The sequence below is a fragment of the Diuraphis noxia genome, unplaced genomic scaffold (genome assembly GCF_037042655.1).
Source record: "Diuraphis noxia isolate RWA-SAM2 unplaced genomic scaffold, SU_Dnox_SAM2 contig0003, whole genome shotgun sequence".
In the NCBI taxonomy this organism is placed as follows: Eukaryota; Metazoa; Arthropoda; class Insecta; order Hemiptera; family Aphididae; genus Diuraphis; species Diuraphis noxia.
The window spans coordinates 28,694,372-28,755,627 of NW_028301713.1; the positions used below are offsets into that span (position 1 = coordinate 28,694,372).

Genomic DNA, 61,256 nt, shown 5'->3' on the forward strand with positions numbered 1-61,256 from the left:
AATATAACATAAATCGAAAAAAGCATAAAAAAAAATCAAAAATTTAAAATACCTACCTATTTAAAGCCCAAAAAAACTGATGCATTTTTGAATTTATAACTTACCATTTTCACATACGTGTTTTAATTAAATATGTGAAGTTACTAGACAATAGTCATGGCTGAAGGAGTCCTGCAGACGATCAACCTCTCCTTAACCTCCTTTAACTTTTAACTAACTAGTAACTACTAAACTAATCTCAGCGAGAATCGTAATTCCCAAGTACTTGACTCAACATAGCACTGTATATATTATAAATAACTTACTAGAAATGTCTAGAAGAAACGAAAGGTTGAAATATTACCAACATATTTTGTTGAATTTTAATTTTTGGCTATTAATATTATGACTGCTAAATTTAATATACAAAGACTATTATAATTTAAATACAAATAAAAAAATCTTATATAAACAAAGAATTTGTATTGTTCATTAAAATGAAAACCGTACATTATGTTCGCAATAACACTGAGTTCGTGACATTCTTCTATTGAATGTATGTATTGTTTTACCCTATTAACCTTGCCACATAAATATTACGCTTTAGTTTAGTTTTTGCTCCTGTGGTTTTGTTGGTGTGTAGCTTTTAGATAGAAATTGCCTTAATAGAAAAAAACCCTATTGGTGTCTTTCGTGTGAAAGGCACCATGACAAACGACGAATGGTGGCGGGCGATAAGGCGGAATTTTCGCCAAGCAATTCAAAATTGATTCAACCTCACCCAAAGGGGTTGAGAACTCTGGGAGACCAGGAGCAGTATAAACTAAGTTTTATTTGAAAGTTAATCCAGATCATTGAACCGTGACACACACTCGTGTGATTTATGTTCTAAAGTGAAAATGGCAAAGTAGTAATTTGTGGACTAAACGACTTTTTGTAAATAAAAGTAAATAATAGTGTATAATATTATTTAACTCAATACATTTCAAATATAAATTACTATGTACGTCACATTATAATAAACCATTAACGTTAATGTTGAAGGTTAACGTATTGTTAAGACATGATTTATCTCCGATTTTTTTTTTGATTTTATTATAGGTACCTAACCTATTCTATAATTTTATAAATAAAAATTATTAAATTTCATGTTAAATATTTATTTTATTATTGAAAATGTTTTATACATATTATAACTAATGTAGTTTCGTGCTGAAAACAAGGGCAATATTAAATACAACAGCCAATAATTATACATTAATTATACTTCACATAATATTGCAGAGGGTGAACAAAATGAGTCTTCTGTTTTGTAATTATCTAGTAATAAAAATGTATTTTCACTTATAATTATTATTATTTTCTTACAAGGATATGATATATGACTCAAAATTAAAACTTATTATTTTGCTAAATTAATAGTAGTTAGTACAACAACTATAACTTATAAAATATAATAACAACTCGTAACCAAACAAGATTTAAAACCTACAATAAAATTGCATTGTACCAATATGTGGCACGCAAATTGGAATCCTGTGCGCAAGAAACTCGGCGAAATAAAACAAGATGTGTTTATATGGCCACATTCCACATACGCTTCTTAAAAGTTCGAAGTTATACTAACTAAACTACGAATCAGGCACACACAAATCACTCATAGCCATCTAATGAGTAAAAATTATTTCCCAATATGTCCAACATGCGCCACCGATCTAACGATTAAACACATAACGACCGAATGTCGATTATACTCCGAACCAAGATTGGCCTTAAACCTTCAAGAACATTTGTCAGAATCACTCGGCCTCAACAGTTCATTACTCTCAGCCACCTTCAAGTTTATCACAGAGCAGAAAATAAAATATAATTACTGTATAAATAGTAAATTTGTTGATGTAAATAATAACCCAATGTTACCCAAAATTGTAACACAATGGCCTATGTCGCCGAGGATAAATTTGTGTTAATAAAAAAAATATATATAATATACAATATATTTTACAGAATGTACAACTTGTACTAGTTTTCCTTGTAAACAAGACACCCCACGGTGTTTCTGTACTCCAAGTGGTGAAAAATATGGAAACTAAATTACCCAGCCGCCAAAAGGTTGTCGAAACCCTGTGGGATACTCTTATTTTTTTTTTCTGTATGAGGTAATAATTTTAACATGATAAACTAGCAGGTTCACTGTTTGGTTTACGAAAATGTAAACGATATATTTTTTAGATTAAAAGTTCTTCAATAATGTTTTTAATTTCTGTCGTAACCCTTTTAGAGTAGTAGAATTCTTTAATTTACAACTTTTAGACTGCAGGTTTATTACAAAAGCAAATCGATGAATGCATTTTCTATATAAATATCGATAAAAAAATTTCACTCGGTCAAAACACTTGAAAATATTATTGGTTTCTTATAGAAGTTAGTTCATTACACCACAAAAAATTATTAACTTGATTTTTTTTTTTTATTATTAACATTTGAAGTTCCAATGGGCAACATTTGATATTTAAATAACGATTTTAGTTATTTTATTGTAATCAAAAATTATTGTCTTGGAGGTTTGAAATTTTTACGTATATTATTACATTTTATATTACACATTATGATATTTTAAGACATTTTGATTAATTGTATGCTATTGTCTATTGCCTATTTATAGTTTATATAATAGTCACCATATTTTATAAATAGTAAAATAAATTAGTATTATAATAAATACCATTATTATAGTATTATATTTACTTAGTTATAGGCTGACAAACGGTATCTGCTTAAAGTCGTTTTTCGTACCTATGCAATGATTTATCATTGAATTCAACTTAAACGCATCCATTACTATGACCTACTGAATAATGTGGTATACTCGACTCCTGCTGTACATCAGAACGGTTATCTACTTTCCCCTTTTCTCATATTAGATAAATACTTCGATTTTAATAATTATTGAAAATTTTCTTGATAGCAAATTAAATGTATTTTGTACTATCTAATACCTATATTATGGATACAAGAGAAAAATGCTCTGGTGTTTTTCAAAATAATCGAAAAAAACGAAAAACAAGAATATTCTCATTCGTAAACTCAAATACCTATCTTATGTTAGCATTTTCTAGATATGATTGTATTTTTAATAAGGTAAAAGTTCAAACATTTTTTAAATTGTTACAGTTAAATATTCATAATTTTTTTTACTGAAATTAAAAAAATAGTTTATCCTAAAGCCACGTAATCTTTATATAAACATTTAAAGTTTAAATTTTGACGAAATTCGATATTTAAACGTATTATATGGATATAGCATGACTTATCCGTGTATAACTCATGTTATTTTGTCTTACCTAAATAATTTGTAATTTCTGTTATACTATCTACTACTCTATAGTGACTACTGACTTATATTGAAACGGATAGATACAGATTGAACGTCACAAAATGAAAAAAATAAATAGTTTTCGGTGTGGCTGTAAATTAATAAAAAAGTATATTAACTTAAGTTTACATACTAATAATATGATAGGATGACAAACCATCTTCACTTAGGATTTGGTTTTCGTATACAATGATTTTATATCATCGAATTCAAGTATAACTCACTTACTCACCTATAACAATAACTTTCTAGATATCTTAAATTTTATTAGCAGAGCGTTAACTATTTAGCCACATTTTTATTATTTATTTGGTTTCTACAAAAGAAGTTTCATTACACTTACACCTACGCGTAAACGTTGATACGCATTTTTTTATAGTAAACAATTATTAACATGTCTTGCAGCTATTATAATTGAATATTGTACAAGTAGGTAGATCACTAATTACGAAACATTACAAGTTTCAACAAGAAGGAAAAGTGATATATGGAGCTTAAGAAACTTATGTACCTATACATTATAATATAGTTATATTCCTTGTGTTTAAGTTTAAACATTAATATAGCTGAATAAGTAATTAATTTATACATATTGAAATGTTATATAACATTAAAAATTTACCTGTTTTAAAATTACCCCTAAAATAATTTAACTTATTAGACAATACCTAATATCTGCCTATAATTTTAAAGTACCTACCAGAATCTAAAATTAACATCGTAACCCTTTTATGTTCACAATTCCTTTCATTCATCCAAGATTAATAACATTTCCCTGTTTTACATTACAATATATTTACACACACGTATATTTATACCCACTATTTAATACAGATGATTTAATATGCTGCTTGAATAACTATACCCGTTATTTAATTTCTTCCTTATTTTAACAAGCGATTTAAATTTTTAACTTCTAACTAATAATATATTTTTTATTAAAAATAACAAAACAAAATTCCTAATAAATCAAATATTATATTTAAATGATTGAATTATTGATGTAATGGTATTTAAAATTATTAATAATCTACGTATTACTACTATCATTCGTAGTTACAACAAACTATAGTAGATGCGATAGAAATATACGAAGTTATAAGTCTTAGCAAAAATATATTTTTAAAAAATTATAAGTATAAATATATAGCATATAGTTTGTAATAAGTTATTGTTAGATGAAAACTGAAAACTGATACTAAACGATAAAAATAAGTAGTTGATTTAAAAATGATAACGAACCTAGAGTAAAATATTTATTATATTATTATCACTAGGACTTGTAAAAAATTTTTATTAAATACTTAGAATAAATATTTTTTTGCACAATTTTTTTTCAAAATACCTTATCTAAAATATTTAAATATATTTATATATTTTTCTATTTATAAATATTTATTATTCTTTTAAATATTGTTGTTCGTGTTTTTTACGTACATTTTGAGCTTAAAATAATTTATGGACGTGTTTTAATCCCTTCTTGGTGCACATTAAAAACAATATATATAAACATAAAATACCGGATTCTACTAATAAGTATACAATGATAGAAAGTATTATGAGCATTTTTATACTTGAATACGAGTACATACATTAATATTTTTATAACCGGCAATATCATTAACTTCATTTTAATAAACTGAGGTCGATAACATTCACTTTATACATAATTTTGAACAAAACACATAAAAAACTTATAGTTTAATATACGAGTAATCCTTTAAACCCGTTATATCAACACAAAAAAAATAGATTTTAACAGTTTACATTTATTGTAATTGTAATTTTCGAAACTAATAGTTCTCACCAAGTTTCTTAAATGAAAAAAAAAATAGTTTATCTGTTAATACATATTAAATTAATGATAATGAAATAAATATTTAATATATATCATATTTATAATGTTCAAGTGATGTAATATTTGTATTTATTTCGTTTTTTAGCTTTTAACAGTATTAACTGAAGACTTAGTTTAAATTTAATAAACAATTGTAGGTATTAAAACAAAAAAAAATTGAAAAAATATAAATTGGATATTTTCACTTTTATGTGATCAATCAATTATTATAAAAAACATTGAAGCCAAAAATAAACTAAGGAATACTTTGTTATAGGTAAATGTTTTTAATTTGATGAAAAATTTCTTAAAAATGTATACTATAAAATAATTGTAAAAAGGTAGTTTTTACTTATCATAAATAAATTACTATATTACAAGAACAATATATCAAACATATTTATTATTTAAACATATTATTTGTTTATCAAATATTTTATGAGCATAAAGATAAAAATCAGAATATATGAATAGAAAATTGTATTTAAATAGTTTTTGTTGTATTTGTAATAGAATCACATTTAAAAAATTTAATTAATTTAGTTATAAATTATAATATGTGAATAAATTATGAATAAAATTTTTCTTTTTTTGGTATGAAAATATCTTCTAAGATACATATTATAAATTGAACTTCCTAATTAGGCAAACAAAAAAATATATCTCTGTTAGTAGAGTAGTTAAGGTTAAAATATTGTTTACAAATCATAACTTTTTTTTTTATTATGTTATCCAATATCTATGTTAAGTAATAGCTATAAACGTCTAAATAAAAAACTATTGTTTTAATAACGGAAAAAAATAATAATAAATAATAACCTTAGATAACGTAGGTTGTAGGTAGGTAGTAATTGAAAATTAAAAATCAATAATATTATGTTACAAATGTTAAAATATAATTTGACAAACACTACCTAGTTTTAGTATACTGTATAGGTAAGTTCTATTTTTATTTTTTTTATGTAAACGTACAACAGTCACTTGCATGGTTTTTCACTATTTCCGATTTGCTGCGTTTACGGCCAAGTCTAACTCCTGATATCTGCAATTATATAAAATTATTTTTCCGATTTAACCATAATATATTTATTGAAATATCCAATCTTAAAATACCAGTTAATGATTTATTTACTTTAAATATTTTCATTTCAATAACAATAAGTATTGTCCATAGATACAAAACTATTATATACAGTTATCAGTTAAAAGTTAAAAGTTAGTTAAAACGTTGGCTCAGTAAATAATAATACTATAGATAAATTATTATATTTTTTAATTTTAGTTCAATTATTATTGAACCATTATAATCCACTCAAATTTGGAGTTTTCGCCCAAAATAATTAATGGTATGTTTATTAAGCAAATATTTGTATTTTTCACAAGTTTTCCACGAAAACCACTAGAAACTTAAAAAAATAATTATCCTGTTGAATATTTTAATTTCAATATTAAATCTCTTTGAGCATTTAATGAAATTTTTTTAATGTATTACCAACTCAAAATTATGTGTTGATGAAAAATAAACCACATGTTGCGAGTAAATTATAAAATTAATTTACCCATATTATAGCTACGAAAAAGGACGGAAAAGTCATCTCTACCCACTCTCGCTATGAAATGCGAGAGGCGAGCTGTATTAATATTGAATCCTTATATGAATGCAATAATATCTACCTTATTTATGGTAAACTTGAATATTTAAATCATATTATCTTAAACAATATAGTGTAAAACATTTTAAGTAGGTAGAAAAAGCATATATTTAGTACTCTTAACTTTTAGAAGTCTTACAAGTTAGAAGGTTATAAATTACTGATACCTAATGAAACCATATAACTTTATTTTATGAACATCGATTGTTATTAGCTATATAGCTACACACTATGTACCTATCTATCATATTATGAGCTTTTAAGTTTTAATAAATCTTTACTTGATTAAATAGCGAGCTAACTTATAATATGTGTTTTTTTAACTTAAACAAAAAAATGTATAATGTATATTGTTGACACACAAGATCGTATTTAAATATTTCTCGAACTAGTTTTTCAATTAACCATATAAAAAAATTTAAAATTTATCTTACCGGTCTATTGACATCAATTTCACCACTCAAGACTTTTTTGTATAAATGTTTTGCTAACTCTTCAAACACGTCTGACACGTTACTTGCCGTTTTGGCAGAAGTTTCAAAAAATAATAAGCTATTTTTGTAAGAAAAGTGTTCACCTTCAACTCGTTCTACTTCTCTATTATCTTCTAAATCACTGTAATATAATAACAAATAAGTTTAAAATCAAATGATAAAAATCAAAAATAGATATTGTATTTGTAAGTAATTTTCAAAAATTTAAACCGACACGATTTTTCATTCTTCGTGAAGATTTAATAATTATTTCCAGTAAAATAAAATAATTAAGTTTTTAATCGACTTAAAAACTATGATCAAAGCACAGATTTTATTGATCTCCCGTTATTTTATATTTTTATTTATTTTTCTATTAATTTGTTTTTTGATATAATAAGTTTCACGTGGTATTCTAAAATATAATACATATTTATTATTTATCGATTAGAAATCAAAGCTAATTGTTAGTTTAAACATTTTTGCAAATACGATTACGAAGAACCAATTAGATAAGTTTTCATTTTTCTGAGTAGTTTCATTAGTAAAAGAAAAATAATTTAAGTTTAGAAAATGTAAAATTATTAAACAGATGTAGTTTTAAGCTGAATGTCTCAATACTTTCCTTAAAAGTGAAGCTCATTTATAACTGTCAAAGTGGCAAATTTAATAATAAAACACAAATATGATTATTTGCACACACATGTGGTTTACCAAAACTCTTAAGACGAAACATGTTATTATTATTGACACATTAATTGAAACATAAGTACTTTATAACATATTTTATAAAATATTAATTTTTAACTTATAACATAAGGTACATGTCCATACGTATACATATATTCCTGGGACCTATAGCTAACATAATATCAAAAACAAAAAGCATTGACCATTTTATCAACTATAACGCTCCATGCTGCAAGTATATTATTCCTCTTTATTGTTCATATTATACATTATACATGTGCAGTGTATAGTATTAGTGTATACACTATACATAATACATACAATGTAACGAAAACAATATAAATATAATAATCGAATGGTAAAAACGTTATCTAAATAAAGATAAACCTAAATTATTTTTTAGAAAAACAATAGGTATTGGTAGGTAAATGGTTGGACCGTACAAATTTCTATTTAGTAATGAACTCAATAAATAACAGGGAAGAAAAAAGGACCACTTACAAAATATTGTGCATGACACTATGACAGTCATTTATCAAATTATTAATTCAAAATAACTCACTTAAATTAATTAAAGTTGTTTAGTTATTAAATTATTTTTGTTGTTTACGTTTTGTTGCCCACTAACGCGAACATCATTCTGGTACCAGAATTAAGTCGAGCTTCTCTTAACCATTCACTAACGTGCTGAAACGAATAGCGTTTAGTGATATTGTACACTAATATACATGCCGCAGCACCCGAATAATATGATCTAGCTATGGATTTGAACGCTTCTTGACCAGCAGTATCCCAAACAGCTATTTTGATTTTTCTATTATAGAGTGACAACGTCTTATGGCCATAATCTATTCCTAAAGTAATAATTTAACATAACCTTTAATATTTACAAAATAATTAAAAACACAAAATTATGTTTAATAATATAATAATATTACCTATAATTATAGTTAAATAATTGAAAATATGTCATAAATAATGTTGCCAAGCAGATCAAAACAACTGATATAAATTAATTTAAAAAAAAAATGTTTTTTCTATTTATGTATGATAGCATTTTTGTTTTAATATGAGGATCTTCATCAGTTGTTCTATATATATATCATATTCACTAATTATCAAAAATACATGCCTAGTCATATTTTTTAAAATAAATTAAACCAAAAAATACGAATATTTAAAAATTATTAAGTAGTTAAAAACGTATAAAATGTCCAATGTAGATATGTTAATGTAATATCTATAACGCCTATATTAATATTGAATAACTAATAGTTCATATTTTTCTTACGAAAATCTTTAAATGTTATGTTACCTAGTCAGTCGCAACTCGCAATATGTAGAATTTTAAAGTTCAAATTCGATAAAATAATAGGTATTAGGTAATTAAGGGTAAAATTATTTTTTAAGTTTTTTTTTTGTACCTAATTCGAAAGACATTGTTAATATGACTTGAAATGTTGATACTTTATACCATTACGTATATCGTTATTTACGATACACAATGTAATTTTCTAAGTATTTTATTAATTTTCAGCTATTTACACTCGTCTACGATTCTTTAGTTTAGTTAAGGCACCAAATCAATAACTAATAGTTAAACGCGACAGCGACTATATAGCAGAGTAACTGTTCCGGTTTTTTCTATAAATTTATCATTGATATTGACAGAGTATTATTTAAAAGTATACGCATAAGATGTGATAATTATTTTAGATTAATTTAATAATGCGTCCAAAACAAAAATTAAACTTCTCTCGAAAAATATCAATATTAGTATTTTATATTAAAATATACACATAAATATATATATATTTTGTTAGAGGAACCCGCAGCAACATAGGTCATTGGATGAGGGGTGGTACGGTAGGGGTTATTTTTGTGTATTTGCTTGTAGGTTTTTAAGTGAGTAGGGTTGTAACACGTGTTTGTGTATGTGTGGCAAGGATATGTTGCTAAAAATTCCGGATGGGTGACCATCCGGGAGCTAGCAACTGCAACCGGTACGTGCTCAGTGCGTTTCCGCAGATTGAGCGTACGACCGCGCCTCACCAAGCCACCATAAATATATTATATTATTATAAATCAACCATTCATGGTCAAATTCAAACTAATGTTTATAATAGAATATTTATTATATAAATGTATACCTATAGTCGTCAGTTCTTTAGAATCAAATTCATGATATAAGAATTGTCTGGTAATGCACGTCTTCCCTACACCTAAAACACATAATATAATGATATGAATAAAAATAATTATACTTCCCGTAGATATGACTATTTTCTTTCAAAAATCTATAAATTTAAAATTGCATATTTTATTTTGTTATTATTATCAGTATAAATTAGTCATAAAATATGTGTTAAAATGAAAATGTATAGTGTAATTGAAATTGTAATACCTAAGCAATATTATTTCTTGTTTTTCACATTTGAAGGAGGTGTCTATATATTCATACCACTTTGTAAAAAGTTAAAATTAAATATGTTGAGAAATTTTATGATTATAGTACCTAAGTATTGTCATTGATATAATTTAATATCTACTAACCAGCGTCTCCAACCACAATATATTTGAATAAGTAGTCATAACATTCATTGCTTCTAGACATTTTGAAATAGGTGCTTTTTAATTTATTTATAAATTAATAATAAACTAAAAAAATATTTAAATATTTAAAAAATTCAAGCAGATGTTTAAGATATTATTTTTTTGCACTTTCTGAGACGTAAATTATAAATAGTTTCTATGTACGAATGACAGTGGTTCAGTTATTGTAATGGCCTATATTACTGAAAACAATGACAATTATTGTAATAATTCGTAAACAAAGCTATTAATTATCTAAATCTGTGAACTGTTGTACATTGAGATAATAAAAAAAAAAATTAAGTTCAGAGATCAGTAACCATGTACTAAATTTAAAACCCATTGGTGTTGACAAAAGATAAAAAAAAACGGAACGTGAAATAGCATGTGCGACGATAAAATTGAATGTTACCACGACAACGCAGTATCCAGTGGACAGGAAATCATTTTTTCTAGCTACTCTTGAAAAACAAGTAACCCCAGTTTAAGCACACTTAACCATACAGAAGTACATTTACATGTTGTTCGATCTATGCGCAACACTTAGGCTCTAATGTGATCATATTTTAGTAATATATTTTTTTTAATTCAGTTGCATATATAAACATATTCAAAATGTTAGTACATGTTTCGCCTATATTTATGTGTTGACAATTTGTTGTGTTAAATTTTTATATAATTAAAATTACTGGAGTCATTTCCCGCCTGTGTATACCTATTATATTATAATAACGTTTAAAATCTACAGGTCTTTCTTATCACGATTTATTATGGAAAGCGATTTGGGTGTGATCTCTGTTGTCTACTTATCAATGTTTTTGGACAATGTACTTTTGACTGTTGTTGGTGAGCTAATATAAATAATTATGTTCTTATGTAGTTAGCAATAAACACTATACATATCTGATAATGCCAAAGTATTACATACGCATGCGTTTATCCGTAGCATAAATAAAAAACTGTGTTTTCGTTCAACAAAACTTCATAATATTTATCAAAGAAAAATATGTATTATTTAAAATTGTAATTATTTTATACTAGTTTCGCTGACACGCAGTTATTTTCAATGGAAGAAGTTATATAAAAATGATGTGCATATTTATAAAAATTATATATCAAAATATTTTTTTAATTTTATTAATTTTTATACATCTATGCAAATAGAAAAAAATACCAAAGCATTGAACACCACCTTCACCGTACTCAACTAAATTAGTTATTATAATTTGATTTCAAAATATAAATTTCATTATATTTTACATTTAATGTAAAACAAAGCAATATTCCTTAATTTATGGTACTACCTATTGAATATATTTAAATCTTCAAAACAAATTTGAAGCATATTAATTAATTTTTTTATGAAACAATTCTTTAAAATAATATATTTAAGAAAAATAACTTTTTATATTATGTTCAGCTTTTACTGAATCTATTTAGATTTATGACAAAATTTGCAGTTTATTAAATTTGTTGAAAAATAGTTTCGAACATTCAAGATTGAATTAATTCATCCGTAACGCCACAGTGAATTCCATTTGTACCTACCTACACAATTATTTTTCATATCATATATTAGATAAAATAATTATAAATGTTTGATTTAACTTTAATCTAGCCATACATATTAAACCTATGTAAAATATATTACAGTGCCAATTATTCCAGAACATTTATACGTACAATGGATCAACAACACAACGGATTTTATAACTAACGTAACTAGAATAGATCAACCACTTCTTCCTAGGTAATGTAGTATACATTTTACTTAATATTTATTTTATACCATAACGATTTCGAACAAATTTAGTTCATTGATCAAAATGAAATTGCAAACACTAGAAAATGAAAACGAAGCAATAGGCGTCTTGTTATCTTCAAAAGCTATAGTCCAGTTGTTAATGAATCCTTTGGTGGGAATTTTAACATCATACGTCGGATACAACTTACCTATATTCCTTGGATCAATTCTTTTGATTATAGTATCAGTTTGTAAGTAACATAGATACTTTAAATCAATCTAATTTATAAAATGTTTGTAATATAGACTTCAAATTTACAATAAACATAATATCTGAAAGATAATAAATTACAAAACAAAATATGTATTTATAGCTGATCACTTGTGCAACAGTCAATAACGACGTCACAAATATATAATAATTGGATGACAATATAGTTATGTATTATAAAATTTTAAACATGAATTTTATAAAAATATATTTCATTTTTTATTTTTTTATTTATCATAACGAAAATCAAATTTATTTATTTCCCAGCTAGTATAGTAGGTATTTATTTAATAATAGATTAATGCTATGATGTAATTAAAATAACAGAAATAAGTTATTTCCCAAGTCTCTGGGTATGAGGAAGCAAGAGTTCATAATACAGTATTAAATCAATAGTTATATTAAATTATTAATAAACTGTATGCAAACATTATACAATTTAAAATTTATAAATTTAAAAATCTTCGGCCCTAGAAAAACATTTTTTTTTAACATTTATTTTAGAAAATATACAATCTGTAAGAGTAGTTTTACAGTAAGCATGTTATGTGCGGTATAAATGTGTTTTTACGTGAATTTACATGATTTTAAGGATTTTACCTAACAGTAATAGTAATGTAATGAGGAACTTAAATTTATAGCTTATTTGAATTTTTTTTTTTACATTGTTACTAGGTCTCTATTTCAGTTTCTTTTTAACCTTCTCAGGGGGTTTCTAGATATGTTAATAGAATCAAGAGTAAGGATCAAAGGGTTTGAATGATTTGCTAGTCGAGAGCGAAATAATTTGTAGGATGATTTTGCTACTTCTGGGATTGTTTGGATGTTGAAATCGGAGTGAAATGTATGATTTTAAATATAGAAAGGCGCGTTTATTATCATACTTAATGTTATAGATTGAAAACGTATTTTATTGACGTTTGTTTTCTTAGCAGAACCCCATAGTTAGATGTCGTAAGACCACTATTGGTTTTAGTAATGTTTTGTATAATATCAGTTTGTTTTTTAGGCTAATTGAGGAGTTTTTTTCCGAGGAACATCTAGTTTAAGTAAAAATATTGATAAATTATAATTACAATAACACAATTATTATTTTATCTGTAATAACTAGCTGATAGTTAACTTCATAACATACTAAAATTAAGTTTAACAAGGTATTCAATTCGAGATTCAATTTTATGAAAATAAAATAATAGACACCTACACAACCCACAAAATAAGAAATAAACCCTAGTATTATAATGTTGATGTTATAATTTTATATAATATCATACTATTAAAAATATAAATATAAAAAGAAAATATAGATTGTACATTTTTAATACCATTATGATATGATACTAACTATTGAAAAATTTATTAAAATGCATATGTTAATAATTTATGGTTATTTGTTTAAATGTATTAACCAATTTATTAATAGACAAATAACGTCAAAAAACCAAGTTGTTTAGTTGTATACACCTATTTTTTTTTTTCCATAATGCAGTGTTTGCGTATGGAGAGACTTTCATTTCGTTACTAATTGCTAGAAGTATTCAAGGCACTGCTTCAGCATTGATCAGTGTTTCTGGTAAACCTTGCTACTGAGTTAACATAGATATGTGTACATTGGATATTTATATATAACAAATTATATTCTAGGTATGTGTTTAATTGCTGATCAAAATCATATATCAGACTTAAGACGCAGTAAAGTAATGGGTCTAGTCATGGGAAGCATTGCCTTAGGTGTATTAGTTGGTTATCCGTTTGGTGGCATACTTTACTATTTTGTTGACAAGTCGACACCATTTAATGTGATAATATGTGCCATAACATTAAATTTAGGTAAGTTAGAGAATAATGTATAAATGTAAAGAAATATTATTTATAAATAATAAAGAAAGTTAGAACCCCTCGAAATAACTAGTAATAGCTGAAGTTATTAGGTAATTTTAATACCTCGGAAAATAATTTTCTGTATGACAGCTCTGAAAAATTGCCCGACTGTAAATCATTCGATATTTAAAATTCAGTTAATCAAAGTTTTAAAAAATCAATCATTGTCAGAAATACTGAGGAAAATCAGTACTTTAGTCCAATGTTGTTAGATTTTGAAATTAGTCATTCATAAAAATTAATGTTGCTTTACGGTATAAGCTATAAGCTATACCTACGTCAAAATTCCAGTAAAAATAAACTTCTGAGGAATCTTGAATTCCATATTAAAAACATAGATGTTAGAATTAAAATTGTATTATACATAATTACTACATCTACGTATTTACGTAAATGTGATTAAAAAAATTTAAATAACTTTATCATCTAAAATACGTGGTATATATTATAGGTATTTAAAATCGTTAACTAGCTAGAAAAAACAATGATACTAAAGTAGACCACCTACCAAAATAACTTTAAGGGTTTAAGCTGTAATTTTTTTTATTTATACATACAAGCTTTAAAGCGCAAATGGTTTGATTTGTTTAAAACCAAATTTAAATACAAACAATTATATAGACTATACATACGCATACAATTTATAAAAATCATAGTACAAACATTTTATTTTTCAGGTCTACAACTTTACGTTTTTAATTTTAATCTCGTACAAAAGGTATGTATTTCACATAATATATTATAATTTCTAAAATAAAATATTACAATAAAATCTATAAATATGTATATAATAGTATCTAATATCTATATTGTTACTCAATCACAAATATCATATATACATACATATATTATTGTACCTAATAAAAATAAAAATAAATAAAATACGTATTAATTTTAAAGATAATCAATACTTATTTTTATATAATATGATGCAAACATAGAACCACGATACATTGATGCATTAACAGTAAAACGATTTCGTTATTTTAGATATATGTATATATAATTTATATACACATTGTCGTTGAATAGATGAATAGATGAGTTATTTAAATTAAAATGGTTTTTACAAAAATGTTAATTTCAACTTCACACATTTTCGTACCAAATAACAAATAATTATGTTTTTAATTTACTCGTTAAGATACACAAATCGGTTTTCCCATCATACAATTTTATAACTATCTAACACTTAATTAATATGATTTTGAACCGAAAGTTTTTTTTTAATATCAACTAGATATATATGACGTTTTTCTTTCACCTACCTATAGAAACATTCAGCTTTCATTCATTCTCATTATCTCAACTACTTGTTCCCTCATTTATCATCTAGTTGAACCCCTAAACCATGCCCCAGCTTTGTGTCCTCTGAAAATAACATTTTATACTCCTCGGAAAATTCTTGAGCTTTTTCTACTTCCCTCCTCTTCCATTTCAATTGTTATATGTATATAACAAATGATCATCCTTCTTCGTTTCGGAGTTTGGTTAATCACTATTTTGATAACTACAATTCCGTGGTTTTATATATTAACTTTTGTCTTTATTGTATACCTACTTTTAACTATTTAACTATTTCTCTCAAAATATTATTTGACGACTTTGGTTAATCTTGTGGTTCGAATAGTAAATATATGCATATTTTCCTTTGTTTTATTCATTAGGTAAATTCATTCAAGGAGATATTGCAATTAAAACAAACAAGTAATGAAAAACATCAGGTATTTTATTATTTTTATAATTTAGTTATTATGTACCTATACAAACAAATAAATTGTCTTAGTTATTAATTTAAGGACCGGATGATCAGATTATTGTATTGTATTTTTACTCGCATTTTAAATTAAAGTTTGTTTAATTTTTTATGTATAACAACACCAATTATCATAAGAACCTAGTTTAAAACCTACTGCGTAATTGCGATTGTTTTAACCTTTCTGTTTTCAATAGTCTCACTTTAACAATGGCAACTGGAAAGATCTTTTAAAAGATGGGTATATTCTGTTAATCATTTTTTCTATTTGTCTAACATCATCTGCCATGGCTATTTTAGAACCGTTTTTACCAATTTGGCTCATTCAAATCATAAATCCAGAAGTAAAATGAACTTGATGAAAACCTTAGATGCTATTTCAACGTTGTCATTATTTCAGAAATGGCAGTTGGGCACGGTTTTCATTCCAGATAGTCTTGGCTATTTGATTGGCACAAATTTCTTTGGCACATTGTCGTACACAATGGGGCAATGGAGAATGGCTATATTAGCAACTCTGCTAGTCGGCATATCTGCCATAATGGTGAGTTTTACGTCGTAATTAATTTAACAGTTTGTAATAATTACCAAGCAGTGTTAGTAAAATAGGTGACTAACTAATGGTGCTAATAACTTATACTGTATTAGATTAAATATTATTTATCATCCCGTAACATAATGTTTTAAAAGATTCCAGCTGCCAGAACAACAATAGGGCTTGTTTGCCCACATTTTGGATTGGGCCTGGGTATAGGGATAGTAGACTCTGCTTTGGTCCCCATGCTGGCAAATCTAGTGGACACGAGACATCCAAACGTACATTACGGATCGGTATACGCACTTCAACAAACAGCGGTCAGTCTAGCATATTCCGTTGGTAAGTAATAGGTACAGTTTTCATAATGGCATGATTATTTGTTATACATTTAATTTTTTTTAAATAAATAAATAAATATAATACTGAATTGGTTTAAATAGTATTGTGTAGGTACTTACTTCTATATTCCTATTTAAAATTGTATAATTGTATTACCATGTATAATAGAAAATATTGTACCTGTATTAATAATTATACATACATATTATTTACTTGAGCTAACGTCTACTGTGATTTATGATTTAAGGTCCTATTTTTGGTGGTCAAGTCGTGAAAAACCTTGGATTCCCGTGGTTAATGAGAACTGTAGGAATCATAAACATATCTTACTGCAGTATGTTAGTGTTTTTAAGTAAAGTTTCGAACGACACAACTGAGAAGGTAGGTATACGATCAAAGTATCTTTGATAGACGATATGTGGTTACCACAAATTATGCACTAATCGTTTTCAATTTATTTTTGTAGATTAACAATGATACATCTATTCCCAATTATAAGTCCACAAGCATTGTACCATCCTTTGGCAAACCTATCGCTTATAAGAAACTCGACGAAACGGATGAATAATAACTGAAATTGTATTTACAAAATGTACATTGTTACTAATTGTATATAAGTAATAACTAATAAACATAAAGCATGGCAAGAAGTATTTATTTTATAATTATGTAATATTTTCACTATTGATGATTTTAGTATTTCGTTCACATTACTAAATCATATAGGAAACATGTTCTGAAATAACATTAGGATTATAGGATAAAAAGGATTAAGATTTTCAATGAAAAAAATCAATATGGTAAAAACTGTAGAATTTAAGTTGTTCCATTCAGTGAGTCTTTTACAAGAACAGTAGCTACAAAATACCATTGCATAACAAGTTAAAATTTATTTTTTTGATAAAGTTCTATAATAATTTCATATGCATTAATAGTAAAACCTCACTAACTTAAGCGTGAATTACTTAATAACTATAATTATTAAATAAGACAGTTTTTTGTTTATGTATAATGTAAAATAAATTTTAAATCTAGTTATACAGATCAATCAAAATATCTAAAGTATCTAACTGTATTTTGCATTGTCACGTTAAGCTATGTTGCCGACCGGGTGCAAATTAAAATATGCTGCCCTTATTTTTTTTTTTTTTATGTTGATCCTCAAAAATTTGCCACCCCATCAAACACCATAAAATTTTCCACCCATTAAACGCGGCTCTGATATTGTATATACGAAAAAAAATTGAAAACCCATTCAATACCTATGCTATTATTATTTAATTATTTTCAAATTACAATTAACAATATCAAAATTAATATATAGTCTCTAATCCTTTAAAATGTGTATTTTATTTAAATTTTGTTTTAATATCTATGGCCTTGATCAAAAACCATTAAGTATCCATAAAGTATCCAACTCTTAAAATGTATGATTATTTTAACTTTTAAATGTTAATCATGACATAGGTATTTTAAAAATATATGATAAAAAAATAATATACTATATATGATATTATTACTATAATAGTATATATTATATAATATACATTTAGGTGCTATAAATTATAATAGAAAATAATTGCAACAACTAGTCATTGGTCGTTCCTGATAGAAATTGGTCAATACTGTCACCTAAACCGTCGATAACAAATCAGTGAGGTACTTTGTTCGTACTGACTTATAAAATTGTGTGTAGGGTAAACCCACATTAGTATAAAAAATAAAATCGCTTTCATTAGTGTTTGAAATAAAATTATGAAACAGCTAAATAATAATTATAGTTTTGGGAATTCAATTGCAGTTGAAATAAATTAAGATTTAAAACTTTGTTACCTGTACACATGCAGAAGTAGATCATGTAGGATATTGCATTAATTTTATCGGTATATACTCGTATATTTCGGGCATTAATTAAAAAGTTATTTGAAATAAAAAAGATACATTGCTTATATATCTTACTTATTTATTTTTTATTTGAATATTTTAAAAAGACACTGTAAATGCTATTTTGCACACTCGAAAAAACTATTCTTTTTTCAGTCTATTTATATAACCTATTTGCCCTTCCTGTTCCCCTAATGACTCTCTTTTCTATACCCTATTCACAAACGACTAACGAGATAATCAGTAACCTTTGGCATACCTCGTTTAATTGTCTTTTACTTTCAACACAACGCAGGTAGTGAAACCTTAATTCCTTACTGCAGTCCTCTCAAAATGCCTTACCAGACATAATGTCATCAATTTTCTCGTTCAATTTAGTTCCTGTCATCGTATAGGTACCTATACGAAGTACCTCATTTATAAATAAATTAACTTAACTCTCTAAAGTGTATTTATTTCATTACTTTCAAGGATTACTTTAATATATAAAACGTCAAAAACAATAATTACAGAGACAAATCATGAAAAAAAACATTTTATTATGATACATAAAAATCCATAATATCATCAAAGATTTTACATAAAAAGTTGTTAAATGTTAAATAAATGTAAAAAAAATTGTGAAATTGTAAAAATTATTTCTCGATTGAATGCGTTCATGGCTAAATAGAAGGGTATTTTTTCCAAACACTAAGTATACACATAAACTATTACGATACAATGCATCACCGATTCATCAATGATCAGGTAATATGAAAGCAGGAATCATATTAGAACACGACTATAAGATAGGACACTATGGTGTAACTACAAAACCAATGAGACAATTATCTAATTAGTAGACACTTAAATATAAACTTTAATATTATAGTGTACATTTTAAAAGCAGACAATTTATTGACAAATTGTTAATGTTATGATAATAGCCAGTAGGCCTCGAATATGTATATGTAAATACATAATCTTTTACACTTGACTCAGAATAAGTTCTAACTAAATAATTTGACGTTTCGTAATGCGTTCAATCGCGTGAATCCTAATATTGGTTCATAGTTCATATTTTTTTATAAGTTTCATATTTCTAAATAATTGCATGAAAATCAGATATTTTATAAACATGAAATTAAATTATTTTATTTTTGATCAAAGTTTGATTTTTTTTATTACTGTTCAACGAATATTTACAATCAATTCAATTAATTTAATAATAAGTCATAAACATAAATTAAGATATGAGAACAAGGCTTCAGTGAACGGAGTAAATTTTGAGTGCATAAATAGATAGGTAGGTAATAACTATAATAGTAGAGCTATACGTACAAGCACGTTATAATAATAATAGTAGGTATGATCGAAGTGTTTAGAAAATGAAAAATGGAAAACGAACAACAAAGAAATAATGAATTAATAATAATTTTGGAGGTATTATCGTTTATCGTCAATCTAGCTGGAGCCCGATTGAGCACGATTGACCTATTTCACAAATCGATTGAGCATAGTGGCGATCAAACAATAAGAACCCCAAAACAACACGATTAAGCACGAAAGTAGATGCAACGATTGCTATCAAAAAATAAAATACATTTGAACATAAATAATTTATAAATAAAAATCTTTTATTGGTTTTTAATCATATATTATTACATATTAAGAACATCATTAACTGCATCAGTTAATTTATTATAATATGCCACAATTAAAATTTGTTGCCCTAAAATATACCGTACATAATATATTTATAAAAAAATAAATAAATGAAGGTTGAAAAAATCCATTCATAGAATATTAAAAAAAGTAAAAATTTAAATTTCTTGAACAAATGCATCAGATACTTAATGACTCGAAAGAAAATCAAATCCAAAAAAAATTTTTATCGACCAAGTCTTATTAACATCGTATTGGTACCTAAATAAAATGACGACAGTTAATCACAATTTAGTGCAATCGTTGTACATACAATTCTGGTTTCCTAACTATCCCAGTAATTTTCAACTTCCGTGGGTACACATCGATCGATCACAAAATCTTTTTCAACTAATATGTTAGTTACCTATTAGTACCTAATCTACACAAAATATGCAGGTAGTCACTAGTGAAAATCTGACAATATTTGGTTTTTTTTTTATCGTGCTCAATCGAGTCGTCAAAAAGGTCGTCTGACCGGATACAAATAAAATAATATCGGGTATTACCGGTCGCGCTCGGTGTAGGCTGGTATAATGTTTTGGATCTACGTCAGTATCGATAATTTATAGCGGAAATCGGACGAGACTGGATATTAGAATCTGGTTATCCTGTTGTCGATCGATGCGGGTGAGTCGTACTCGTCGACCGGCGTCAGTGGCCGGCTCCTGGGGATCGACTGAATATGTGACCCCGCCGGCGAATAGTAGTTGGGATTGGACTGGCCTTTGAAACTGGACGATTGGCACTTGGGCGCGGCCACGTGAACCGAATCGTACAGGGCCTGCGTTGACCTATAGTTGACGTCCGTGATGCTGGCGCCGCCGCAGCCAACGCCGCCGTGACCGTAGCCGAGCGACGGCAGCGAGCTGGTGATCTGTTCGCGGACGATGCCGAACATCATCATGTACGTGCGCGGTATGAACACGGTTACCACGATCACGGTCGCGGTGGCCGTCATGCCGACCATCACGCACATGTCAGACCACTGCCTGGGCAGGACGGCGTACGCCGTGGTCCAACACAGCCAGACGGCGAACACCAGGTAAGTTGCGATGGCGAAGCACGCGCCTTCCCGGTAATTTCGTTTAGACCGGAACACGAACGGGGACGTGATGCACAGGAGCACCAGCAGAAGCGCGTCGTAGGACATGGAGCCCAGGAACAGGGGACCGTCGACGAACACCCGGCAAAGGTCGGACGACGGCACGACGGCGGAGTGTATGGCCACGAACTGAAGCATCAGCGCCAGCTGCACGCCCACGGTGAACGCAAACAGAGACGTCTGCAGGTAGCCGTTGACGTGGCTCATGAAGCTCGAGTCGCAGTCGCACGCGGCGATCATCAAACTCCGGGCCAGCATGGCGGAGAACACGAACGCGCAGCTGCCGGACGTGCCGAACAGCTTGGCGTAACACACGGCTTGCCGCGGCCAACCGGAAGCGGTATCTTGCACCGCGAACGGCACGGCGCTGGCGTACATGAGCAGCGTGCCGGCCACCAGCACGAACGAGAACGTCGGGTTGCCCTCCATCACGTCCTTCTTGCACACGCGCACCAGCACGAACGACGCTATGCACGCAGCGCATATGGCGCCCACCGCGGACACGGTCAGCGTGGACGCTATCCACACGTCCTCCTTCCACGTCACTGAAAGCAATCCGTACGGCGGTGCAACGGGCGTGGCCGTCGGCGTAGGCCGCATCCGGCACGTCGGACACGAGCCGTCCGCCTCGCACTTTCCCAAGTACGGCGGTTGCTGACCACCGCCACCGTCGTCCCGCCGCAACCACAACTGGCGCGTTCCGTTCGAGTCCTGTGCATAACTGCCGACCGTCTGGCCATCACCACCGTATTCGGTCACGTGCACCAATGTCACGTTGTACTCGCCACCGCTGCCGTCCAGCAACAGTAGCCTGTCCAACACTCTGCCCACCGTCTCGACGCCGTAATATCCTGCTCCCGTGGCCGTCTGGTTTCCCGCGCCCGGGCCGCACGGTCCCGCTGAAGAGTTCCTGCCGCACTCGTCGTCTATAACACCGTCGTCGCCCGCATTCCCGGTGTACGCGTCCACCGCGCGCAGCACGTCCACGGCCGTTTGCACGAATTGCGTGGACACCGCCTGCAACTGTTCCGGGGCCGCAGTGGCAGCAACACTGTTATTGTTGCTGTTGACGAACGGGCAACTTCCGTATGCTTGAAACACGTACGACCCGTACTTGAAGTCTGAAATTGCAAAAATACCGTGGTTGGTTTAAACCGGAAATCACTTTGGCCGTGGATATTTTTCGTCCGAACAAATACCTGGTTTAGGCGGTAACGGTCCGTCCAGTGGTATTAAAATGAAATGAGATACATGAACGGTCGAGGACGATTCTATGATTGATTTAATGATAATCGTGTTCGTCATGACAATGACTACAAAGGAGTCGTTCAAATTCCTAAAACAACCGTTTTGCAAATAAAATATAAAAAATAATACGAATAATAAAATTTCGAATTCACCGCGCAGATGCATAAAAACAAGATGATTACCCCATGTTATGAGCTAAGACTGTCCTGTTCAAACAAAATCCGTTGTCTTTGGCCACACTTTCAAACCTCTGAGCGACATCCAAATCCTGCGCAATTAATACGTCCGCAACGCTAATATTGTTTACGATTAAAAACTTGACGGCCGCTTCGGCATGGATATCGATGTCAATAATAGGTCTTGCCGTTACGATGGGTACGTCCAAACCAATTGATGGACTGATTTTGGCTCGTATGTCTTCGGTGGTGTATATGGCTAAAATTTAATTTAATTGTTTAAAAAAAATATATGTTTTTTGCTGCGTGGATGTTACTCGAATCCACAATAACGAGCACATGTTGTAAAAATTACCAATCGGTATTGTAGAGTTATTACAATCTTTGTCGACAACGAACGATATCAATGCTTTTTGAAGATCTGAACTTCGATACGAACACACTTCGTACAAAGTTAATCCTGATGAAATAGTAAAAATGTCTTAAAACAAACATACTTTAAATAATTTATGATAACGTATTAAAAATCTTCTATTTAGATGCCTTTCGTAGTCGTGCCAGCAACTGAGACATAATATTAATTGAACTTTATTGGCTACATATCAATAATAGTGGTATTTACAAAACTTCAATGGAGGAATCAAAATCATTTTTCTCGAAACCGACATTGCTATGGAATTAAATGTTGTTTATTGTGTGTACTGATTTTCTAACAACGCAAGTCTAATGTCATTTCACTATTTACAAAATTAAAAGGGATTCGATTTATTGTTTCCTGATTACTTACCTATATACAATGAATGTAAATTATTAATATATTATATATCTCTAGCTAATTCTTATGATAAATCCTTTTTTTCAATATACCTACCACCTTTAATGTTTTTTCATATACATTGAATCATATACCTTATATCTATCGCATGGTCTAATAAATCATTTTATTATGCGCATTAAAATATTAAAATCGTAGATAAAAACAGATATTCATCATAACGAATGACTATGCATTTTTTTTTTAATAAATTATTTACCAGTGGCGTGGACAGAGAGATGGGGCTCTTCGATTGGCCGTATTTATTTTAGTCTATATTATCTATATTGAAAAAATGATTTTACAAAAAGTGTAAGTGAAGGAAAATTGAATAGGAATTTTTTATGAGACTTGACACTTCCTTCTTCCATACAAAATTCTTGTTATGCCACTGCTATTGAGCATGATATGTCATTATTATTGACATTTAAGTTCCGTCCATAGTATTGTATATTATTATACATTTGTTACATACCCAATGTAATGCCTGGGACATAATGAATTGAATTTAGTATTTGTACAACGGTGGCTACCATTTCCATTGAATGGATACCCGTGGACATGGGGCCTGAACATTTCTCGTCGTAAACATCAAAGAAACCTGGAACACATTAATTAATCGCGTAAATTAGACACGTGTGCATAAATATTTACTACAATATATTTACCAGTTAACAGGAGATCGCCATTCGTCTTAAAAAAGCTCATGGACTGTCCATTTTGATTTTGTTCGCATTCCAAATTATACGTCACACGCACCAAGCACGCTATTAACACTATTGACAGACTTATTCCTAACCGCATGTTGTCTGTAACAAGTGAATAATATGTATCATTCAACACGATAGGCATTAACAGTTTTAATAACTTTTACTTTTACTTAGATATCTTATGATTAATTTGTTGCTGGTTGTTACTTGTCATCCACCAGTGGTAACTGGTTTAAATAAGAAGCACTTGTAATATTTGGTAAGTGGGTGGGTGATAATAATTTTTTATACAATGACACAAATTGATAATAAATTAATAAAATATATTTCACATTTTTAAATAGTATTGTTCAATTTAAAGAAGCGTGACTTTAAGAAATGTTAAATCATATAATTTATAAAATCGGAACCTACTAGAATAAAAAATAATAGTGAATTCTCATAAAAATGTCTGGTATTAAGAAAAAATGTTTTTTTCAAATTTGATGATTAACAAAAGTGTGAAAAAGTTTTAACTAAAAACTTCAATTATATTAAAAAGTGAATCACTTGGACGTTTTAGACTGTCCGTATACCTTAAATCGTTGCTGGATGGTCTCACTGCGATAAGCAGACCATCAGCAGTCTCACGCTTTAATACATAGACAAGTATAATCATCGTGGTTGATGAAGACTCCAGATTTACGCCTGAAGAAGAGTAAATTCTGATTTCAATGTCATATTAAACACTAACAATGTAAGTAGTCTAACATCTACCTACCCGCCGCATGTGTAACAATGGTAGAATTAGGTCTTGTAGTTGTAGAGTGATAAGGAACTTTAAAATGTATTAGAGAAAGAAGAGAGTGAGCATCCACACGTCCGCCAATCAGCTTGTGCAAAAACCCTAAATTAGCTTCAACTCTTCTATTTGCTAGAGACAAGAGTCTGAATTTATTTCATCACTAACCAATAATGATGGATTTAGCGTAGACAATCATTGTGCTTTGCATCGTGGTCATTTGCCCACCACGTGTGTAGTGTATGTATTATATACCTATATTATATTACGTGTGTTTTTACAATCTTTTGTAGACTATTCTGTCCCAACCTATTTTAACCAGATGCCAACTCTATTAAAAAAAAATATTCATAGTGGCTTAGATAATGGGGAAAAAGATGTTTACATGTGGCTATATTTTCTAATTTGATTACTTCTAAATATAAAAGTCCGTATTTATTTGAGTTTTGTTTTTATTTTAATTGTCTGTTGTTATTTAATATTATTTTACAAATTTACTAATTCCTGAAAAAGATTTTTAACTTGACATTGGTTCTATTTCGCTTATTCTTAATTATGTTTATTTATTATGTTTACTCTTTATTGTATTTTCATTCTTTGTAATTTCAATCCCATGTAAAACATTTTCATTTTGCATTTTGCATTTCATATTTATATTTATATAGAAAGCTGTGTCTTTTCTATAATTGTAAGTAAAAAGGTGTATCCTTTAATTTAATTTAATTAACATTTAAGCATTACTATATGTAGGTACTGTTGTCAACTCTCTACTCCGTTCAAGCTATGGTTTATAGGAGTTAAAATATTTCTTCATCTATATTTTGTAAGCTTTACAATAAAAAATAAAAATACGTAAATAAAAAAATGTAATAACAACCCGAGTTCCGACCCCGTGTTTGCACTTTGTTGCAGTTAGCGCACGTATTTCAACATTCTAGTAGGTTTACCTACCGTGCCCGCGACCCGCCGTTGGCTCTTCGCCATTTTCTGCGTATTTTCCCCGTTTAAAGTTACGCGCTATACGCTCTAATATAGTACACTCGGCCGCCGTGGTAGGTATTTCGCGTCGACAATAATAATAATTATAGTGCTTTGCGTCGTCGTTGTCATTCACCCGCCGCGTGTGTTGTTGTGTTACGCTCCGAGCCCTGTTGACGTCGCGCCGATTGGTTTGTCCGGTGCTGTCAACAATATTATTATTTCGTCATAAGCTATTTTTTATCGCTTCTGACGATTAGAAAAATTTACTGTGGTCCAATTCTAATCACAAACCAAAGGGAATATTTTTGACGACGAGCCTAAGATAATGTAACATTATTATACGAGTAAATAATAATATGGCTATGCTGCCATAATTTTATATACATTTACTCGAATAAACTGTTATATTATTATTGAATTGTTTTTTTTTTTTTATATAATATTACCTAAATATTATTAAATTATTATTAGCCACATATTATCCATTTCATATTTCTCATACGGCCGGCCGAATACCTTCCATGTTCCTAATAGTTATAAATTATAATCATATTTTATTTCTACAAAACTAGAAAAAATATTAAAAATCGGGAAATCAATGAAAATAAAATTTTGAAACGTCAATATTATCAGGAAAATAAACCCTACAAAATGGCTATCTTTAATATTTTTGAAAATAATTAAATAAAAAAATATATTTTTTACATTTTTTACAAAAACATTAAAACAAATTAAAAACTGAAATAATTGTAGTTCTTATCCCTCTGAATATTATTATAAAACCAGAATTTTAATACCTCCATTATTTCGTGAGATATCACAATGGGTAAATCCTCGCGGGACACCCTGTATTTCGTAACTTAACGTTACTTAGCTAAAAACTTGATTGGAATCTCACAGTGGCGTCCACAGGAGGGGATCTAACTGGCTGAAGAATGGGGGGGGGGGGCATTGCCCGTATTATTGTTTTTTGTTTTTATATTTCCCTCGATTTGATATAGTTTCTTAAATCGTGTGTTAACCTATTTATTACAAACAATGCAAACCATATTGTCCTAAACTGGCTAAACTCCTAAGGTTCATAAATAATATTTTTATACATTCCATAGTCAGGAGTCATGATTAAAGATACTATCTTAAGCCGTACCACAGTCAATATAAATTTATAATCTATGATAACAATTGAACTGTTGTTAGCAACACTATCCGTCAATCCAAGCATCGTTATTCCGATGGCCGAGTTAACCTTTTGAACCTGTGACGACTGAGTAATTATTTATTTTTATCCTTTTATCCCTCCCCTCCCCATTGAAAAATCCTGCGTCCTGCCACTTGAAACTCGTATAAAAATTAAAAATCTTTTATAAATAGAAAACATTTTTGAGAATTTCTAATACGAAATAATTTTCCAATTTTCCTAATTTTAATGAATTTTGTCTTACTCTTAAAAAGATACTATGGATTTACGCTCAATTTTTTTTTAAATTTTTGCCATTAACTATTTATGGGAAAGTTGTATCAAATTTTCTAGTTTTTTGACAAAATCAAAAAATTTTTACAGACAATAATTAAAATTAAATTTATAAAACTAAAAAGATTCTTATGCCTATAAAACTACAAATCCATAACGCAAAAAGATTAGGTACCTAGCAATATTTCAAAAATGTTATTGTTTTATAAACATACGATGAAAATTGCATGGATATCTACGGTAATGTACAAATACACTGAAAAGCAAAATCGATATTTTCGAAAACTGGTTTTATATAAAATTAAATTTTTTCCTAATTTTTGTTTATTTTTTCTTATGTTTTTGAAAACTATTTAGAAGTTTTAACTCCCCCCAAAGTATTAACTTAATTCACTTTCCTGTCAGAAAAGATCCTGTTGAAGAAAATCGAAGCTTTTTTATTGTCCTTAAATGTGAATTATGAAATTAAAGATGGCCGATACAAAAAATAGACATCTCATTGTAAAATCAATACATTCATCGCTCTTCACAGTATTTAAAACTAGCGAATTTTAATGTGACTGGTTATACATAATTTATTAAAAATTCTAAAAATATTCCTCAGTTGAACAAAACAATAAATTGTATAAAGCTTTTTTTATATATTCAGATTTTTACTGCTCTACAAGATTGAATTCGATGAAAAATTGTATTTTATTACCACTTTTTCGAATAAATAATTGTAAGTGGCATAGTAATTTTAAATTAAATAACAGGTGACATTATAATAAGTTAACAACTCGTCACCGACCAATTATCGCCCATCGTGGGAGATCTAAGTCTAAACATAATAATTCTTGCTAATAGGTACAACACTATCTAAACATATTATATAAATACTAATGAGAGCACTTATCATATATCACTTAATTATGTGACAATATTCAGAGAGCTTGTAAAATGTAATCTGAAAAATTGTACCAAGTTACTGTAGTGTAATGAAAACTGTAGTAAAGTGACTCGTTTCAACGCTTGCAAATTTAATTAAGAAACCGCCGCCCCTTGCTATTCTATAATCCAATAATAATACCTGTATGCATGGTATAAGTCTCTACTGTGTACAATGTCGTACACCTACATATTCTGCAGGCTTCTGTTTTTACTTATACACAACGTAATTTGATGTAATTAGTTGGCATTATGTTGAACTAAAGTTTAAGGCACCGCGTTTTTGTCTGTATAGAGATTCTAAAATCTATAAACGAAATGACAGTTACTTCAAATCTGCCCCTGTTGTAGAATTTCATAATTTGTAACAGAATTATGAAATTATATTAGGTGTGTGGTAATAATAGTCCCGAATGAGAAACACCCGGAAAATAAACCATGGCTTAAATTAAAAAAATTAAATTAAAATTAAATGTTCAAATTTATGATACAGTTTTAATATTATTAGATGGCATAAATAAAATATATAAGATTGTACTTTTATTTTTATTTTACAAATATCTGTATATGTTCCTTTTTCCTTTATCTAAAAATATATTATCAATTAGTGAATTGAGAATTTTCTTTTTGACCATTATTGTACAAATATTACCTCAACATGGGAAAATATTAAACAACAATTAATTAATGAGTAATATATTTGCATTGCATAATTCAGGTATTAGTTTATACCTACTAAATGTAATATTCATAATAGTGGGAATCTCAAAATCTAATCACTATAGCATGCTATAGTTCATGTAACTTTGAAATGTTACTATACACACAACATTGCAATATCATAATATCTAATATATACATAATTTTGCGAATTTATGTAAGTGTGTAATAATATTCAAGATACAAGAACGTAATTTCAGTACTCACTAATATAGTTTAATTGCCTATACAATGTTTAACTCTAACGATAGAACTCGCTTTAATAATATGATTTTCAGGTCGTAGATACAATTGAAAATAATTATTAACCATTCATATAAACTTAATAGGGTGCATATTAGATATCACTCTATGTATAATATAGAGACACATTTATTGATTTTTGCATAATAATATGACGCACAGCCTAGAACGTAACAATATTATATTTTATTTTTAACAATAAATAATAGGTAAATGAAATAAATTGAAATAATTTTTTTTTTTAAAACAGCTTTACGTGTATCATAAATATTTAAAATCTAGAATTACTAATTTTAAAATAATATAAATTATTGATCTAAACATTATTTTATTAAACAAAAATATAAATATGAATGACATTTTATCATAACAATGTAGGAAGGTACAAATATGTATAATTATACAACAGTCAACAGATTGAAGAAATCTAAAAAGATTTTTAATCTTGCCAAATCATTCAAAACAAACATATCCTACGATGGCTGATTTAGAACCCCTAATATATGACCTATTGATAGGTGCCTACATTAACTAACTTTTCGTCGAAAAAATTAATAGGCTCCCTGTTATAAGGTATATTATATTTTATAGCGATATTATGTATGATAGATATTAGATATAGAGAAACACACCGATATATCTTGCATTAAAAACGTATATAGTTCTTGTCAATTTTTCAACTCGGCATTTAAAATGATTAATAAATATTCATATTATGCACAGAAATCTAGTATATCCTGTACAAAATATATAATTACCCAACTTAAATCTAGAAACGAAGAATTAATAGTAAATTAACAGACAATAAATAAATAAATACATTTCTATTGGTAGATATAAGATGTTATATTTACGTATCAAATTTATATTTTTTAAATCTAAATAATAGCATTCATTAGGTACCTAATCAATAATCATCATAATATATTGCAATCGTGATTGATATGCAGATTATATAATTATAGTAGAGATTCGTGAAAAAAAAATGAAAAACAGAAAAATGAAAGCTTTGCAGAGGCAAAACTACTAGATAGGTATTTAAAGTGCCTCTTATTCTACTTTCCCTGTGAGCTCGCTTTGTAAATAACATAGTAAGAATAACTCGTGAAGAGTAACTAATTCAATGGGAGGAAAATCAGTCAATTATAGCTATGTATAGACTGTGGAGTATAATATAATAAATATATAATATATATTCTCTCAATTATGACACCTATTATATTATATATGGTTATTGTATCGGTCTAGGGTGGAAATTTTTCTACGGAGAAATGTTCACCTCGGCTCTTATGGCTCTACATTATGGGCAATTAAAAATAAATGTAATTACCAACTACTGCAACCCTATAACACACTTTCACAATTTAGTCCAAATAGTCATATAGGTATATAAAAATCCACTTCGTATACATAACGATAATGGCACTGGTTAAAGCGCAGTGTATATATCATGTATAGGCGTTAACCTATCTCAGCCATTTTGTAAAACATCGACATAGTGTGTAGAAGCTAAACTGTAGCTATTATAAGTTAACCATACGGCCAAACAACTTCATATTATATTACCCATTTACCATTATCACATCTGTTTTGACTAAGACCATATTGAGAGAATCAGGTTTTTTCAAACAGTGTAAGTAAGTGCCTATTAGGTATGTATATATGCAAATATTCGAACATCCCGTCTCAAAATTATACCAGTGTCTATAAGCCTGCATTTAAGGTTGCAAGAATCAAGCTGCAGTTGTAGAATACACCTTAATACCTTATGTCAGTAGATTGGTGAATAACTGTTTAGACTAATAGTAATAGCCAATAGGTAATTGAATAGCTTCAGTGGACCTATAATAAGTCCTCTGCAGTCAGTTTTTAAGTTTTAGTTGTATATTTTAAACATATACGGAAATATTATCGATGACGGTTATCATCATATTATGCATAATATGCTTAATTTTATCTTTATAATTTACTAGGTATATACAATATACGCATTGTGTAACAAAAAAGCAGTGTTGTAGTTGTTAAGTATTTGAGTAAATGTGTTCAAACACTTTTATAGTTTTTAGAATACTTTTTAACTACTTTTTGGTTTAAGTATTTGGAAAGCATTTTAAATACTGTCTTGCACGTACCTATTTGTATTTGAAAACCAAATACTTTCACATATTTTTTTTTTTAAATTGTCATAGTATTTTGTTTGTAATAATTTTTCGGTGATAAATGTTGAGAACCCCGGTTTCCAATTTCCGATGTCTGGTTCGTTTGTAAATGTGATATTATTACAACATTTTAATATTTCATTAACAAGTGTTTACTGAATGATTAAAAAATTGCTATAATACAACAAGTGTTACTTATTTTGATTGTTCAGAGTACATTTTAAAAAATGGTATAAATATTAATTCTAATAATAACCACCTAATTAAATGTATCGTGAAAATTTTAAATTAGGAATTACAAAATTTAAATATCAATTACTTAAATAAATAATATTAATTTAACGAACTGACTAGTTCTAAGTAAAATAAAAAAAAATATTTAAAAAGTATTTAAATACATTCCAATAATATTTGTATTTGTATCTTAAATACTTTTTCTTAAAAGTGTTTGAAACGTATTTTAAATACTTTCTGAATGGATGTATTTGTATCTGTATTTAAATATAATTTCAAAAGTGTCTTTTACAAGACTGCAAAAAATGCTTCGGCCATTAAATAAATAAATATAGGCGCAAACAGAATTTAAATTTTTTCAGGACTAAAACTCAGGTCCATGCCGGAATCTTACGAGGCTTTTCTGATATTACAACTCTCTCCCCCATCCAAAAAAAGCTGTTGAAGTGTAATTTGCAGTTTTATTGGTTATCTTTCCCGATGTAAAAAAAAATGATCAAGCCACGGTTCGGTACCTCTGAGAAATAAACCTACTGTCTAAATAAATCATTTTAGGAAAATATAAAACTATTTCTAACGCGAAAAATAATTTTAATGAAAATTAAATTCACCGTAATAATGAACTAAAAAATACATATAACTAAAATTAAGTATAATCTTCGGTGCAATAATTATAAAATATGAGCGGTAAATGGACAAAATTCCGCTCAACATTTTTGATGATGGAGAGAATTCCCTCGTACATAAAAACTGTAAACGAGCATTAGCCCAATCTTTTCACAGTAGGTATTATCTATTAATAATTAAAAAAATATTATATCTCTAAAATCGTTTTTAAGTAGCTTACGTAGTGTTATATATTATAAAGTGTAACACTGTAATATAGCTGAGTCGGTACGTCTCAACTGTTAATAACAACCCTCAGTCAGTCGTTGATAAAAATGATTGTTACGTAAAAAACTTGAGACATGTGAATATTAATAATAAAGGATACATAAAAAAAAAAAAATGTTTATCCTTTTACATCAAAATAGTTGTATAAGATACAACACGTAGTAACTATAACAAAATTATACATTTTTAATCTAAATAAATCTCTGCTGTGTATACTGTCTATAATATAGGTAGGTACTATACCAATAAGGTACGGCCTATGCGACGTTTAATCATATATTATCAACAATACTTATAGTGTAGTATTTTAATAATATGCACAGTTATTGAAGTTACGTATTTAATGCAATATTTAATAAATTAAAGATAACAATAATCTTTTAAATTTGAAATGTGTATATATTTTAGACGTAGGTAGATATTAATACACATAAGTATCAAAACTATATTTTTTTTTATCGATTCAAATAACATTTTAAATATTCAAGACATTCCTCTAATTTTCACCGATTCCATAATAATTTGCTAAGGGAATAATTATTTTTTCTCGGATTTCAATTTATATACGACTTGAAACCTCTTGATGATTTTTCTTTGTTTTATTGATTTAAATCACCACGGGGTATTGAAATTAATTCAAATTTCGATTTGATATTCTATAATGAGTTTAATGTAGTATAACAAAATTTAAATACAATATGTCAATATACAATATACCCACACAATTCTGCTACGAGGTGACCATAAATAACAGAGTGACAAAAGAAATAAATCGTACATTGCAGGTGAAATATCAAACCGAAATGAGCTTTTATGTAGGATACCACGTTCGATGGAGAAACCGTACAATCTCTGCAGTGTAATATTGTGTTGTATTAAAAACATTGGATATCAATTAAAATAAGCTTTATAATTAATATAGCTTTGATGATTAACACTCAAATATTTATCACGGAATAATTTATAGTAGTAGTCATGATTGGTTTACATATAATACAACTCTATGATTACGCAAAAATGTCGACATGCAGTCTCTTATACGAGTGAAATAAAACCAAAAAAAGAGAGAAAGCATTTAACCACACTACTTATCTGCTGCACAAATTATTGATGCCGAGTATGTTAAATTTTAATGTCATGATAAATAATTGCATGTATGAAAAACGATTCTGAGCAAATATATATCTATAACTCCGCCTATGTTTAAAAAAGTACTATATATATTACATTTTTTTATTTTACTATAAGCAGGTATACATATTATACAACGGATGGTTGATTTAATTTTTGACGAAAGTATATCATTTATTATATTATTCATATTTAATTACTTATTTATATTATTTATTATTTTTATTGACTTTTTAGTTTTTAGTCAATACCACCTTAGCATAGAATGTTATGAATAATAGTTCATGGAATAAATAGGGCATAGACAATAGCTTCAAATTAATTTAAATTTTTTAAATTTATGTACATAATATAAAATAATATATAGGTACGTAAAATCTTCATGTCCAAATTATATAAACAATTAATATTTTTGAACAAAAATTTAAAACAATTATTCTTTGTAATTTTAACTTCAAATATCTATGAAAAAGATTAAGTGTATAATTTATTTTTTAGATTTTCTGACTTTCTGACTTTAGAATAAACTACATATGAGAAACTTAATAGGTACCTGATACATTTTAAAGTCAAAATTGTTGAAATTTTTATAGGTTCATTTCGAACTAAAAAATAATCTACAAATATTCATGATTTTGGTGAATTTTGAACATCAAAAAGACAAAAACTTCAAATGTTGATTTTAAAAAATCGTGCTTCTGTATTTTTATTATTATTGTATAGCATTAATTATTACTTAAAAGAAACTTTGTAATGTACTTTTTAAGTTTTTTGACCACGCAAAAATTCTTTTATTGACATTAATTGGAAGAGAATCGAAAATTTCACTTGTCTATAAATAGCTCAAAAAGAGCCAATTTGTTTTTAAAAAATTATACCATGTATATAAAATGTTATCTACATGTGCAGTTATATATATGTGTGTGTTTTTTTAATAACAAAAAAAAAAATAAGAAAATAGTTTTGCCAAGTAGGTACTTGGCATTTGTAATCTTGACCTCTCAAAAGTGCTAACTAAATCCAATTTGCAACATGATAAATATGTCTACCATCAAACTTGAATATCGAACTCTCACAAACAAAAAAAAAAAAAAAAATGACACCTACGCTTAGAAGTATTCAAGTATCTAAAATATGAATAAAAAATAATAACAATGACTCACTTTTCACGCTTGCGATGGCAATAATATTACGACGTATGAACTATATTATCATTATCTAATATAGAATCGTGCATGTAACGTAGGTATAGGTACATAATTCGGTAACCTGTTCACACCCGAACCTTGCCGAAGACGCGACTTCAATCACCGCAGAACCGTGAACATATTATGCAGTGTTGGTATATTATCATGAGTACCGCGTTTCGGTACCCGTCGTGATTATTATACCATAATAATATAGAGTTAGTAGGTCGTATAGGTATAACCTAATATTTATTATTATAAATAATAATAATTCACTACGATCAGTCCTGTAGTAGGTAGTAGGTACCAATACGACGGCCCGTTGTCATCGTAGCAGGTTGTGGAGGAGCTGTGCACGACCGTTGTTGGCCAAAGTTTTAGTAGGTACCTACCTACCTATATTATGTTTTAAGCGTGTAAAAAACGCGTATTTCCGAACCGCACAACGACACGATGTAAGCGTAATAATACAAAGTTTTTTTCTTGATTTACACCGTGATTAAAATGATAGATGTATAATATCTTGACGAGCGCACCTCCTAGACGACTCGGGTGACCCTTAGATTAAAACACTATTGGTAGGTACGACATACACACGCGCACCGTACGTATAATATACCTACGCATTATGGGGTCGCATAGCGGCGGCGGCGGCGGCGGTGATTGTGAACTGCACGCGAAGCCCTACCAAAGGTACCTACGCGATTATCTCCTCTATACCCCCAACCCTTCGTTTTATTTTTCTTCCCCTTAACCGCGTCGTTCGTTTAGGTAGGTAGGTAGGTAGCCTGCACAGCAATCCAATATAAGCGATCACGACACTCCGACCCTCAGACCCATCCCCACCCCATGGCTGCAACTTTACCAATACACTATATAATAATATATACACCACCGGTTCCCCACTCACGACTCACACATAATTATGTCGTGGTCGTGTAGTGTGTACCTATGACATTATTCTAATACGATATAAATAATGCACCACTGCACCTGCCACGACGACACACTCGGCTATTGGGGTTGGGTGACCGAGGCCACATAATTCCTAATAACAATTATATACGTCGTATTATTATACACATCACCTGCGTATAGACGACTGACGCTATAAAATAAGCTAAGCTGTTGGCTCACGTGTGAGGGTGGTCGTGACTCGTACGATCGAAAACGCATATATATATATACTTAATATAGCCATCCGCATATGCGTAACGAATATATATTATTAGACTACAGGGATATGTAATATGTATTATGATAATATATACACCTACCTACCTACTGTGTCGTGTAGCTATATAAATTTCGTAGGTAGGTATAGGTATAGGTACCGCTTAGTCATATTATTATTATATGCCCAGCATATATTATGTCAAGAGACGATCAATAAGTGCATAGCTACCGCAGTGATTAAAATTTCGTTACCGAACAACAAAAATGAATTCACCGAATGTTTACGTTAACTACGGCCGGTTGGTTTGTTATTTTTTTTTTCACCATTTTCCACGTGGTCAGAAAACGTGTTGGGGAGAAATTATTATCGTGATTTATGGGGTACCGTATGCACGTACCTACTACCTAGGTAGGTAATATTATACAAGCGATCTGCAGAATATATAATGTAATACGTCGAATAACAGAAAAGTAACAGTATATAAGTAAAACAAATAATTTCATATACTAAAATAAATTCATATACTTTATCCGAACGTGCTAATTGACTGGATTTCTATTATACCTACCTACGTGTTTTAATATACCGACAAACCTACCAAGGCACCAAATTACTGTGATTAATTGTCCTTTTATTCAGTTTAATTTTTATAAACATTATGTTATAATGTGTGTTATGGTTTCTTATATAAAACCTAGTAATTTTAAGAAAAAGTAAAAATAAAAAATATTTATTTGTCATAAGACAAACAATCCAATCAATCCATTTTGAAAAAAAAAATTATATTTATATATAGGTACTGGTTAATAGGTAGTAAAAGCAAGCTATTTTTAAAATTCCATAGAATTTAGGGCGAGACCGTTTTCGACCAAAAACGTACCCTTCCCTTTTCGGCCGATTCACTTTTCGACCAAATTTAAAAAAAGTCTATTCCCTTTTCGACCAAAATTGTACCCTTCCCTTTTCGGCCGATTCACTTTTCGACCAAATTTTAAAAAAACGCCAATTCCCTTTTCGACTAAAATCGTACCCTGGTTTTGGCCGATTCACTTTTCGACCAAATTTAAAAAACATCAATTCCCTTTTCGACCAAAACAAAAAGTTTTGTAATATGATATGTAAAATAAAGAAAATAATATACAATATAATAATATACTTTAGAGTTTAGTTTATACTTACAGAAAATTATTAAAAGTATAAGTTGTATAAGATGTGTAAAATATATAAATAAATATTTATAATATTATAATAATATACTTATATATTATTAACATTAGTTTTGTACTAATATGTCACACTGTACATAATATTTTATAAAAAGAATAACATAATAATATACAATTTTTGTCAATAATTATAACGTATAATAGTAATGTGTATAATATAATATTAAGAAATAAACTAATAGGTGTATGATTGTTGTAAAATAATGGCAAATATTATTAAAAATATAAGATATATTATATAAAAAAAAATGATATAAGGTCAATATAATTGTGGTCTATCGTCGCGTCGTCTGAGTTTTGTAGTTTATGACATATTAACATAACATAGAAATAATGCTAATATATAGGTATTCTATTTTACAAAAATTATATACCAATTATTTTCTTTATTTTACATATCATATTACAAAACTTTTTGTTTTGGTCGAAAAGGGAATCGATGTTTTTTAAATTTGGTCGAAAAGTGAATCGGCCGAAAAGGGAAGGGTACGATTTTAGTCGAAAAGGGAATTGGCGTTTTTTTTAAATTTGGTCGAAAAGTGAATCGGCCGAAAAGGGAAGGGTACAATTTTGGTCGAAAAGGGAATAGACTTTTTTTAAATTTGGTCGAAAAGTGAATCGGCCGAAAAGGGAAGGGTACGTTTTTGGTCGAAAACGGCTATGCCCAGAATTTATTGTATGAGTAGGTACGTCTGTACGTGGGTCAGTCAGATAACCAGGTCACAAATAGGTCTACAGAAAAGATGGTCTTAGAAAAAAAATCCCGGAATAAATGCCCCTCACGACCACGCTAGGGCTAAAGTCTCCGGAAAAATAATTTAGTGAACAATTTACGAAAATGTTTATTCTTATAGGTACAGGCGGTACAGCGTTCTCCAGTCATACATTGTATTTTATGATTAGGTATTATCAGGGTCGAAGGATGAATTTGAATTTCGGACCAGCTATGGGAAAATAACTTTTTAAAAGCCCACTAGCAATTCAGCAGTTGTGTATTTGTTGAAGCCTATATATCGGAAGTAAGTGTACCATTAGTTGAAGGTGGTAATTTTTTTAGTGCTTTAAAGGGACGGTAAATATTTATTGACATTTTATGACGTTTTCGTTTTTCCTACAAAAATGATTATATTGGAATATAATATTATAGTGAGGTTTACATTAATAACTGATATAACTATATATAAGATACTTAGATTGGAAAATTATGGGACAAAACAGGAAAAATGGTACTTAAATCTATTTTGACAATAATTATTTGTGTATTCATTTTAAACTTTTTATTTACATTAATTAGACCAAAAACACAATTATAGTAAAGATAGGTTAGGATAGGTCTTTACTATAATAACCTGACAATTATTTATAGGAAATACAAACATAATTTTTGGCCAGATAAAATATTCTCATTTTTTATGTAAAATATAATGTATTACATAGCTTTAATCATCTATTGTAATGTACAAATACCCCAATTTGAGTTTATAAAAAAATATATTTCAATTTCTTCTCAGTGCAGTATGATTATTATTTGCTCAAATTTAGATAGGTACCTATGAAATATATACATGATATGTATACAGGGCGATTTTTTTATCATGAACCACTCATTATTTCAAAAAGTATCAATGTTTTTGAAAATATTTTTTTACAAAGTTTCATGTTGTTAAAAAAACAACGTTTTTATAAAAAAATTATATTTTTTAATATTTTTTATCCTTATAATTTTTGAAGTTTTTTACTTTTTTGAATGGCAACCTAGAGTTTTAATTTCATATTCCAAAGCAGAATATTTTTCTAAGTATTTTGATACGTAAAAATCGAATTTTGGACGAGTAGTTTATGAGTTATAAGTATTTAAAGTTTAGATTGGCGGAGTGGAGTGGTACGGGGTTACCCCGCAAAATGTTTGTCCACTACTCCGCTTGTCTAAACTTTAAATACTTATAACTCATGAACTATTCGTCCAAAATTCGATTTTTACGTATCAAAATACTTAGAAAAATATTCTGCTTTGGAATATGAAATTAAAACTCTAGGTTGCCATTCAAAAAAGTAAAAAACTTAAAAAATTATAAGGATAAAAAATATTAAAAAATATAATTTTTTCATAAAAACGTTGTTTTTTTAACAATATGAAACTTTGTAAAAAAATATTTTAAAAAACATTGATACTTTTTGAAATAATGAGTGGTTCATGATAAAAAAATCACCCTGTATACCTATAATAATATAATAGACAAATTTCAAGGTTTAAATTTAAAAAACTTTATCATCTCAGTTTTCTTCTTATACCTATATGGGCTATATGTAATACACTAATGCCTATTATACTAAAATGATTTGTGTAGTTATTTTATACTTCTTATTTAAGTTACACAAAACTCATGTAACCTAAAAAATCCAAGGGTACACGTCGTATAACATAAAAAACCTGGGGTCACAATTCAGTATTTGGGACACAACTCGTTTGCAGCCAGTAACTTTATCCCGCTGACCTCTAAAATCCTGGTTATGCCAATGAAAATGAAAACCAGTTAGGTTAGTCGGTTATAGTGAGTAATGTAAAATATTTATGTCTACATGTTCATTTGTAAAACTGTGGACATTATAGCATCTAACTATTTGGAATTAGTTAGTAAAATAAAATAGACATTTCAGCAGATAGAGCAAAATTAGCTTTCGATAGATACTAGGAGATTTGAATACCTAGCTAGAAAAGGATAAGGAAAAAACTAAGTCAAACTCATCCCGTAGGAAAAAACTATTACCTAGCGTAAAACTTTTCAACATCCTTAAGTCATAAATCATATATAAAATGTGCGGTTAAAATATTGTATTGTAAATTATTGTATTGTTATAACTGCTATAAGAATTACAAAAATATTGTATTTATTAATTAATTTAAATTAGTAGGTACCCACCTTCTATAAGCTAAGTGATGGCTACTACTGTAGTAGGTATAGGTACTCTAATAATAGAATATAATAGTATAATTACCAACATTTTGTGTTCATTTTGATATACTTACTTGCCTAATCAAAGGTCTTGTATTTATGTAGATAGTAAAAATTTAAATAAATTTAAAAATAATAATATTTTTTAACATTACAATAAATCGATTAATTTTTCAGGAAAACTCACAAATTATAATAGAAAAATACTTACATTTTAAAAGTAAAATAGAACAAAATTAAATTAACAGTAAAAATATACTACAAAATAACACACTGAAAATAATTTATTAAATAACAAAAATGTAAGTACATGTAAAATAATTTTAATACAATTACTATTCATACATCATAACACTAATAATAGAAACAGGCAAAATCATAGCAGCAATCTCCATGCAACTATATTCAATTTAAACTAATAGAAAACAATTAGTAAACAACAAATTAATTGATTGATTACTAAATTTCTAAACAGAGTAGGTATCTGATTTAATGATAACGTTTTTTCTTTCTTTTCACCTGAAACAAATAATTACATGCTTAAAATATAAAACTAATAATAACTGATTATTGTTTAACCTAAAAACAAAACACTAAAAACAATAAACTAAAAATAAAATAAATAATTATTATTAGTTAAATAAATTGTTTACATTTTATTAGATAGGTTCTAAATCTACCTAGGTATCAAAGGTATGCAATTTATAAATATTAAAATTTCACAATAACCATATTTTCTGGAAGTTATTGCTACAAATTTGACTTGGTATAGAATAAACTAAAAAAGTCATTCAGTGGTGACACTATTTTTAAAAATTAATGATGGATTCATTTAAATTTAAGAGATTTTTGATTTTTCTAGGCACATAACTCTCTACTCAGGTGACCTGGATAATTGACTAAGCAAGATCATTAACATTTATTAAGGATGGGTACAATTATAGGAGATGGTATTTACATGCAGATCCAAGCGTTAAGTATAATTAGAGACAAAGCACTCATTATACTGATTAGAATGATAATATTGTTTGTATATTTGAATGCTTCCTAAAATAATAATTTAAACAAAAATGAATATAAAAAATATAGTTGAATCAAATAAATTATGGGCAAAACAAGAAATATATTAGTTTCCCCAATTTTTTAATTTATAAAAAATCTTTTATTTTTAAATGCTAGAATAATTGAGGAGGGAGTACACAGGACAGAGCCCCTCTATTATTTTTTAACTTGGAAGGGGGATGGATAATAACTAATACTCGAAAAAGTTTTATAGAAATATGGAGTTGACTTAAATTATCAAAAATAATATACATACCTAATGAATTTCACATTTTTTTAAATTTTTCTATGGTTTATACTAATTACTAAGTATCTAATACCTTGCTATTTTTGTATTATAATTGACTTATATTATACCATGCTTATTCATTGTTTATGTTAGTAGTGTACGATACATAACTATTGTATCATCAAAATCTGCAGTGGACTAGTGTCCAGGGCCATAGCAAGAATTAGTAATGCCCCTGGCGAAAAACCAAATTAGTGCCCCTATTTTGTCTAAAATAATAATTTCAAAATCTGCAACCAGACACAAAAACTGATACTAAATACCTCCTAAATTAATTTTCTTTATAGTATGATACGAATTGCTTACTGAGAAATCAAAAACGGACACAACAAAATATTATTGACTAAAAGAGAGCTAAAAAATAATTAGATTAAGAAATAATATATGTACATACATTTGTCAGAAATAATATGCAGAAGAAAATGTTAGATATGATCAATTTTATTTTTAAAAAACCAAAACATCATGCATTTGATCAGTTTTTGATTTTACAATATTAATTTCTACAATTTCCAATTCAAATTTTATTGATCTATGCTATAAAATTACTAGTAATATATTTAAAAATAAAACAGTAATTGTTAACATTTTTTTTTCGTAGTTTCTTATAAACATTATTATAAAGTTAAATCATTAAATAATTCAATTGGTACCAGCATTTTTATTTTTATTAAGGAGTATATGAATAATTTAAAAATATTTCCTACTTTTGATACAATCTACTAGTCTATAATTATATAAACACACACACACCAAATTATTACATTAGAAAAAAAAAAACTAAAATAACTCTTTGTCCATAAGTCATCACCATTCTACAATATGTATACCTTTTTTATTTTTTTATTTTATAATATAAATAAATTTACAATCTGTAATAAATTTAAACAATAAGAAAATATGAGATTTTTTTACTAGGTTTGGAGGCTTGACTGAAGGGCGCGTCCATTGACACTACTTCAAACTGGTTTTTATGTATAACTTTTATAATTATTTTTCCTATACATTTCAAAATTTCTTAAAAACGTGATAAATAGTAACTTTGTTACAATTTTATTTGTTTCAATAAACAAAGTTCTATTAACACATAAATTAATAAACATTAAATTAATACAAATAATTTTCTTATAATAATATTAAATCATAACCAAGAACAAGGATGTATATTTAATTATTTTTTTAAAGGAGAGGAAAAAAATGTTTTTGTTCTATTAAACAAATACATTCTTGACTTAAAACTAATAACCTAATTAAACAGTATGTTACATTTTTACTAAATAAAAATGTATGACAACATTGAAAAGATTTTTTATCTTATTTTGCAATTTAATATTATTTTTTTTAAATAGTAATAAAATAAAGTGATTAATATCACCAAGGACTTAAAAAATGAACTTTAAATATAACTTTAAAAAAACAAATATTTGTCACCTATTAAGCTATAAGTACAAATTATAATAAGATGTAGAGTATACCTAAATCAATTTTACCTAATAATTATTTAGTAGACATAATAAATAATTTATATTAAAATTATACAATTTTAAGTAAATTACTAGGTAATATTTTATGGACTTTCAGTTATACTCAAACTCATATTAACTTTGCAAATACCATGTAAAAGATGAAAAACATTTAAAAACAAAAAAATATTATTTCAGTTTTTTTAGTGCTATACCCTATTAAGTGAAAGCTGTTCGCATATTTTTATGTTTATGCAGGTTACAATCATTTGGAAGCTGTTTTTAATGTTACATACTTATTTTCTCGGTAAAATATTTTTATAAATAATCAATCATAATGTTGTATTTTTACAAAAAAAAATGAGAAACATTACCACCAATTGGCATTATCTTGCAATTTCTAAAAAATATAATTTTTAAATAAGAATCCCAACCACTCAATATTTATAGTTATAGATATAAATTTAAAATTATCAAAACACACACAATATAACCCATAATAGTCATCAACATTATTATATTTTTATTTGAAAAATTGCATTTATTAAATGATTTAGAATGATTAAAATTATATTTTATAAAGTAGACAATTATATATTAAATATTAAAATGTCTTTAGAATTGAAGATTAAATTACTGGAATTCTACAATGTCAAAAAACAAAACATAAATTCTTATGGTTCAAAATGAAAATAAAGACAAAAATTAATTTTAATTGACAAGTTTGCATAGCACTAAATATAATTATTATATTTTAAATTGACAATGTATGAATATATTTAATGATAGTAATAATCAAGTATCAATGCATGGCATATACAATTTTATATGCAGATATTTAAAAATTTTAATGAAATTAAATTTATTATAATACAGGGTGTCCCATGAAGATTTACCCATTGCAATATCTCCCGAAATAATGGTGATATTGAGATTCTGGTTTTGTAATAAGACTCACAGGGATAAGAACTACAATTATTTCATATTTTAATTGGTTTTAATATTTTGGTAAAAATATTAAAAGATACATTTTTTTATTTATTTATTTCCCAAAAATTAAAGATAGCCATTTTGTAGAGTTTATTTTTCTGAAGATATAGACATTTCAAAATTTTATTTTCATTAATTTCCTGATTTTAAATATTTTTTTAGTTTCGAGAAAATTGCAAATTATTTAACACCATAATGTTATCAAACATGTGACCTGCTGCTCCTCGCGCATTCCCATTCGGCCAGCTGAATACCTTTCGTGTTCTTAATAGTTATAAATTATTATAATCATATTTTATTTCTTCAAAACTAGAAAAAATATTAAACATCAAGAAATTAATGAAAATAAAATTTTGAAAAGTCAACATTTTCAGAAAAATAAACTCTACAAAATGGCTATCTGTAATATCTTTGGATATAATTAAATAAAAAAATATATTTTTTACATTTTTTACAAACACATTAAAATAAATTTAAAAATGAAATAATTTTAGTTCTTATCCCTGTGAATCTTATTATAAAATCAGAATTTTGATATCACCATTATTATAATCCTCGCGGGACACTCTGTATATTTAACTACATTTAAAATTTTAAAATAAAGAAATATATAGGTTTGAAATCATATTTATTTTCTTTGGAAATTCTTTTGAGTAGTAAAAGCTCTAAGTATCTATTTTAGAAATTTTAAAGTAATTTATACTCTTTTTTCAAATCTGACGAACTATTGTTTAATATATACATAAGATCTAGTTTAATATGAACTAAATGTTATTTTATAATATTTTATAATAATTAAATACGTAATAAAAATATAAAATCACTGATCACACTCAGTTTTCAGCATAACCTAATACATTTGGCAATACTTTGACAGGTAAGTAGTTAAATCTAAAACCACAGTATTAATGGAAGAATAAATAAAAATTAATTATTAACAATAAAATCACAATATTACTACTAAAAAACAAATAACTTTGGCACATTGTTTCTAAACATGGTAAATTTAATGTCAAACCATAGTTTCTATATCACTTATAACTTCAATAATACCACTTTCAGATACTTGAATAGCAACCCTAGTGAAATTTTCTTTACTTTCAACTACATTTCTTACCTTTGTTTTTTCACAATTAATAACTCTTTTTTCAGTACACGGTAGATTATCAGGTTCATCAATATTAAGTTTTTTTTCATCTATTTGAAATTTTTTAAGAGCTTTATTGCTAGGAGAGGGTGACAAGAAAGCACTTTTCAAGTTTAAATCCAATATATCATTAGTTGAGTACTTACTGTTTCCATTCATTAATTAGCAGCAAATAATAAGATAAACATAAGTGTTAAACAAATAGGTAACAAGGGTACACTAGCTACATTGGATGATATTTCCAATGCTTTGGATATACACCTGACCATGGTCTGACTTATAGTAGATGCACAACCATATTGACACTAATATTATAATTTATAGTAATAATTACATCTCCACATTTTTACTTTTCTTGAAAGTACTACCATGAATGTAGATGAACTTAATAGAACAATATTGTAAACTATCCGGAATAAATTCCAGTTTCTTTGGGTATTTTTAATGAGCTACTGAATAATGTGCTACAATGGCTCGTGGAAAAATCATGACAACTTTTTCTTTTTTTTCAAACTTACTTTGAAAGTCAGAGTAGTACTTAAATAACTGACCAACTGCTAACATTTTATTTGTTTAATAATAATTTTTTATGCTATAAAATCACTAAAAACAAGTCACTTTCTTAAACTGTAAACTGTATGTCATATTATGTGCAGTAGCATATTTTGGGGGATTTCTAATAGGGCGACCAACATTTAATGAATAAACTAACTAAAATAAAAATAGTAAATTATAAAATAAATGATTAATAACAATATTTAGACCTTTTTATTAAAGTCGGGAGGTGTCTAGACATGATAAACTCCCCCTTTCCGAAATACACCACTGTTCATGTGTTATGTATAATATATTTATATTTAACATTACACAATATACAATAAGTACATCCTAACACTAGTGACTAGTGTTATTAAAATAAAATCACATATGTCATACAGTTTACAGTTTACAAAAAATGACTATACTAGTTGCGCCGAGAGAGCGCAAGTCGGCGGCGACCAAAACTCATCGTAGTTCGCGCATCGACGGTGTACGACCAGTCCACTTGGTGGGAGAAATTAGAACTCAAAACCGCGGAGCGACTTAATTTGGATCCGCGGCTGACTTGCACTCTCTCGGCGCAATTAGTATAGTTTTTAGTGATTTGATAGCATAAAAAATTATTATTAAATAAATAAAATTTTAGCAGTTGGTCAGTAATTCAAGCCGTTCTTTAACTTTCAAAGCGAATTTGAAAATTACAAAAAAAAATATATTTTTTTTATGAATTTTCCACGAGCCATTGTCGTATATTTTCATAAAAATACCTAAAGAAACTGAAATTTCCTCTAGATGGTTTAAAATAATATTTTTAAGTTTATCTTCTTTCATGATAGAATTTAAGTATTTAAGTATTTTACTTAAGTAAAAATGTGAAGATATAATTATTACTGTAAATTATAATATGATCATGTGTTTACTTTTAGTATCAGTCCGTCCATAGTTGGGATCCTACTTTTAGTCGGGTCATGGTCGGGCATCTACTATAATCCTGACTATGGTCAGGTGTATATCCACCCGTGTATTTCAACAGTTAACCATGCATTATCTTAAAAAGTATTTTAAAGTATTTTTTTTTTTAAACATTTTTTTTTAGATTGGTTATTTCAAGTTTTTATAAACATTAAAAAATAATAATAATAATAACAATTTTAAAATATAATTTTTTCTAAAAATGTTTTGTTTATGTAATGGTTTTGAAAAAATATTTTTAAAAATTGTAATACTTTTCTTGTTAATAAATGTGAACTGTAAAAATAATCATCCAGTATAATATATAAGTACATATTATGATATAACTTACTTATTCAGAGTTTCATAAAGACCATGTTCTTTAATATAAGATTCAACCAACTCGCTAATAAGAAATTTTACACTTTCATTGCGAGATAATGCCCTGCGTACTTTTGTTGAGCTAACTTCATTTGTTATCCATTCAGTTACAACAATTATGTTTGCCTAGAATAGAAAAAACATTCATATACATAAATAGTTATAAATAAGTGTATAGACATTAATATAATATATTAGATTACCATATATTTAGTTAAAATATTAGATTCATAGATAAATTTATGAGGATTGGATCCCGAACGACTAACAACGACCAAACCATAATCTCGAACAATAGCTTCTATCTATAAACAATACATTGAATTCATTATTGTGATTTATTACTATTTTAAAATAAAATATTACTTGTGAATGCATTGATTACTATTTAGAACATAAATATAAACTTCTAATGTCTACAACAAACAATAACACGTACATCATCATCACTCCATAAGCCTGGAACAGCAAAAGATTCCAATAAATCAGCACCGCACAAAAGTCTTACATTCACTGCTCTGTTTTGATTTGAATCGTTGACATTGATATTATCAATAAATTGGAATGGGAATAATGAAGTATCGACTTTTATTGCGTCATCCAGTCTAGAAGTTATTATCATATTGAGATGATTCTGTAATATTATTATAGCTATAGGAGATGAATCAATATGCATGAAAACAAATAAATGGATAAATATTTACCTGGTGATATTGCAGTACTTGTCTTGTTCTTGTCCAACCGTTTTGTTTTACTTCCCAATCAGACATCTTCACCCAAGGTAATGCAACAAGAGCTTGCTCGATCATTGCACACCTATGTGACGATGGTGCTAGATCTTTCTTTTTATATGAATCATGAGTAGGTGATATCAACCCCCCACAAATTGTATGTCCCAAACGATTTAAGTGATCTCGAGCAATTTCTAAGCAATATCATATAAAAAATAATTAACAGTTTCTACAAAAACAAATAATAAAAAATTTTACCGAACATTCGCAAATGCATATTTGTTGGTGGGTTAAAAGATCCAGTTGACAACAATATTATATTTTTATTGTCCAAAAACATAGTTAGGTATTTGAGATGATTTTTTATTTATCAAAAAGTTATAAACTTAAATCCCTGATGGTATTAAATAACAAAACTCGTTATTATAATCTGGTCGGAATTAATGTTTGTTTAATTAAAATAAGTTACAAAATACTAAGTACTAGAAGTCTAGAAGTAGTCAGTGGACTGAGTCACAAAAAATAGATATCATCATAATAATGAATATTCAGTAGACAATAATTGTAGTTATTACTCATTTTCGTTTCACTAATTCACCTTCAATTACATTTTTAACATTTTGACATTTTGTATCGTTTATTTGTGGTGTGTTATCGCCATTCACCATTGCTTATCTGTAATCACTATTCGCCATGAACCATAAAACAGCAATAGAACCATGACCATTGACCGGTGTGAACTATGATACCATTATCATCAGGAGATTTCCCAAAGGAATTCTATTTTCTAAGCATAATATTCCAAGACCTATAGAGAATCTAATCTTTTTATAGATCTTGCCAATCTATAATTCACCGGCTGGCGGCTATACCGTAGCCCGTGTCCCGTAGCCGTAGGCCTTATGAGGTCTGCTCTTACCCAAGAAAAATATACTACATTTTAATTGGGGTTGATAACTTTTTAAAGTGAACAATAGAGCAATTTTTATTGTATAGTAGTCACTGGATGAATACCTAACGCATTTTTTTTTTTTTTTTAAACATATTATTTATTGAAATATAGATAATCTGTATATAGTATTCGCAATACAAGGACCGATGGACCTGAGGGTATGAAGAGAGAAGTCACTCAGCGGTAACACATTCAGATATGATCGATTACATATTAGGTATGGTATTGTGTAAAAATGTACAATGTACTTATATTACATTTTTATTTTTTTTTAATTGTTTAATTTTATCGAACCAAGTCACGACATCAGCGCCTTTTAAGTTTTAAACCTTCTCGACGAATTGCAACTTTTATAACCGTTTAAACGTAGATGTAAGAGGTAAAAAAGACAATTTTGGCTCAAATATAATACGTTCTACGAGTTGCAACTTTCATTATATATCGTTTAATCATCTGCATCCGATATCTGCTATTCGTGGTCAAATAAGAACACCAATTTCATCAAGCGTTTTAAAACGACAATGTTCAGTAGGTACTTTTTGGAAAAAGGATTAAAAAGTTATTAAACATATAAGTAACAGGTCTTTTGGTCTTTATGGTTGAAGTTTCTACTCAATGTCTTCTCTGTAAGTGTGGCAGATCCACAGCATTCAAATCCTAGATTTGCCACTGAGTTCAGGCTACTAAATGATTAGGTGGTGACTAAGCTAAATATCTAGGTGCTCAGCAACTATTAGAAGAGAGCGATAAAAATATTGAACTGATAAGCTATACGTATTGAAATAAAAGTGTTGGTGGGTTCTTAAGATTATAATTTAAATGGTAAAAATAATTTCAGAATAATTTTGCATTTATTAGAAACGCATGAGTGTAAATCATAAACATAGTAATAATCTCAGCCCTTTTAGCTCAACACAATATTATACAATATAATATTAATTATTATGTATTATGTAATAAAACAAAATGAGCCTACTATTACCTACTCACAATTTTACCAAAATATATAATACTAAATGATGAATGATGATGTAACTAATAATTTTGAATTCTTATAAATTTGTTATAATTACCCACTAATTAACAACCAATCAATCAAATATAAGATAGATAAATAGAAATAGTTTTTTTTCTGCAGCGGTGCAGTTACTGATTGGGCATTAAAGTGTTGTCGACAAACGCTATCGCTGGTACAATTTTGAGCTCTTGGATAACATCAGCAGTTAACGGATTATAGTATATTAATGTATTTAAAGATAAATAAGAATATACGATTAAATAATCAATATAGAAGTGGCCCAAACATTATACATGCAATTTATTATATCTTTCAATCTTTACCAGGATTGTTTTGATATTTATTCATAGATTTATTAGGTACCATCTATTGAAACAAAAATAGTACACGTAGTTAATTTTAACAACGGTAACAATTTCTTGGTAAGTCGTCCATCGTCATCGTCTTCATAATAATTCTCATGATTCTTATAATCATGACCGTACAACAGTGCTATTATAGTTATAGACTATGGATCATGGATGGATGGAACCGTGTCCGATAACTTAAAGCATTGATAAACCAACGACAAGTCGCTGTCAGTCTGGCAGAGATGCTAAATGTACGCATGTGTCACAAATTTATCTAAGCGAATTGATACAAACAAAAAATATACGCCAATAACTAAATATGCGACGGTATACGCCTCAAGCCTGCGCACATCAAGCATCTCAGTCACAGACTCGCCGCTTATATATTATGCGCTTAAAATCGTTTACATGGGCGAAATGGGAATTGTTCAATCAGTCCATCTATAGTATATGGTTAAGGTTTACCGTTTTCGTAATTTTTATTAGTATTCTGTACTCCTGGATACGTCGTGATTCTACAGGTAAAATTATTTAATATTTCTTAATATCATGTTTATAGTTTTATACAATTATTTATATTGTAAGTAGTATAATATGTAATATTCATTGGTACTATGGAAATATTGGTAGGTATATTAGTTACCTATAATTAACTATTAAGGTATACTCTACTATACTTATTTTATTGAGCTTTAATTATTCAAAAAAATTGGTAATGTTTATATTTTATGTTATAGTTATAGTTAGATAACTAGATAAACCTAAATTAAAAGGGTTGGTTTCCCTATGTAGAAAATTTTAGCAAAATACCACTCAATAAACACTACTTAAAATATGCTCTGGCACACAAACAAATCAATGCACAAACACAACATAGTAAATTAAGATGGTGATTTTTGCACACACGATTAACTAATATAATAATCAGATGATGATTAGTAGTATTAGTACACATTAACACATTTCTAATAGAAAATATTAAATAAAATAGAGGAGATTTTTTTTTTAGACTTTAACATTGTAGTTTATTACAGCCTGTCATTGAATTTTAAATATTGCAGTATTTCAAAACATTATTATAGCGTTACACTGTAAATTTTACAAATTATAAAATTTATTTTTTTTTACAAATTTTTACTACAATATTTATTTATTGAAAATACTTAAATAGTTGTCAAGCATGTTGTAATTTTTTTTCACTGTTAAGCCTTTGTTGTAATTAATGTGTTATATTTGAATGCAATATAAATTTAAATCATTGCATACAAAAAAATAAAAACGATTCTGATCGGAGACGTATTGTGTCATCCTAGCATAGTAATAGTTGTATGAAAAAAAAAACGGTTAAGTCGTGGATGTTGCTCTGCTGTACAGTAAGTTACTGTAATGGATGGGATTAAATTTGAATGCAATGATAGGTATCATTGTATACGAAAAACGATTCTGAACGGAGATGATTTGTCAGTCTAGGATATATTATATTTAAATATTGTCATACATTCTATTTTGAAACAAATATTTTATTTTTCAATTAAGACGCATTTTGCATAAGGCATGGTTAATTAATTAGTGTAGTTATCATAATTCATAATACCTTATATTATCATAGATATACAAATACCTGGTTTGAGGATAAATCGTTATCATTACGCGATTTCATAAAAATTTAAAACTCAAACGCTCAAAACATTTTTCCTATAATGACGCTTCAAATTTTCTCTATAGCTATTTGAAGCAAAACTTATGGAAAACTTGGTGTTAAATTTTATAATCTTAGATATAAATACAAACAATATTATGAATTTTGAACTACAAAATAATTTACAAATATTCATGGTTTTGACGAATTTTTGTCAATATTTGAAATTCAAATGCTAATAAAAATTTAATTTGAATTTCCGGTGGACATTTTTTTTTTTTGTGATAAAGATTGACAAATTTGTAAGGAATCTTGTATTAAATTTTCAAATATTAGATTTAAAAAGAAAATTTTTTATGAATTTCGATCTAAGATAATTTGAACATTGCCATAATTTTTATGTATTTAGTCAAAATTTGAACTGTAAATGCTTATAAAAAAAATGTGTGACTATATATTTCTTTTATTTTTCAAATGCTATTGTAAAAATATTGTAGGAGCCTTGTATACAATTTTCAAATCTTAGGTATAAAAAGAAAACCTTTTATGAATTTTGATCTAAGATAATTTGAACATTGCCGTAATTTTTATGTATTTAGTCAAAATTTGAACTGTAAATGCTTATAAAAAAAATTTGTGACTATATATTTCTTTTTTTTTTCAAGTGCTATTGTAAAACTATTTTAGGAGCCTTGTATTAAATTTTCAAATCTTAGGTATAAAAGGAAAATTTTTTATGAATTTCTAAGATAAAATAATTTACGAATTTTTGTGATTTTTACGTATGTTGTCAAAATTAAAATTTGAATATACGTAAAAAAAAAATTGTGGCTATACATTTATTTTATTTTTCAACTGCTATTGTAAAAATATATTATGAGCCTAGTATTAAATTCTCAAATCTTAGAATTAAAAAGAAAAACTTTTATGAATTTCGATCTAAGATAATTTGAAAATGGCCGTAATTTTTACGTATTAAGTCAATATTTGAACTTAAAATACTAATAAAAAAAAATTGTGCCTATGTATTCTTATAATTTTTTAATCACTATAAGAATAACTTATGAGGAACTTTGTATTAAATTTCCAAGTATTTTAATAGTGCCAAAAAATTTTTATCGACACTTCAAAAAAAATTTTTCAGACAAATTGAAAATTTTAGTCGTCTATAAATATCTCAAAAAAAGTCAACTTTTTACTTTTGACCTCTATAATGCACCAAGGATCTTCAATTTTACATCGGAAACCACCCCCAAAGTTTGAAATCGAAGCATTATTTCGACTAGTTATGCTATACACAGATACACAAAAAAAAACACACACATCATTGTAAAATCAATACATTCATCACTTCGTTCAGAATCTAAAATAATTTATAAAAGTCATAAATATTCCATTGCTGTGTAAGCGTATACCTTTCCGGTGAACTTTTTTTATGATAAAGATAGAAAAACTTTGTACATTTTTAACTGAAAAAATATTTACAACATTTTAAAAATACATCATGTGTAATTGACTCTTAAAGAGTCAAAATAGTTTGAACACCTTACCATTTATGGAAAATGTTAATATGCATAAATAGGTATTTGATGAAAATGTCAAGAGTAGGTACTGTTTTTCGTTTTTGAATTTCAACAAAATACCTATCAAAAATCAATTGATGACTATTCGTTAATTTACGGGTAAAAATTCAATGACATGAACATTTTAAATTCAAATGTTCATAAAAAATTGGCATCTTTGCCTGATATAGTTAGGAAACGATAATATGTACTAATGTACTAGACAATTAAATCATTTCCTCCCACTATTAAGAATTGTCAACATTTCCTAGGAATTGCTATCATTTCCTAAATGTCAACATTTCCGGTAACATATATACAAGGTGTACAGTAAGAATATACTCATTAGCCGTAGAGGAGGAATGCCACCCCCCCCCCCCCCCGGACAGTAATCAGTTTTCACCATTTTATTTATAAACTAAAAAAAATTTTCAGCAAAATAAACTTTAAAATAGCTATCTTTATTTCAAAAATTAAAAACAAAAAATTATTTTTCTACATTAAAAAATAAAATACATGTAGCCCTGTCTATATAAGTCTAATAAAAAAAAAAGATTTATGATATATTTATTATCTTAGGAGATATCTGCAGTAGATCACAATGGATTAATCCTCTCGTGAGACCTGTATATATATATATAAATAAAACATTGTTTAAACTTTTGTAATTTTGTGTCGGTAAATATGTATACACTATACGATATTGATCATTGACATTATATATTTTTATTATCTATATTATAAATTAAAAAATTCATAAAATTTATATTTTTAATGGAAACAAAAATTGCAAAATAACCTTGTTAACTATACCATTTGTCTAAATAGATCAATGATAGGTAGTCCTAGCCTTTGTGTCTGTTAAAATGGGATGGAAAATGTTAGTAAAATAACTTAGTCTAATAACCAAGTGTGACCTAACCTTGACTACCTACTACTTAGTACCTACCCATTATATAGTACTACTATAATACTATAGTATCTAAAAGACTCCCAAAAACAACTTACTAGTGTAGTACCACTAGTACCTATACCTATATAATTAGCTCCTAATGGATGATTTTAAACTCTATCAAATTTACCAATGTACAAAACTACAAAAGGTATTTTGTAAATTCTGCACTGTTTCTTTTTCGGGGATTGGTAAACTCCTACAATTGTAGATAATCTCCTACATAGACATAGTGTTAACACCTACAAAAGATAGTGATTGTCCTAATGTTAGGTTAGATAAAAAAATCATAATTTAAAAAAAAAGTGGAATTAATTTTTAACATACTGATATAAATTATGAAATATTAAAAACCAATTACTAAAATACCTATTATATAAATAAACAATCAAAATAATGCTAAAAAACAAAGAATAGAAAAAATCTTGCAATGGTAATACCAATATTAAAAATATAATATTTAGAAAAATAGTCTCAATATTGTTGTACCTTAAATTCAGATAATATATTTTTCAACAAATCAATACAAAGCGATCTTGAATATCGTTATAGCATGCAAAAATGGTAACCGAATATTTGAACTGAAAATTGCTGGATTTGTCTGTAACAATTTTGGCACAAATGAAAATTACAACCGTTAGCCACAAATTTTCACGTCGATCAAGTATTTTTTTTTGCATTATTAATACCAACATTAATGTCAATCACAACTGTAAGTTGTAACTGGTTAGAACCGTAAATTATTTTGCAAATAAATTTCATTAAATTTAAAAATAATATGCTGTATGTATAATTATTATTGTCAAGAATCAAAACAAAAACAAATGCTATATTTTGATTCTTAAGACCATGAATAGGAAATAGGTATTGCGAAAAATATTTTGTACAATTATATATTAAATGTATACCGTATAGGTTATAACCTAACCTACAGACGCTTGCGATAAACATTCTACCTTTTTAGCTGAAAAGTAGAGAGATTTTTAAAGTTGCACATAATGTTCGAAAATCATCATAGCACTGTCATAAACATAATACACAGCACATAAACACGTTCTATTCAAGTGTTTGTATTTTATCTATAATAATATATTTTTATTTTTATTATTTTTGGCCAAGTTATCATTTTGAGCTTTTCAATTTCTGTAAAATCGTGTATTCAAATAAATGTTGGAGTGTAAGATAGTACCCTATTTATTTTTTAAATAAAAATGTTCTAGGAGATAGCAAAATCTTTGAATTTCAGGTAAAAAGGTTATTCGTATTAGTAGTTAACATTTGGCCTATTTTACAGGCAAGTTTTTTCAGAGGTAAAAACTCAAAAGAAACCAAGGGGAGGAAATTTCAGTATCATCAAAAATGATTTCATTTCATTTTCATTTCCATAATATAAAAAAAGTGTGCTAATTCTTTATGGCTGCACAAAATTTAATTAAATAAATGTATGTAATAGTTTGTTAAGATAAATTATATACGTTATTTATTATTTTCAGATTAAATTATGTCGTGTTTATTATATTTTATAGTTGAAAATTATGGGGTCTAGTTTACAATCGAATAAGTATTTTCATTTCAAAAATGTTAAATGTGATTTGATAATTATAGTCGACCTAAATCTTAGAAATCAGAGAAAATGGATAACAGAAATATAGTATTACAAGAATAAGCCGAGTACAAAGACTGATAACAAAATTTACAGAATAACGTTATTATTATACTTATTATTAAAAAAAATATTTCGGAGAACAGATCATTGTGGAGCCGCAGCACAATAGTATCCAATTGCATATGACAAATAGTTAGCAGAAAGGAGAAGATGAAGTATTCCCCACCCACCAAAAAATGGGTGCATGATTGTGGTCGGGTAATGGTTTTAAATGGCCAGAGAACATTTTAGCAACAAAAAAAAAAAATATTGAAATGACTCCCCAGATTAGGTTGTAGACTTGTAATGCTTTTCAGTTCCAATATACTTCAAAGAACTCGTATATTTCACATTTTAGATTCTGAATGAAGTGATGAATATATTGATTTTACAATGATGTGTGTGTTTTTTTTTGTGTGTGTCTGTATACACTATACAGCATAACTAGTCGAAATAATGCTTTGAATATCCTTTGTTGCATTATAGAGGTCAAAAGTAAACATTTTCCAACAGTTTTCAAAAAAATCGAAAATAAATAAACTTTATTAAATAAATAAAAAAACTTTTTTATATGGTTGTAATTCTAAAACTAATCACTGTAAATACTTGAAATTTTCACCAAATGTTTATGTTAGTTATATCTATATACAGTTTAATTTTCACAAATTTTTGACTTTTTTTGAGTTATTTATAGACTGCTGAAATTTTCAATTTTTTTGAGAATTTTTTTTTGAAGTGCCGGTAAAAAAATGTTGGACGACCAAAAAAACTTGAAAATTTAATACAAGGTTCCTTATGAGTTGTTCTTATTGTAGCTAAAACAATTAAAAATCGTAAGTCACCATTTTTTTTTATAAGCGTTTATTATATTTCAAATTTTTACGAAATCTGTCGAAAACGCGAAAATTTGCAAGTAATTTTGAAGTTGAAAAATCATAAAATTTTTTGTGTTTATAAATTAAGGATTAAAAATACAACACTAAGTTTTTCATTAGTTTTCCTTCAAGTAGCTATAGAAAAAACTCGAAGCATCATTATAGGACAAATTTTAAGTGCGTTTGAATTTTAAATTTTTACGAAATAGCGTAACGATAACGATTTATCCTGAAACGATTTTAAATATTTGTTAATAACAAATTGTTATTATTCAAAAAGTATAAGTCGTAGAAACATAAAAATTTTTACCAGTTATTTAGATTGGCATTTTCTTTACATGATTTAATTTTCAAAATATTTTGACTTTTTTTGAGGTATTTATAGACAACTGAAATTTTCAATTTTTCAGAAAATTTTTTTTTGAAGTGTCGATAAAATTTTTATGGCCCTATCAAAATACTTGAAAATTTTATAGAAAGTTCCTCATAAGTTATTCTTATAGTGATTAAAAAATTATAAAAATATATTGGCACGTATTTTTTTTATTAGCATTTGAAGTTCAAATATTGACTTAATACGTAAAAATTACGGCCATTTTCAAATTATCTTAAATCGAAATTCATAAAAGTTTTTCTTTTTAATTCTAAGATTTGAGAATTTAATACTAGGCTCATAATATATTTTTACAATAGCAGTTGAAAAATAAAATAAATGTATAGCCACAATTTTTTTTTTACGTGTATTCAAATTTTAATTTTGACAACATACGTAAAAATCACAAAAATTCGTAAATTATTTTATCTTAGAAATTCATAAAAAATTTTCCTTTTATACCTAAGATTTGAAAATTGTATACAAGGCTCCTAAAATAGTTTTACAATAGCACTTGAAAAAAAAAAAAGAAATATATAGTCACAAATTTTTTTTATAAGCATTTACAGTTCAAATTTTGACTAAATACATAAAAATCACGAAAATTCGCAAATTATTATAAGCTAGAAATTCATAAAAAATTTTCTTTTTAAATCTAATATTTGAAAATTTAATACAAGATTCCTTACAAATTTGTCAATCTTTATCACAAAAAAAAAAATGTCCACCGGAAATTCAAATTAAATTTTTATTAGCATTTGAATTTCAAATATTGACAAAAATTCGTCAAAACCATGAATATTTGTAAATTATTTTGTAGTTCAAAATTCATAATATTGTTTGTATTTATATCTAAGATTATAAAATTTAACACCAAGTTTTCCATAAGTTTTGCTTCAAATAGCTATAGAGAAAATTTGAAGCGTCATTATAGGAAAAATGTTTTGAGCGTTTGAGTTTTAAATTTTTATGAAATCGCGTAATGATAACGATTTATCCTCAAACCAGGTATTTGTATATCTATGATAATATAAGGTATTATGAATTATGATAACTACACTAATTAATTAACCATGCCTTATGCAAAATGCGTCTTAATTGAAAAATAAAATATTTGTTTCAAAATAGAATGTATGACAATATTTAAATATAATATATCCTAGACTGACAAATCATCTCCGTTCAGAATCGTTTTTCGTATACAATGATACCTATCATTGCATTCAAATTTAATCCCATCCATTACAGTAACTTACTGTATTGCAGAGCGACATTCACGACTTACCCGCTTTTTTTTATTTTACAATAGTATTAAGATATAGAGATGTAAGACTGTAATTGGCCCGACGCCCGAAGAGGGGGTCTATCCTAACCTAACCTAACCTTAGAGGCACAAAACCTGTGCAAATATTACACAAATATAGGATATAACCTTTTAATAGTTTAAGAGAATTAAAATCATACCACTGAAAACTTTAAATGTTCCATCAATTATAACAATTCATCAGCATTATTAAGACTTCTTTTATCTTTTAACTGTGGGATGCATCGCACTTTTTTATATGATGTAACAAAATGAAAAATTATACTATTACTTAATTGTTATTCAAATTCTGTACAAATAAACAAAGGACATATAAGAAGGTCAAGATTAAACTTCCCAGCAACTTTCAAAAGCGCCAAGAAATAAAACAAAAATATTAAGAAAAACGGGAATTTTAATACAAAATTGGGTTTCGGCAATATCGATTTTAGTTTATGGCGTAACTCAGTTATGTATGTGTAATGTTTATACTAGATTTATATTATATAACATGAGATTTTCAAAATATTTTGACTCATGTCGGGCTTTTTAATAGGCATATGAAATTTTAGATTTTATTGGTTTATTTTTAATTAATATAATGTTCAAAAAAAAAAAAAATCTCTGTCAAAAACTTAAAGATATAAAAGGTTCGTCACAATTTTTTGTTAGTAGAAATTAAAAAAATAGAAACAAAAGTTGGACATAAATCCACAATATATTTTTATGTGCATCAGAAAATTACGAAAGATTACGAAAAATTGAAAATTATTTAATAATTATATTAAATTTATAAATAACATTTATATTTGTATCTAAAATTAGAAAATGTAATAAGTACAAGGTTTTTCATGATTTTGTCTACCTTTTATAAAAAATTAAAAGTCGTACACGGTAAAGTCAAATTAAATTATAGTTATGTGATAACATTTGAGTTATGTATTCGGTTCATACCCACTTTGCCGACAACTCGGTTTGCCGACAAATATACCGGTTTTTAAATATTTTAAAAACATTCCCATTTCGCCGACAGTCTAGTTTGCCGAAAAATTATAAAATATATAGTTTTAATTTTTCCGATTCGCCGACAGGATGTCGGCAAATTGGATTTCGGCGACGTGGGAAGACACGATATTCAATTTATCATGTTACCTAACTTAATCTAACTTAATCTATTTTTGATCATTATTAGCTTTTTTTAAATTAATATCGATCAAAATTTATTTGTTAGGTAGAAAAACTTGAAAATTTAATACAAGGCTCCTAACATTATTTCAATAGCAGTTGAAAAATAAAATAAATTCATAGCCACAATTTTTTTTTTATAAGCATTCAAAGTTTGAATTTTGACAAAATGCGTAAAAATCACGAAAATTCGCAAATTATTTTAAGCTAGAAATTCATAAAAAAATTTCTTTTTAAATCTAAGATTTGATAGATTTTAATAATCTATAATATATCCTAGACAAATAAATCGCCTTCGCTAAGAATCGTTTTTCGTATACAAATATACAATGATATAATATCATTGGTTTCAAATTTAATTCCAACCATTACAGTAACCAATAACCCACTTGTAACCTACTGTACAGCAGAGCGACATCCACGGCTTACCAGCGTTTTTTTAGGAATGAAAATGTTTAAATCTTATGAAGGCAGTGAAAAGTAGAAGGGTAAAAATAATATTTCCTGGAGTTGTTTGACAAAAAATACAACTAATTTGATATAATTATTGATTAGTTACTCTATTTTTACGAATTTACGAAAAATGATTTATAATAATATAAAAATATGAAATTATACAATTTAGATTTTAATAAATAATATATTTATATGTTTTAAATATTGTTCTTTTTACTTCGATTTTTTTTTGTTCTATTTTCCATGTTATTTTTTCCATAGTCTTTTTTACCGATTGCCACCAAGAACGGCAAGAATTAAGATATTCGACACATTGATTATCAGTTTACCACATATTTTTTTGAATCGTGTATAATATAGCCATAGCACAAGATTGTAAGATTGTAGTTTTCCCCCATAATCGTCAGCTCAGAAATACCAACCAAACACTTAAACCGATGCACAATATATTTTAATCGAATCGATATCTGCTTTCGATGTTGACGAATTCGATTTTCGATTTATTTTTTATTTTTTTACTGACAAATGATAATTGACAAAGTTGTCAGTGGAAATTGGA

The 61,256-nt window shown here is 27.7% G+C and overlaps 4 protein-coding genes across 8 annotated transcripts; 1 reads left to right on the forward strand and 3 right to left on the reverse strand.

Moving 5' to 3' along the window:
• Positions 1-5,970: 5,970 nt before the first annotated feature.
• Positions 5,971-10,700, reverse strand: LOC107173832 (ras-related protein Rab-2A-like). Its single transcript, XM_089224274.1, has 5 exons — positions 10,561-10,700; positions 10,158-10,229; positions 8,618-8,861; positions 7,279-7,459; positions 5,971-6,234 (listed from the first exon to the last, which is right to left on the reverse strand). The coding sequence occupies exons 1-5, from the start codon at positions 10,619-10,621 to the stop codon at positions 6,151-6,153; spliced, it is 642 nt and encodes a 213-aa protein (XP_089080400.1). The 5' UTR covers positions 10,622-10,700; the 3' UTR covers positions 5,971-6,150.
• A 391-nt stretch (positions 10,701-11,091) lies between these two features.
• Positions 11,092-17,778, forward strand: LOC107173842 (putative mushroom body vesicular transporter portabella). Of its 2 annotated transcripts, XM_015524547.2 has the most exons (13): positions 11,092-11,216; positions 11,348-11,445; positions 12,253-12,349; positions 12,413-12,594; positions 14,104-14,187; positions 14,259-14,444; positions 15,173-15,213; positions 16,163-16,219; positions 16,449-16,595; positions 16,652-16,795; positions 16,942-17,128; positions 17,376-17,509; positions 17,595-17,778. In XM_015524547.2, coding segments are annotated over exons 1-13 (1,461 nt in total). In that variant the 5' UTR covers positions 11,092-11,214; the 3' UTR covers positions 17,697-17,778. The 2 variants fall into 2 exon arrangements, with proteins under 2 accessions (XP_015380033.1, XP_089079123.1); XM_089222997.1 differs by lacking the exon at positions 16,449-16,595.
• Positions 17,779-19,531: 1,753 nt separating this feature from the next.
• On the reverse strand, positions 19,532-36,129 carry boss (G protein coupled receptor bride of sevenless). Its single transcript, XM_015524577.2, has 7 exons — positions 35,453-36,129; positions 24,707-24,847; positions 24,514-24,639; positions 23,580-23,684; positions 23,231-23,483; positions 23,000-23,136; positions 19,532-22,921 (listed from the first exon to the last, which is right to left on the reverse strand). Exons 2-7 carry the CDS (start codon positions 24,840-24,842, stop codon positions 21,291-21,293), a joined length of 2,388 nt encoding a protein of 795 aa, XP_015380063.2. The 5' UTR covers positions 24,843-24,847; positions 35,453-36,129; the 3' UTR covers positions 19,532-21,290.
• Positions 36,130-41,099: 4,970 nt separating this feature from the next.
• Nmnat (nicotinamide mononucleotide adenylyltransferase) lies at positions 41,100-49,031 on the reverse strand. Of its 4 annotated transcripts, none has more exons than XM_015524581.2 (7): positions 48,646-49,030; positions 48,361-48,581; positions 48,096-48,290; positions 47,860-47,961; positions 47,628-47,782; positions 45,755-45,929; positions 41,100-41,352 (listed from the first exon to the last, which is right to left on the reverse strand). In XM_015524581.2, exons 1-7 carry the CDS (start codon positions 48,725-48,727, stop codon positions 41,323-41,325), a joined length of 960 nt encoding a protein of 319 aa, XP_015380067.1. In that variant the 5' UTR covers positions 48,728-49,030; the 3' UTR covers positions 41,100-41,322. The 4 variants fall into 4 exon arrangements, with proteins under 4 accessions (XP_015380067.1, XP_089079850.1, XP_089079849.1 ...); XM_089223724.1 differs by lacking the exon at positions 41,100-41,352 and adding an exon at positions 43,012-43,183; XM_089223723.1 differs by lacking the exon at positions 41,100-41,352 and adding an exon at positions 43,012-44,047.
• Between the last annotated feature and the right edge of the window lie 12,225 nt (positions 49,032-61,256).

Excerpts from the sequence above, each read along its gene's own strand:
- LOC107173832 (XM_089224274.1), bottom strand. The coding sequence starts at position 10,621 with ATGTCTAGAAGCAATGAATGTTATGACTACTTATTCAAATATATTGTG. Across the intron at positions 10,230-10,560 it reads TATTGTGGTTGGAGACGCTG|GTGTAGGGAAGACGTGCATT; the intron begins GTTAGTAGATAT and ends TATGTGTTTTAG. Across the intron at positions 7,460-8,617 it reads GCGTTAGTGGGCAACAAAAC|TGATTTAGAAGATAATAGAG; the intron begins GTAAACAACAAA and ends ATTATATTACAG.
- boss (XM_015524577.2), bottom strand. The coding sequence starts at position 24,842 with ATGCGGTTAGGAATAAGTCTGTCAATAGTGTTAATAGCGTGCTTGGTG. Across the intron at positions 23,685-24,513 it reads TGTCCCAGGCATTACATTGG|GATTAACTTTGTACGAAGTG; the intron begins GTATGTAACAAA and ends CTATTTCATCAG. Across the intron at positions 22,922-22,999 it reads ACCGTTACCGCCTAAACCAG|ACTTCAAGTACGGGTCGTAC; the intron begins GTATTTGTTCGG and ends TTGCAATTTCAG.
- LOC107173842 (XM_015524547.2), top strand. Across the intron at positions 16,596-16,651 it reads TTCAAATCATAAATCCAGAA|AAATGGCAGTTGGGCACGGT; the intron begins GTAAAATGAACT and ends TCATTATTTCAG. Across the intron at positions 17,129-17,375 it reads CAGTCTAGCATATTCCGTTG|GTCCTATTTTTGGTGGTCAA; the intron begins GTAAGTAATAGG and ends TTATGATTTAAG.
- Nmnat (XM_015524580.2), bottom strand. The coding sequence starts at position 48,727 with ATGTTTTTGGACAATAAAAATATAATATTGTTGTCAACTGGATCTTTT. Across the intron at positions 48,582-48,645 it reads TATGCATTTGCGAATGTTCG|AAATTGCTCGAGATCACTTA; the intron begins GTAAAATTTTTT and ends GATATTGCTTAG. Across the intron at positions 47,783-47,859 it reads ATATTTTAACTAAATATATG|GCAAACATAATTGTTGTAAC; the intron begins GTAATCTAATAT and ends TTTCTATTCTAG.